Below are 72089 nucleotides of genomic sequence, written 5' to 3'. Positions count from 1 at the left end.
TATGCCAGACACATAGGTGGGGGTAAAAACCATTTGCATTAGGATCACTGTCTGACTCCAGGCACTAGGCGATGATACTTTATTCCAAACCATTCAGAGGACCATTATCGCTATCCCCCCTCTGTCCCCACCTTCCCCCACCACAGACACATATACACACACATACACACACGCATACACGCACACACACACACACGCACACACACACACACACACACACACGCGCACACACACACACACACACACACAGACACACACACCGACACACACTATTCTCATCTAACCATATCACAGACAGCATCTCCTGCAACAGCGGCACAGAGGTACAGGACGGGCGAAGGAAGGGGGGGAGGGACATTTCCGGAGGGGGGGTCCTGGCGTGTAATTGTCCTGGTGAGCACTCAATAGCACCTTAAACCAAGCAGGCAATCTACAAAGCTGTACGGTGAAGGAGGGAAGGGCCCTATGGCTATGGGGATCCTAATAGGAACTTCTTTCTCACAGAGATAAATGGGGAAAGTTCCTTTTATTTATCAGCAGCGGCTGTTTGGGACTGGGGCTATCAAAGCGCTGCAATGCTATTTATCCCTCCGAAAAGGATTCGTCCGACACAGGGCTGAGGGCGAAGGAAGGGAGGAGAGGGCTAAGGAGGAGAGGCAGCCGACGGAAATTGGCAGAAACAGAAGGTCAAACTGTTTATCTTTTTATTCCCATGTCTCTTCCTTCTCCTTCATTCTTCTTGAACCGTCCTCTCTTTCCTCAGTGTACCTGTTGTGCTACCCACTCTTGACTCAGGTAAACACTCTGTTGTAAAAAAAATGGAAAGCTATTGTAAAAAACTGGCATATACTTCTAGAACACCCTCCCGAAAATGGAAAAGCCAATGCAAAGGTGGGTATAATGCTGTAACAATAAGGTGAGCGGATGACAAGTTTGAAACATGAATGAAACACAAGTGGTGGTGACCTCTGAGCATATCTAATCTGTCTGAACTTCACCTAACAATACATCACCTCCCTCCAGCTTCCTGCTGTTCTTTGTGTCAGGGCCACTTGCTTCGCTTTGACAGTGAGTGCTCTTCCCAACTGCATATGTTAGCTTATCAGGAGAACATGCCAAACCAAGAAAAGGCCCTTTAACCACTCCTCACCCAAATCATTAAAACAACAGACAAGGAAATGTCACATCCCTTGGCGCCTGTCCCCCTCTGTGTCCTGAGCGTCACATGATGGCGGACGTCTGGGAACAAGCCCACCGCGATAACGCCTGCTGCCAGGGGTCTCTAAGCTCGGTTTAATGAAAGGCTGTCTATGTACATGTCTACCACCACGCCCAACAAACAGTCCCTATGACTTTCTGGTACCACAGTCCACACAACCCCCCTTCAATGCAGTGGCACAGAAAATAGAATGGAAATGAAAACAATCATGCCCATGGAAGAGTAAAGCAAATACCGACACACAAGTCCTCTGGATCCTTGGCTTTCAATTGCAGAAGTGCCGTTATAATGTGCCCAAACACCGTGCTCTGTAGTAAAAAGCCTCATTCCAGTACTTCCTGGCCTATGAGGATATCTCATTTGAGTCAGTCTCCACTAGCAGTAAGTGTCCTGGCAGAGAGAGGCTCATTGAATGGCTCTCTTTGAAGCCAAACATGGTTGAGGAGGTGAAGGAGGACTGGGCAAGCGACACACTTGTGATGAATGACTATACTGATCCACTGCCGTCTATTTCCGTCTTCTAATCCAAGTGGGAATGCCCACATCAAAACCCTGGCTCTCTCCGAAGAGGAATTCCCCTCATATTTGGACATGTAAATGAGCAGGGCTCTCCTCCTGGCCCCCACACCTGATTGAGGCATGCTACGCCATTGCCAAAACACCAAGGGAATTACATACCAAGGGACAGCATCCAATTGGGCCAAAACTCTCCCTCAGCAAATTTGCTTTGGCTTTTCTCTCTGGCATAGAAAGACACAACAGTGCCTCCCTTTCATTGACGGTCTTGCCGCAAAGATTTCTGGCTGGACCCATTTTGAGCCATATTCCGACTGAGAGGGGAGGGGGGGAGGATTTGTTTTTTTCGACAAAAGAACAGACTATGGAACCGTGTCAGTGTCTCTGTTCATTCAGGTTTTTCCGGATGTTTTCCCGTTATCGCCTGAGCCTCTGATAGGATGCAAGTAGAGGAGGTGCTCGTGATTCTTCTCGTGTTCCTGATCCCATTTGCGAGAAACAATTACAGAAGTTCCAAGTTCGCATTGCCAAGCATGTCTTTAATTCCTCTGAAACAAACAAGACACATGCACGATTACCCAAAGCTAATATTATGCCGATAATTAAATGCTAATTGAAAACAGAGTGGTTAACAGAATATAAGGGTTCAAATGTGACATGATTTAGTATAAAGAAGTATCTAGAAATCATCAGATTATTGTCATAATAGCCTATTTCAAAAATGAAACTTAACCGTGCCAAATTATTGTAAAATGCATTTTAATCAACTTCTCAGACAACACCTCAACCAAAGCAAAATCTCTCCTTTCATCCCCACCTATCACTCACCTAGCTATGCTACGCCCAAAACATCCATAGAATGATGCCATAAACTAGAGGCCAAACACAAGGCCTGCCCTACACAACAAATAAGGCAACCTAAGTCATTTCACCTTGTTTAACAAAGTTTGAGTTCATGTTACCAAGCTGGTCTACAGTTCATACAACTCAATGGAACCAGGTTGCCCTCCACCAGCTAACAGAGAGAAATAGTCATGTGATTCGCTGCTGGGCATTCCAAGATGAGAGTGAGTTAAGAGTAATGTCGGTTCTGTTCCCAGGGTGCCACAGCCAAATGAAGGGGTGGTGGGGGGGAACAGAGGAAGAATAATAGGTATTTTCTGAGAGCAATCCTCAGCAGGAAAGGGAAATATAATATAATATATGCACATGTAGATGAGGGAAGAGGAAAGCGGGTCAGCTCCTTACGACAGACTGTCACCCAGAGAGTGAGTGTGGCCGAGGGAGCAGGAGCGCAGCTTTAATTTCTGCTCAGCCATCCATTCACCAGTGGAGAGCTGCTAACATTGTGAGTGAAGAAAAAGGAGCTGGGAGTCTGTCTGGGAGTCTGTCTCTACCTCCCTTTCTCTCCGTTCGGGTCACACGGAGGGGTTTTCTTTTCTAGTAGATAATGAGATAACAGAGAGGCAAGTGCCAGTGGCTTCCTCTCGGAGAGTGGCTCTGAGACTCCCGCGCACTCCACGCCTTTAGCTGAGCTGGGCTCTCATAATTAATATGTCTTAATTGGCCTGCCACCCCCCAGCCGCTGTCCCAACATTATTTCTCCATTCTCCACAGGTTTTTGTAGTGTTTGAAAATGTCTTTGGCAGGTCGGCAAGGGGCCTGGGAAAACAGTGGGGCTTTTGTGCGGTGCATAACAGAGGCCTTTTGTGTTGACATCAAATGAGTAATCATTACTACTTTTGGAGAAGAAGAGAAGCTTTAAAGTGATAAATATGCAATTATTTCTCATCTGAGGAGTTGCCACCAATTAATGATCAGATGGTAATTCAAATAAAATTTTAAAAAAAAAGATATATTTCTGTTGCATCAAATAGTCGATATTTTAATAGAACCATTCTTGAAATAGAACCGATTTTATGCTTCTTTTTTTATATACACTTATTATATTTTATATCTGGATCTAATTTCATATACAGTATATTAACCAAACTCCACAGCGCATGGGGGTTGAATGACACTCTTTGAGGTATGACCCTCTTTGCCCATCACACTTGAAGGATCCCCAGCCCCAGAAAGCCCTGCCTGGCAGATTTGTGCCTCTATTTTAACTCCTTTCACAGTGCAGAGAATGCGGCTGAAAGGCAGGGCAGGCTTCCCCACTGCCCCGGGACCAGTCTAAATTGTAATCCTATTCCTCTGTTTATCAAAAAGAGGGAGAGAGCAGAGAGAGGGGAGGCATTGAGCTGACGGCTTGATTGTGATGCTCCTGTCTGATAGCTCAGCTAACCTTATCCATCAATTCCACCTCAACCTTGCAGCCATGTCCCCCCATCCCCCTTCCACCTGCCTCCAGTCCTCTCTACCCTGTGAGAGGCAGACACACACACACACACACACATACACACACACACATACACACACGTACACTAACACATGCACCAGCTGTCAAACCTACATGTGTGCAAACACACACACGCACACACACACACACACACACACACACACACACGCACACACACATAATCACTGCACACCTATGACCCCTTTATCGAGTGTCTGTGCTAATCCTCATCTCTCTGCTCAATGCAGAGCACAATCACAGAGACCCGCAGGACCTGCAGTTAGTGCTGTGGTTAAGTAGCCCACGGTGAAGGAGCCTGTGATAAAGGTGGCACAAAGGGCCAGCGGCAGCTCAGAGCTCAGGCCCAAGACCCAGGCACTGCACTGAGACAGGACAGGAGCAGGGTGAGGAGGACACAGAGGTAGATAGAGGGGATGAAGAGGGACAGGAGGACAAAGAGAGAAATATACAAGGTTCTAGGGCAAGGACAACATATAGGGACAGTAGGATACAGTGACAGGGAAACAGAGGGGCATGAAGTATCTCAATCCACATAACACTTAGCTTGCCCCACACAGTTTACCTCAAGGTTGTTGAGGCAATAGGGGCGGTAGAGTTTGGAATCCCAATTGAGAATGTGAAGTTGAACTAAGGCATACAAAAGATAGTCAGCATATCAGAGCAGAGCAGTAAGACCAGCCTGACAGGCATGCGTTGACAAGAAAGGACGTCTGACTAATGAAAATTAAGTTAAGTGACGTTAAACAATTAATATCTTCTAATTATGCTATAATGAAAAATTACACACAATTCTCATTCAATTACATGTTTGGAGGATTGCTACAATGATGGAGTGTGGACTGGTGATAAGTTAAACATTTAAATTCAAGCAATTTGCAGGTTTTATGTTAACATCCAGCCACTGTGATTTGGTCAATCAATCACATGAACTCCAGTTCAGCATAGGAAGCTTTAAAGTGAGAGTTCACCCAAATTACAAAATCACATACAGTGTATTTGGTTCCTTACCCACAAATGAGTCTATGGACAAGGACAACGGTTAAAAAGCTAACAATTTGCTGTTGGTTACAGTGCCAGATAAACAGAACCAAAGAGGAGATTGAAGTCTGAACTTGTCCATAGACTCCTTTTAGGATAAGGAACCAAATATGTGATATGTGATTTTTTTTGTGTGTGTAGTGTGTACTTCTCCTTTAATGATATTCTCATTTGGAAAACATTAATCTTCTCCACATTTGCCACTTGTATGGTAGGACGGACAAACACACACACACACACACACACACACACACAGACACACACAGGCAGCTCCAGTGTCAGAGATAAATGACACCTGACACTATTGCCTAGAGCGATGGGTCTCACAGAGCAGGAGTGAGATGAAGATACTTCTGACAAAGGCACCGTGAGCCAAACAAGCACTATCCCAAGGAAACCCGGGCCTGTTAGAGACTTTAACTGCCCTTGGGCCACACGGCAGTCAAAAAAGGCTCCAAACAAACAAGGCCCAGGTCCAAATTTTCGTAAGCCACATTGAATGCATTTAAATCCATTACTTCAAAACAGAATGTACAGAGAGTAGCTTTGACCAAGACTTTCCTCATACAATTTAAATGGGAGAGGGGAAAAATAACTGGTGTTTCAATGTGAAACAATATGACTAGTGAATTCTATATATACTATATATATATAAACAATATGACTAGTGAATGTCTCATTTCTACTAGAAGCAGCAGAAAGACATGTCTCAACGCTCTGAGCACATATGTATGTACTAGAGATACTAGACAATGTTGGCCATGTTGCAGCATTTAGAAAAGAAAGAAAGAAAGAAAGAAAGAAAGAAAGAAAGAAAGAAAGGAAAGGAAAGGAAAAAGGAGCAAGACCTTGGTAAAACTGCCTCCAAGGGTCTCCACTCTAAAAATATCTACAGAGGGAGGGGAGGATAGAAAATAAGAGTGAGAGAAAAAGGGAAACAGGCCTTTGAGGACATTAAAAAAGAAAGAGGCTGTGGTGTGAACGGGAGAAAAATGTTTACTCAGGGAATTAGTTCAGGATCATTGTGTGCACGCGGGGCATTAGTTCCCTGGCTCCATTTCAGGGCCCAAGTGGCTCAACCGGAGCTCCCTCCAGGGCAGGCCTAATTATCACAGGACTAGGGCCATTAAAATGCTTAACTAACCTCGTTTCTCCAAAACGCACAGATTAGCGGCAGCCTCCAGCAAAGTGTCGGGGATAACCCTGCTGCCTAATACCCTCTTTGAATTATTTTTTTTTAGAGTGGAGAGGAAAGGCAAGTGGTAGTGGTGGTGGTGGAAGGATGTGGATATTGAAAGTTGGAGCCATTTATATTGATATTGAAAGTTGGAGCCATTTATACTACAAGTAGCAGAAAGACATGTCTCAACGCTCTAAGCACATATGTACAGTATGTACTAGAGATACTAGACAATGTTGGCCATGTTGCAGCATTTAGAAAAGAAAGAAAGAAAGAAAGAAAGAAAGAAAGGAAGGGAAAAAGGAGCAAGACCGTGGTAAAACTGCTCCAAGGGTCTCCCTCTAAAAATAAACTTAGGCTATCACTTGAGTCAGGTGGCAGCAGGGAAGAGGTAGGGTATAAAGAGGGTGAGAGAGGTTTCTGGTACTATACAGGCAATCCAAGGAGTGTGCTAAATGATGTCACTTGGATAAACGACATCTGGGATACAGTAGGAATGACAGGTGAACTGTGAACGATATAACAGTGAAAGAATAAACTAGCTTTTTAGGGGGAATCCGAAAATAAATGCTGGGAAGCACCTTCAACCCGATTCCACAGTACACAGCTGAAAAACACCACGTAAAAAGTGGATTTCCATGGCATGGAGGGTTCAATGCATACATTTTATTAGGACAAAATTCAGTAGGCCTAATTTAAGAGAATCTGGTTAGTCGAGTTGTTATATAGAGTTATTGGCCTACACACTAGCCTAACACTATGCCTACTAGCATTCACGCAGAGCTGGATTATTTTTTTTATTGGATTCACTTCAGTATTCTTAATTAAAGGTGTGTGTGCAAAAAAGGGGAAGCTTTTGCATGTAGTAATAAAATCCTTTAATTACGTTTTTTTTTTTTAAATGGTCATCTAAAAACAGAAACAAATGAACATGTTTTACTTGTTCCTCCCATAAACTGAGATATTGCTTATTCATAGTTAGGATATGAACAACTCATGAGTGTGTAAAGTTGTCTTACTGAGATTGAATTAAGATGGCATGTAAAATGGGCAAATTAGTATTCCAGCCATACTGTACTGTACATACTGTACACAACTGGTGAGGTCACAAAACTGGGTGCCATGTGTTTATTACATGGTGTGTACTACTACATGGTGTGTACTACCGCTCAAAAGGTGATTCTACTTTTCTTTTTCTTTTCCTGTGAGTGACTCAGCAGTGCTTTTGTGTTTGTTGACAGACAATATGAAGCTTTGAAAACGGAGGGCTATTTGAAGACAATTAGCATAATTTTAAATCAATAGACATGCTAAATGAGACACAGGGTATTTTGTACACTACAGTACACTGTATAATGAATATGTAAATAATCTGGGTGATAAGGTGCAGAGACTATGCAGATGTCGATCATGTTTTGGCAATGTATTAAATTAATTTGTTGTGCTACCCACTTTGTTTTTCAGGCATTGAGAAGACATGAATATAGTGTCTGAAAGCAAAACCATTCTCTTTGTCCACGATAACAGACGGGGATTTATCCGTTTTATTTCGACGATTGTCTGATAATAACGTCGCACGATTACATTATTCTTGTTCTCTAACAAGCAGGCTTTTTAATCTTTCTGCATTTTCTTTCTTCATGTTTTTCCAGTCGTGTTTCCAGTCGTCACATTATAGCCATTACAATATAGCCATAGGAGGCTAAAGCCTATCCAGTGTGTCCTTTAGATGCTCTCTTTTTCTTGTTCTTGTAAACAGCTACGTTTTGTCACAGCTATCCATTTGTCAACATGGTAAAGGCTCTCTACAGGCTCTCTACAGGCTCTCTACAGGCTCTATAGGCTCTATAGGCTCTCTCTGTCATAAAGCCTTTCATATCTCCAACATGTTTGTTTATAATAAGGTTTTGGATTCAAGAAAAAGGAAACTAATGGTGAATTAAAGGAGCGTGAGCATTCATAATTATTTTACTTATTTCCGACCAAGTAATCCTTTTAGTGCACTTTTTTCTTGGAAAAGATGGAGAAAGGAAACGCCATAATAAATAAATAAAAGCACAAATAAATAGACACTGATTTGAAAGTGGTGTCAAGGGAGATGTAGTGCAGAGGCGCGATAATGGCTAAGCTAGCTAATAACATCTTTGTTTTCAGCGAGCACTGTGCCGAAGGTCTCTAGAGCCACAAGAGGATTTTTGGCAAAGCTGTTCTTCTAACTGGTCCACACTTTGCAAGAGGCACACATAGGCCTTCTCCTCCTATCGATGCATCAGGGCCATGTACAGTGTTACAGTGTAGGGTTGGAGGAGGCCACTCATATGCAACGACTGTTTCCCAATGGATACACTTGTTAATGTCCCTAATACCTGGGGCCAGACTGATCCAAAGACAATGAAGCCAACTAGCACTCTTTTCTGCTTTGATTTGTTCCACATCTTAAGGCCTTGAATAGAATCATGCATCCTAGATATTATTCCGCTAAACTAACAAATAACACAGGGACATTCAGTAAGACGCTGTGAAAAGTAATTGTGATATTTTATGTCCACAGTGGATTTATTGTTGTTCCTCAGAATTCCATTCTGCCTTCCTTTTGACACAAATAAATGACTGGAAGACCTTGAAAGTTTAATTTGAAATAGAGCTTGTCTTGCAGTCCCGACTTAGAATAAAACAATTCCTTTTCAGGGAGCAGGGCCGGACGTGTAGTGACGTGGCGGAGAGGAGTCAGAGCATAATATTTATTCCCCTGCCCTTGAAGACGGGCTGCGTTCATCCAATTCATCCACGTGTCTCCATCACGGAAGGCCACAAACATGGCAAAAGTCCCTTTTCATTACAAGTAACACCAATCATTTATCTTTGAACTTGGACAAGAACACAGCCTCTATTTCATAAGTTACATTGAGACAGGGAAACAACAATTTGGAAAATGCAAAAGTCTAGATGAGGTCTGGTTAGAGAAATAAAGAGGATAAGTGCATAGTGCATAGAGTATATGTGTAGTACAAATTATGTTTTCTATTGGCTTATCCTGGCCCTCACACTAACATTTAATAATACAATTTTCATTGTACTTATGATATCTCACACAAGTGCGGGAAGAAAGGCGGCATATACTTGTACAGCTAGTCTTAAGTGCTTATCTGGTTGGTTGCTGAAACCCTATTCTGGACTTGTCGAAAACTAACATGAGCTCAGTCTTGCCTTTAATTTCGTGTTCAATTCAAACAGATTACCTCTGTGGCACTATAGAGCTGGCTGTATTTCCCCAATCAAATTATGCTATTATAAAACTGGAGCTCGTCTCTTACACCTGATAAGCACTACCAGATCTTTCTGGGGAGAGATTCAACTCTAGCACATCTTGTGGAACATACTCTTCTAAAAACGTACCAAAACATCTAAGGTGGGGTTAGCTGGTTGATTGTGTAGTATGTTATCAATGTAGTTATTCATTTAGTCCTCCAGTTCATACAGAACATTATTGGTTCAATGGCTAAAGGTGTTGTAGGGCAGAGGTTTCTCTCAGCAGATACTGTATGTATAGATGATGAATAAAGAAATTTATAAAGAAATGTCTGAGCATCCTCCTTTTTGTCCACCAACAAGCTAGTCTTTGTTTCTCTAATATTGTTGTTTTATCATCCCGATCAAGTATATTAGTCACAACTTATTCATTGCCTATCATGATTCCTGACTTTAAAATGACATTTAATTTTCTGACATTTCAGTGAGTGTTGCCGAGGGTGACGTGTAGAGCTGTCCGTCTCAGACTGCTTAGTATTCTGCCTGTGAAACAGTTTAACCCTCCCAAAAGATACGAGATAACTTTTTCTTCCTCTCAACAGATGATATTAAGTGCCTGCCATTATCTCAGTAGGTCTGTATCATATTAGAATCTGCAATCGCAGGTCAGAAAGTATACCGCTCTCTTGTCTCGCCCAATGCCACAGAATTACTTTCCTCCACACAATGCCGGCTGAATGGGTTGAGGCTTTGTCATTTAAACTGCATAAAGAGGCCAGAAATTGATTTTTATTGTAGATCTTCATATCTAATAAAGCTCTGAGGATCTCCTTTCTTCGTTGTCTGAATGGCCACTGAATGCTTTCAATCTACTTCTCTGTTTCATGCATAAAGTGGTGGCTAGGACGATAGGAAGGGAATTAGAGAGGGAGGGGGGGGGGGCCGCCGTGCTAGTGAAAAGCATCCCTTCTTTCTCTCTCTCCTTGGAAACCCAGACCTGGGGAGGATGGAGGAGGTGAAGGAGCCGGGGGTAATTGAAAAATGAAATGTTTTTTTCCTTCCTCTTTAGAGAAGAATGTGTCTTTTTCAAAGGGAAAACATAACCAGGGTTCGATTCTGCTGAAGAAAGGCTCTTTTAAGTGGTCTAGATAGTAAAGCAAAGTTTAAAAAGATACCATTCATACCATTTTTTATTATGGATTAACAGAGCCGTACCTGATTACTGCTATTGTTTACAATGTTTTGTCTGCCTGAAACAGTGAGGCTACCATACCGGTATACAAAGAGATTTATTCTGTATCTCACTTCAATAAACCCCAGTGCAGTAACCTTACTTAACTCATCAGACTCCATGTACTGTATTTCACTTCATTCTGGTAGTAATCGCAAATGTGTAAACAAAATTTGTTTTCATGCATCTGAATATGATTAATTATCACAGAGTAATCCTGCTACTCTTGTAAAGACTTTTCAGAGGAGATTACGAATTTCAAACTGACAACCATGATAGTTGGGAGCATTCTGTAAGTCTTAGATTAAAGGTCACAGCAATCCAGTGGAAACTCACAAGGCATCATTTAAGTTGGGGCAGATGCAATCAAAGCTGTGCGGCATAAAAGAAGACGACTGCCTCAAACAGGCAAAATGATTATGGTAATGGATATCTGCACACAGCAACCAAACATATGGCAGTGCTTAATGCCATATAACACTAGGGGCTGGGTTTAATCAAACTTCACCAATTAAAAACACAAATGAGATGCAAACATCTGAAAGTCTGGGGACAAATTGTGAAGGATTGTTATTATTGATAGGGAGTAAATCTATCTTGACTAATTCTGAGAATTTGTTTCTTTTCCTTTTTGGAGATAAAGCTGTATAGACATGATTTCCACTGAAAAACATATCATAGGCAGCGATGCTGTGAACATGTCAAAAGGAAAGGAACTACAGAGCTTATTAGAATCATACATACAAGTTTCAACCACTTGCAGTGGTCAAACCTCTACCTTTACTATGTTTCAACAATCAGGATCTATGAATGGGTTAAATGGGAAAGAAAAGCTCAACAACAGCAGACTTCGCTGCATTCAAGAGGACAATTATGTGGGGGTTGTTAGTCATCCTTTTCAACGCTTTACAAATCATTCCTTCTTATTGCATTGTTTCGGTTAAAATAAAGCTAGGATTTCTAACATACAGTACGTCTTTCAGTTATGCCATATAGCTACTGTACGGTATATCTGCGGTGACCTTGAAGAAGTGAGGATACGGTAAGCATCCTAGAAGTGTTTGAATTGGGCGCAACTCTTGTTTTAATGACTTCATTTGAATATCAGACAGCATAAAAGAGTTAGAGTACCCCAGTCTGGGTGGAGGAGACTTGGGAAGAGAGGAGAGGTGCTGCCACACAGACAGAGCAGGCATATGGAGGCACTACAGCTGGGTAGAGCCAACACTGATGTAATCAGACACACACAGGTCACGCTCCTTTCCTCAGCAGCTGGCTCCTGGACACTTTGGAGCATTCAAATGGGACAATCTGATGAGCCAATGGCAGGGCCCACAAGTGATTAATAAAAAAATATGGTGGACATAAACTGTTGCACACACACTACAACAGGGGTTCCAATAACAACTATCGACTGAAAAGTAAAACTCTCTGGGGGTGTCATCCCATATACACCGTGAAGTGGGAACGGCAACGACTTTGACATACTCTTTGACGGGAGGTTTCTGGAACTTTTAAGTGACCGATTTGAGAAGAGAAGAGCCTCACTGAATAAGAGGGTTATTAGTGTGTTTTTAAGCATACCATTTGGATTTTACCTTCTGTGAATATACATTTAATTTTCCAAATGATTCACATTGCTTCTACTCGATAAAACCGGTCCCCTGCGCTACAGTAGGTCTGCACAGGGGACGGGTCATGGGTATTTCAGAAGAATTTTGAGGCCTTAAATGACATGTGGCTTGATTCAGGTGTCTGGTGTGGTTTGGTATCTGTACTATATTGTATTGCTCAGCCTACAATATACACAGTATCTAGTTCCATCATGGCATCCACCCTGAATAAACAGTGCTGTTCTATTATCACCTGGAAAAGCGTGTGTGCAAACCAGATACATTTAAAATAGCCCTACACTTTTACAAAAAAATATTGACTTCTACAGTATTCCATTTCCTTTTTGGTCACACAGGTTAAGTGAATGGAGTTATACTGTATGTGGCAGAGAAACTACATTACTTTTACATCAATTCTTGCTGTTGCCTACAATTCTGATGTTCTTTCTGTACTCTTGATAAGGCCTATGTGAAAACTTTATATCAGCATAAATGAGATTACACAAATATGTAGCCTATATTATATTTACAACAAGGAAAAACATCAATGCATTGTTTACCACTATAAATGTACAAATCAGTTGAAATATCTCTATACTAAAAATAAAAAAATAAAAAAATAAAAAAATAAATAGTCAATATAATGTACACCATAAACCTCTTCCATTACCAATGTAATGAAAAAGCTTACTCACACTCTAACAGTGTTGGAAGGGACAACAGCTCTGCTCATGCCCACCAACTTACTGTAAGTACGGTTAAACCCATGTGAACAGCACCATGTAAATCTGAAATTTTTCACTCTGGGCTTCATCGCCCTGGCAAAGGTGAACCTGCTGCTTGTCCATTATAGACATGACACGGGTATCCCCCTTCAGTTCCTCAGGAGGAGGTAGGGATGTAGGGTGTGTGGGGGTGGGCAGGGGGCTTTGAGGGGATTCTTTATGCAGCTCTGTGTATTGCTTTCATGTTGTCCAGCCGGTAACTAAGTTGGGTTGCCTGGGGTGATGGCTAATTCACACCCTCAGATCACGAGCATGAAATGAGAGAGCAGAGAGCGCTAAAGCCCTGGGGTTAATGATAGCTCCCATGCACATACCCAACACCCTTCCATATAAATCTGTCCAAATGGTTTCATTTTAGATGATCCCCCAGAATCTCCTGCACACACTTTACAGAGGGGAAGGAGCTAAACAGTGTGCCCCCAAGATGGGCCTGATTTTAGGGATGCTGAAAATGCCCTGTGCTTCACAATGGGTAACCATGATGCCAGTCAGTAACAGAGACCCCTCATTATCTATCTGGAATTTGCAGCAGGAGATTTGTTCAATGTTCTTGTTGATGTAAGTGAGGCTTATCTGTTTAAAACTATTCTTTTTTAATGTCCTCATTCAGGTCAAGTGAATGGGGCTGATGCATTCAGACAGCCCATGCACAAACCATCATTTTGTCATGATGGAGGTTTCTTTTTCAGGCAAGAGATCAGCCAAATAAAGAAATAAATATATAAATAAAGAATACAACTGTGAAGGACTTAAAAAATATTTTACTCCTCAGTTGAACAAGCTTGTGGATAAAGACCCCCCCCCCACACCCCCTCTCCCCAAAAAACCCTCTTTAAAGTTATTTCAAATTTCTCAGCATGGCTTTGAGAAATCTGTTTGTTTGAGGGCAGCATTAGATGTGACCAGCGTTTTATTGTGACATAAAACCGCATTTCTTCCTCGGCAGATTAAAAATAAAATCGGTTAATAAGAAAAGCTGTCAGCAGCAGAAAATGGCTGACATAATCCGTTTATCCTCCAAGCAATAAAGATATTGGTCCTTGGGAGTCTATCTTTCCTCTTATGTTATTTCGCCCCAAAACATTATCTTCTATGCATTCAGATGGATTAAGAAGTCATATGGGAGATAGAAAGAAAATGACAGATACAAAAAAAATATAATATCCTTTTCATTCCCCATCACACACGTTCACAGGAGGGTACACGTATGAGCCTGGACACAAAAATAAACGGAGAAGAGGAAAAGAAAAGGAAAGAAAAGAGAGGGGAAGAGAGAGAGGAAGTGTTGGCATGGGGTAGCAGTCGTTCTGAAGCATCATGATGAGGAGATTATCGGCGACTGGAGAGGTCAAAGGAGCAGGAGTGGAGGCGGCCCCCGGCCCTGCCTCAGACGGGCGCGGCTCTCCTCTCCGTTGGCCTGCCAGGCTCCCTCAGCCTGCCAGGCTGACATGTAGATAAGAGCCCTAGAAAAATATACATTAATTGTGCTGTGGGAGGCAGACCTGAGTGGGTAAGAGAACACCAGAGTCAAGGAGAAGAGGTGGGCTCTCGTACTAACACTAATGCAGAGGCTTTAGCATCAGCGACAGGATTAAAACCACCACTCAGATGTCTGGGTACTGGTAAGCCTGTCTTTTTTCATAAACATTACACAAAAGCATTACCAGACCTAGCTAGCGCTTGCCACGTGCGGTATATAGCGAACGTAGCATGAAACGGATTCAAAAGGTAGACACTCGAAATTATCTCTTTTGTATCTTTTTTAGCTTTTACAAACCCCTCTTCATTGTAATTGTATTTATGAAAGCTGGCCCACTTAAAGATAACTGTATTTTCATTATTCAAATTGTATGATCAGCAACAAAAACCATTAGAACAGCACTATTGACCAGACCGCACCCCACAGGAGTTCATTTCAGGACCCGTAATAGAGTGATTGTCCTAAAATCACACATATTATCATGATCATACAACCGTCATCCTGCCTTAGGCGTAAAAATCAGCTACTGAGACTGCGGAGTCCCAGAGTGGCAATTAAAGACAGAATCCCCAGAGAAGGGTCTTCTGGGAAAGTCACATGACTGATGGATGTGTGGGCACTAGGCACCAGCATAGTAAGAGTGTGGTTCTAGATGTAAGACTACAGGAAATGTTGATGTGGATCTGTGTTCCACTGTGTTTAGTAGGGGGATGGGGGTGTGGGAGGAAGGCGAGGAAGGGGGAGGGGGTGTGTCTCTGAGTGGCAGTCGATGTGTGCCGCAGTGTGTGCCTCTGAACCCGGAGTCTGTTCTGTTTAATCATGTCGGTTTGGCTTGGTAATGAAATTTGATTATGCCTCTAAAGGCAGGGAACGTTGGTGGGGGGGGGGGGGGTCATTGGGGTGGTGAAATATTAATATCTTCTGAGATGATGCATGAAACCCTGGTGCGTAATTTTCCTCACTCTCCTTGTCTGCCGCCAAATTGTTAGCACTTCATCATTAGCATGAAACTTTTTGCATTTCCATTCATCTTTCTGTAAGGGCCACCCTGTTTGATTAATGCAGATCTTGATTCATTAGTTTATCATCAGTGTGGTTTTAACTGATCACTGCAGATCCATCATACACTGATCAGGGGCCCTGCACTGAGGATACACACACACACACAAGCTATCCTCAGAAAGGCTATCTCAGGAATATATTTGGGTTGGTCCTTATGGGGAGGGGAAGATCATAATTCACAGTGCCACTGGCCCAGCCCACCTGACTCAATGAACAGTGATTGTGTGCCTACAGTATGTCTGCGCACACCCAGCTATTAAAATGTCATCACAGTCATTTGTAAAAAAAAAAAAAGAGCAACAGACAAAAAGTAAAACCGCTGAAATAGCTTACCATTTTATGTTGTTACTGTTGGAGAAGCATCCGTTTGTTTAAAGAGATGCTACGAGATGTTTTCAACCGGGTTGGTATTTTTTAAACCTCCTATTTTGGGCTTAAAATCGAGCAATTGTGTGATGCATGTAAAATACATCATATTGATCATTCACTTACCCAATATGGCTGCCAAATCTTCAGTTGCGGATGCCTAACTTTTCCTGGTTTAGGATCTTCTGTCATGAACAAGCTGCATTACAAACACCCATCTGAAAGGTCACAATCCTTGAAAAAAGCATTGCATCCTTCTTTTTTCACAATTCCAACGAAAATAAATACATTGTATGACTGCATTGCATGACTTAAATATCTATTACATTGATTAGTAGTGTTGTGCAATGAGGTTGCAATATTATATGTGCACTTGGCTTGCGTATGGTGTAAGTAATGGTGTAAGTAATACCTTAGAACCAGTGGCTGAAAGAATACAAATATATCCTGTGGCGTCTTTCTAAAATGTCTCTACTTGCAATAGAAGGAAAATATATCTAAGAATACACAAATGTTGTTTATGATAACAACATTCCATGCAAACATTTGACAAGAAATGTCTATTAAGAATATATGTGTTAGGATGCTGTGTGCTATTTCACATTAGTAAGTTGCATTTATGTCATATAAAGCAGTAATTCAATACTGCAGTTAATTAGAAAACAACAATGTAATTGCTTACACCATGCTCCATTTATTAATCTTCTATCAGAGATTATGCTTTGTATTAATTGGCTTGGGTTCAAGGCTTTGACAAGACCCTCTAGTCATCCCTGCATGTCCAAAACTTTTAGATGTCTTCAAATGACAGGTAGACACAATAGACACCTCTACAGATGCCTGGGAAGAATAAAATATTAATATTAATATTTAAGTTGTTCCTTTTACCTCTTCTTCTAGTATTGGACCCATATCTCTCAAACAAGTGCAACATTTTCAATAATGGGGGCATATGTTTCTGCATCTTGAGAACTTTTATGCTTGTTAGTACCTTTGAGGGAGTGCAACATGAACATTGGATTATCAAAATGTCAGTAGGTAAGGCCAATACCTTTCATAACAAGTCTCGAGCATTCAGTGTAGCGAGGTTCCTAATTATAGGAACTTCTATTTCTTTCAGTTTGGTGAGAACTTCAACAAAATCAATTTAAAAGAGAATGAACCTTCAAAAATGTAATAACTGAAGACAGACTTAAATTAATTGGTAGATTAGAGTGTCTGTGTGAATTAGCGGAGATTCTCATAATTGTCCATTAATATTTCCTTCGGGAGACGGATCTGCCGCTCCAGAGGGACATTGTGAGAGTGTATGGGTGCCTGAGTCACCCCAAAACCTCATCCACGACGGAAATGTAAAGCGCTGTACACCAACATGATAATTGTGCTTAACAGTAAGACCTTGAGTCTTTTGTCTCTCAAAAGCCAGCAAAATGAAAGCGTTTCGTTGGCTTTGAGGGGGGTTCGTCCCCTTTATATCCGTCTCCTCTGGCCTCTCTCCTCTCTCTCCTCAGTATGGAATGAATGAGCCTTTAATTGACTTCAGGGAGTAAATCGGCTAATGGTCGCATCACAGAAGCTGAACAAAAGAAATGTGTGCACTCGTCTTACTTACAGTTGGTTTCTGAAAACCCGTGTTGACAAGGTTACAAGGTAGTGAAGGTGGTTAGAAGGTGAAGAACAGGTGAATTACAGCAGACATTCGGCACAAGGCAGACATTCACATACTCTACAGTGTGTGAATGTCTGTATGTCTCTGTTCCTTTGGAAGGGAAGTGGCTGTCCAGGTGACAACGTTCCACTTGAAAACACAAGCAGCAGGCAAAGCTTAATAGGAAATTCAAATATTGCCAATCGTTGTGCAGACAGTCATAACATTGTCACCACAGTAGCAGTATTAACTGACGGCTACCGATAAGAGGGTCTGAGTCCAGCGCAAATCCCACCCGCGTTCATTCACCGTGGCCTAGAGAGCAGCTTGTATCAGCCTAGGCCCAAGCAGACATGGACTTACAGCATCAGAAACTTAATGAGCATTTGGCGCTACTTAACACCAAGTGCTACTGTACCAGATAGGCCTTTGCGTTTTAATATCTTTCCTGCTAGTCAGGACTCCTAGCCATAATACTGTCATTTCATTTTGTAATCCTGTCTATTAGTATGAGGTTTAAGGGGGGCAGTTCTGAGGTTAACACTGTAGCTACAGTGCAGTGAGGAACACTTACAGTGGGGCCCTTTATCATCTCCCCTTGAACTGCATTATAGCTAGCCACAGTACAGTACTCCATTCCTCATAGGTGGTGTTCACACTGAAATAGCAACGACGACATGGAACAAGAAGTTCCAGAAGAAACCATGTGGGCTTGCAATGTCTTATTTGGTCATACAACAATATATAACGATGGTTTGGATCATGGCTAGATTTGCTGAGTAGTTGAAAGAAAGCGAGTCTTTTAATGCGATTGTAGGGTTAGGTTGAGAGAAGGTTAGACAGACAGACAGACACAGACTGACTGACTGATTGATTGGTTGATGGATTGATTAACTGGTTAGTTCAAAAAAAGTCAGATAGTATGATGGACGAATGGATAAAAAATTGTCGAAGGTTGGAGGATAGATGGATAGATAGATAGATAGATAGATAGATAGAATAAGCCTGGGCAAATTGTGTGAAGTGATTAGAGAGATGGTTGGTTGAGTCATTGAGAGTGGTAGAGTTAGTGAGTTAAGTGGTTTCAGAGGGGTAGAACTGGTAGCCAAGAGAGTCTCCTGTTATTTTTATTCAAGAGCTCTGAAAGTCCCATAGCCATTGCAGTAACAATAGAGTAACAATGGAGCTTTCAGAATATTGGCTTAAATCAACATTCTACCATAGACCCTCATGTTAAATGTTGCACTTTCAAGTTTGAATAGTAGGTTAAACAAGCACACCAAATTACTGTAGACGTCTCTGCACGTTGTCAAGTTGGATTAGAGTTTTAGTTACTCATACATAATAACAACAATCTTCCAAAAGTGTATTCTCTGTTTTATTTATTCTCTTTAACTGATGGAACAAAATACTGTTATACAGCTACTTTCTTTTTCAGTGAATAAACTGAACTCCAAATCCATGACTCTCCTGTCAATAATATTAAGAGATAGCATGAGGTTACAGTATGTTCACTTTACTCTTACTGCAGTGATTAATCAAATCACCAACTACAGTATGTGAAAACGACCACAGCCTGTGATTCTTTATAATTCACCTGTCACCAAAAATATAATCATTTCCTCTCACTGAGGTCCACCTAAAAAACTGGAAATGGATTTACAATCTAAAACTCCTTTTTTCTTTTCTTTGCCTTTATTCATTTTTTATTTTTATTTTTTTTAAATGTAAACCTCTGTTTTTCCTTTACTTTAATAGGGTAAAGGGATACCACCCCCCCCCCCCGTTTGGTCCTGACACACACAAACAGTGCCTCTCTCCCCTTCTCCAGTGCGCCTCTAATGCGCCCTAATCCTGGCTGAAGACAGACGCAGGCTGTGTGTGTAAGAAATATCTCTTTGCTTTTTCTGCCTCAGTTCATTATTTTTCTTTCTTGTCACTTAGTGTGATAGGTTGGACAGAGGCGCGCAGATGAGCACTGAAGACACAGTCACAAGGCCTTAATCTAGTCTTTAATGCGTGACTTCAGAGATGTCATTTATCTTGTGACTGCAGCAGGCGTCCACAAAACTTTATCTCTAATAATATATTGATGGATTAAAGGGGTCAGGCAGGAGACCAGGCAAGAAAAATTGCTTATTGACATCAAAATACAGTGCCCCAAAACCTGATAAACATAGGGACAGGAGAGTGGAAGTCAGGGGGAGAGAGAGGGAAAAGAGAGAGATGAGGGAGGGGGGGATTGAGTTGGGGCATTGTGAATGTTTGCACCCAGTAATTTCCTTCCTTCACAAGAGCCTGTGGTGGTCTGAGCCCCCGGCTTGATAAAAACCCGGGCTCTCCTGCTTCGCGAGCTAGGCACTGTGCAGTTGCCGAAAGGAAAAAGCTGGTGACTGCTAGGTCGCTTCCACCGTTTATCTTGACATACACCCTCCCACATACACACAACACCGCACCTTATTAATCACACTTAAGTACCGTGTGAGACTGGAGCACTTGTGCGGGGGGCTACTGAAAGCAGAGAGGTCTGAATGTGTGGCATTATCAGAAAAGCACTGCGGTACGAAGTTGGGAGACCGCTGGTAGTCATTTTCATTTGCTTTTTTTCCCCCACAGCCAAGAGTAAAGCGTGTTTATCTAAGCAAAGCCAAATAAAAGAATAGTTTTTTAGTCAACATCATTTCAGGAGCGCCGTGGAGAGGCCTTTAACGCTACTGTATCTGTATACTGTTAGTCGTGAGGTATCCTATTATATACAATACATCATCCGTGGTGACAGGATTAGAAAATAAGTAATCATAATTTCAATACCCACAAAACTCAAATACCCACTCTCTGGTCTCATCAAATGCAATTATGGGCCTACACACTTAAGGGGGTGGGGGGGGGATGGGCCCGTTTTCAAAGAAACATTGATCAATCAACTTCCCTATCAAGCTATCCTCAGTTATTTTGTCAGTGTACAAAATAATAAAAAGGATAATATGGCAATAATATTCTACCAACGGTAAATGTTTTTGTCCTAGTACCAGTAAATGCATTTCTAGCCTGATTTGACACCAACAGCTACACCAAAAGCCATGAAATTTAAACAATCAATGCAACTAGTATGACAGAACCTACATTTTGGATGAATTATGTATATAGTCAGGTATATGAGAAAAGTGTGCAGTGCCACCTGGCATTTTGTATCAGGATTCTTACATTGACCATTGCTAAGTGGACTCAAATTCCAATTTCCAGAATGCTTTTCTTGGGGAACTCTTTAATTACTATGATTCCTTTGCACCTGATGGATTTTAATAAATCTGTACTTATGATATCTAGGAATTGCAAGGGTGTTTTTTTCCTTCATCTATCCTACTCCTCGCGTGAAAACCACGTTTTGAGTCTGTGGAAAAGCAGCCCCAATCCGAAATAGTGTCAATTCTAACCCTCCACACACTTCAGTCCAGGAAAATTAATACACTTTACTATTACAAGATAAAGCTAGGGACATATTACACCAGGCATATCTGCAAGCCTGTAATACTACAGAGTCAGCATTCAATAAAAGACATTTGCAACCAGGCGTTTCTTGATACAACACTTGCGAAAGATTTAAAAGCTGCTAAATTAGGTGCAGCTCGCGAGCGAAAGGTGCCTGGTAAGCAGGGCAATGCTTACTTAAAATGACAGAGTTGTTTATGAGGGGGGCGCCTCCCTCGCTCTGAGGTGGCGTGCAAGAGGGACAGTTTATGATACACACACAGGGTTATTTAGCTTCAAACAGTGTGCATAATGTTGTCTGACAATCAGTGCACATCAGTCATGCCCTTCTTTAAAGTGATCCTCCACTTCATAACATTGCCCACTGAATGCTGATTTTCCCAGTGATCATAATATTTATGTTGCGTTCCAATGGTAGTTTTACTTTGTTGATTTTACCCTATGCATTTTGGATGCGGTTCAAACAGTGAGCACTCTTAATGTGTACCCTCTACTGAGAGGGGAACATTGGCAACATTTTTGCTGTCGAAGTGTTTGACGATACACTGAGAGCTAGAACAGAAATGTATTCGCAATAACCTTTTCTCATATTATTGCAGCACTTTTTTATGACCAGCACAACTACCTATGGAGCCATTAAAAATGTAATCCAGCCGGCCCGTGTACATATAACATATCACCCATTATACTGGGCCTGTCTGAGCCAAACAGCAAAGGAAAAAAAGTGAAAAGAAAACAGAAAAAATGAGGTGATTTCTCATTCTTTAACAACAGCAGTAAAGAAAACAAATCCCACAGCTTCCTTGGCTTTGTCACTCTCTGTGTTTGATAGTTTTGTTTCTCCTGACTGGCCTGGGCTAGGACACTACGGCAATGATGGAATTTGTCCTGCAATACTATTCATACTACTGGAACATGCTGGAATTTAAAGATTAAAATCAGGCCTTAGACTCTCAATCAGTAACTTTAACATTATCGTTCAACAATATAGAAAATGAATAGTCAATTAATAGGTGTATTTCTTGTAAAGGTATACAGAGCAGTTTCCCATGTCATCAGACGTGCCATATCAAATAATCCTTATCTTGAATGACTTTCTAATGATAAGCATTGTATTTATTTGACAGACAACAATAAACACTGATAGACATATGAGTCTGGATTGCACAGTGTCCCCTGAAGGACATTCCACTGCTCATCAACAGCCCTCTCTGTGGACAGCACGTCTTACGGGTTATAAACCAAGTTTACTGGCACATTTGTTGTGAACCCAAACAGCCTGTAGTAAACAGTTGGTGGGGCTGGCCTCTGCCGCAACAATGGCAGTAACAGATCATAGTTTATCATGGGGCGTCACAAACCGTGACACCAAAATATTCACCACCATCCAACCGAAAATTGCTGCAGTGCTTTTTATATCATAATGGATTTTTTTGTCGAAACCGAAATTTGGGCTGGAATTCAATCAAAACTGTCATACTGTTTGGGGTTAGGGTTAGTTTACGCAGTGTCTTTGTTCGACTGCCTCTGATGCACTAACCCTTCTTATAGTGAAACCTGGGAGCGTCTGTCTGAATCTATACCTGGTCTTCCGCTATCAAAAAGTTTCCTTTTTATGTTACCCAAAACCATATAGCAATTTCATTTGACCACAGGCAAAATATCTACTGCAGTTCAATTGAATTAAGCTCTTACGTCAAGAAAATAATAATATCACAACAAAATAGTTCTAAATTTACTCTACTACTACTTTACTACTTGAGTATAGGGAACAATATAAAGAGCAATATCTTTGTTAAAAGAAAACAGTTCTTTATCTTTTTTTAAACTGAGTGTCCCTGCTCAGGTCCATTGATTACATGTGTGTGACCCAACGTTTTAAATATGATTGAACCTCAGTGTGTTTTAGATAAAACCCTGGAGAAGGTAGGTTGCTGCGAAAATGTTGGTTAATAATTAAAAAAGAATAGCAGCAGAGCAAGAGTGTGCAGCTTACTTTTTTGATGTGAAGTATCACCCGCTACGCTAGCCTGCCAAACAAAGGTTTGCGTCTCCTTGTTTTTTGAACACTTTATTTTGCTCCCATTCCTAAACAGAGGGCACCCTGACCAGCGGGGGTTGCCACGGTGTAATCTACCTTTCAGCGTTGTTACTGTATATTAATGCCATTTCCATATTCAGTGCTCAACCCCCTCGTTCTCAGCCCTCTGCCCCCCTTAGAGCACCAGGCACTGTGGAGGCCATGCAGCTCCTGGGCCTGGGAATACCCAAGAGCCTGCACACCACCACCGCTACATAATTCTGGCCTGCCTCATTATTTAGCATGTCACCACTATTTTACATGTTTAAAGCCTTTCCCATTGCCATTTAATTTATTACAAGAATATTAAATGGGCTAGACTGGAATGGGGTCACTTGTATGCGCATGGCACGAGAAATAAATGTATGTAATAGTCAGTCAAGTCAAGGTGAAAACCTGTGTCAGCAAGATGCATTTTGTCCATTTTTGAGAAGACAAAAAACTACGAAAACAACAGTATACAGAAGATTGCTTCCCTTTTTGTTGCGTATATTATTGTAAGTAAGTCATTGTGCATTACTGTTTTAATCTTTACTTCTATGAAGGAAAACTTCAAACTCTTCTGTAAAAGGGCATTGTCTTGAGTGTTGAATTGGCTTTGATGAGATTCAGCATTCATTTCTTTTTTGACAGTAACAATTAGGACAACAACAACAGAAGACATAATCCGCCAGTGAGAAGGTCTACTTCTGCTTCCTGGTGACAGTGATTAGGCCTAATCTGGCTTTTAGTGTGTTCATTTGAGGAATGCACTTCTGAATACCAGTGTGTTTTAAATATATATATATATATATATATATATTTCCCCCTTTACTCAAGACATCTGTAGCTATATGTAAGACGTTTAATCCACATGTTATCTGATATTGGTCTATGCCTATGGTAACTGGTCAACACAACTCAGATGTTTGGTTCATTCTACGTATTATTGTATTGGTCTTATAACTGAATCATTCTGACAGAAATGGTAAAGTCAACTGCGGTGACAGTGAGTGACTGCTTTTGGACATGTTTACTGATTTTAAAATATGTTCACAAAAATTCAACACATACTCAAAGGTGCATGTGCAGTTCAGTACAGTAACAAATGTAGATATTACCTCATGCTACTCACTGTAAATACACATGTATTCAAATAGATAAACAACTGGCCAAAACACCCTCAAATACACTGAAAGATGACACAGCAGCACTGAAAACATTCACTAACTCCACAATGTAAATCATCAAAATCTATTGTTTTTGTCTTTAATCAATTTGGGACTGACTGCCAGAGTCCCCCTATAATCTTGAAAAACACATGTCTTCTTCACAAAACGAGAGGAGTGAAGCACCACTGTGTGTTGTGTAGTGGTAATTTGCTGTCACTGTGCCCCATGACCAGCCTGCAATCCCCCCAAAACCAACCCAGAACCAAAGAGGATGTAGTGAGAGAGGGGGGAGAAGGAGAAAGGCCAGATGTCAGGGCGCTGCAGGAAGAGGATTGCTAAGCAGTGTGAACATTTTTTTAAAATGATGTTTTGTGCCTCAAACATCTTGCTTACAGCAGCAGGGTCTGATCCAAGCATTATGTGCGAATACATCAGTAGCCTTGGACCCCCCCTCTCCACATACACACACACACACACACACACACACACACACACACACACACACACACACACCACCTCTCCTCCCTACCCCCGCCCTCCTCCTCCTTCTTCTTCTACAGAAGTAAATTATCAAAACTGTGTTTGAAAGTGAATGAAGGGTGACTCGCTCTCTCTCTCTCTCCCGCTCTCTCTCTCTCCCTCTCTCTCTCTCTCCCTCCCTCTCTCCTCTACCCGCTTTGACATCTCAGTTTTTTTTTTCTTACTTGCCACCGTTTCTGGGCTAGGTGATAACTGCCGGTAATAGGATTAACATTGATTTCTTTTTGCAAGAACAGAGATGTGCCAGTTCCAGCTATTTATTGAACTGCCAGCTTTGAACTATGAAAACTGACTGGAGGAAAAGACCTAATGCAGCATTTTAAAGAAAAGAAAAGCCTCTGTGCAATTCTTTCTCTTTTTTTGTTATTCCTCCCTTCTCTGTCTCCCTTCTCTTTTTGTTGTTGCAGGATAAAAGAGAAAATCGGGGCGCCTCTGTTCTAAGCTCTGGTAATGACTTTATTTATTGACTTTGTTTTCGTCACCTTTCCCAGTTTAATATATTCATCATTTTGATCTGGACTGGTTACTGTGTTTGACTTACTCTTTCACCTTGAAATAAAGATCAGTGAAGACTTTGACCGTCCCTTTTTGATCCTTTTAGGTTTTTGGAGCTTTTTTTCAGAGGTAGCTGCAAGGCCAGCGGTGGGCAGGGGTGACCCAGACATGCGTCTTGCCCACTCAATCAAAATGAAGATTTTTTTTTTCTGAATTGTTGATATTAAGGGACGTGTTTGAATGTCTAATCTCATATATGTATTTACTGTAGGTCCATATAGATTATACAATGTCTATCTATTCAGCGCTGCCTATAGCCATCACCGGCCATGCTATACCCCCACACCCGTCGGCATTTGCTACCACTCTATATGCTCAGTACATATACATATATATATATATATATATATTATATACATGCTCAGTTGAGGCCTGACATAAACAGTGAGCAGTTTGCCAGCCTCAGACCATCCCTATGAGACTATGCAATCATCAAAAAGGTATTCAACTAGGCTGCTCATCCGTTACTTGTGTTATGAACCAGGTCCCAGTCAACTGATTCACTCCCAATGGGAAGAACAATTTGACTCCCTATACACATGTAACTGATATTGTAAGGAGATTACAGAACAACTGAATCACAGTAGCACAGACTATACAGACACATACTGTACAAAAATAAGGTGTACAAAATATGATTTGGTTTGTAGAGCTGTTCCTCGATGTTTGGAATTCGCTCAGATTTGTCACCAAGCATTTGTTAACTCATTACATGTATCAGCCTTTTAGTTCACAATAGCCTAATTATTGGTCATGAATGGTCCCATTGATTATTGACACAAATCCATTGGAGACACTAATTACGATTAAAGCCAAGACAAGTAGTAATTGCCTACTAATCGTTGGGCACTTTGCAATTGTGTATGTTCCCTTCTGTAGATGATTGATTATTTAGTTTCAGAATGAGCCTAGGTGTGTAGAAATAAACATGCTTAGTGTAGACAGTAGACCCAGAGCTAAAGCAAAGTGTCGAAGGGGTTCTTATCAATGCATGACAAAGAGCTAAGATACTACAGTGTCTAGCCAGGTTAAAGCATACAATCTCAAGTAAGCAAGAGTAAATATATTGGCAAATGCCTTCCATAACATTAAAATAAGCAACCAAAAACAGCAATATGCTATCTTTATACTGTATTTTGGTTATAATTAATTAATGATTTTATTAATGATTGAATTAATTAAAATAACCAGTTAATAGAATAACACAATTCTAACTGATGTTTTATATCTAAACCCCTCCACTACTGTAGTATTGATGGATTACATAATAGCATGAACATGTGACACTGGATGTACTGATAGAGAGCGGGAGCGGGTGACAGATAGAGTGGAGCGTAATGTTAAATGGCTTGTGTTCCTCGAGCACGTCGGTTACAATCAGCTCTGTTGAAACGAGAAACAACTAACACTGTCACTACAAACGCTCCCCCAACCACACCAGACGTCTGTCAGCCAGCTAATGTCCCCTGACAAAACAAGCAGTGAATTAGAATAGCCACACAAAAAAACTGGGAAAGTGAGCGAGAAAAAGAGGGAGGGGGAGGAGAGAGAGAGAGAGAGAGAGAGAGAGAGAGAGAGAGAGAGAGAGAGAGAGAGAGAGAAAGAGAGAGAGTGAGGGGAAAGAACTCATCTGTGTCACAAGCCTATCCCCTCGGGCAATCAAGAAAAAAGAAAAAAAAACGCAATCATTAGCAACTGGTGGTGCTTGCTCCAGCAAATCGCCATTTGAGCGAAGATTTATGCAGACTCCTGACTGGAAGTGATTTATTTATTTCAACAGAGGCTGTGAGATCATTAACCTCCGCTGTGTCTGGGGAACGGCATCTGCGGCCCCCCACGCCGTCTCTGACAAAAGACCCCACGCGCCACGTGCCTCTCTGGCCTCGGCTAGAGGAGGGAGGCATGGGTGAGGGGGGTGAGGGGGGCTGTCTGAGGGGGGGTAGGAGGAAGGGTGTGACCACTGGTCTGCCTCTAATGGGAGAAGAGGAGATGTGGAGGGGTCAGACAAAGACTAGGTTCACTTGTTGATGTGTCCTCTTTGCTTAGGGGGGGACATACAGTCTTGATTTACTCAAGATATGCTCTGCCATCTCTTGCCATGTGCGTGCACAATGCAATTTAATATCGGCATCGATATGTGGCCTTCAGATTTGCGTTGATTGTGCTTTGATCAATTATCAATCTTTTAGAATGGAACATCCACAGACCTGTGTGGCTCAGAGATGGTGCAGAGGACAGTGCAGAGTGCATAGCATAACCAAGTAACTATGATTATCAGAGTTATCAGAGTTATGTGTGTTTCACCCATGAATACAAACTGCATCATTCTTATAGGAGCACCACAGGAGCAATGCCTTGTTGCAAATACCCATTTTACCATTCAAAACATGTATGGCATCATACAAAATTCTTAGGGGACAATTATCAGCAGTGTTAGTAGTTGCTCAGCAGTATTAACAGTGTTAATATCTGTTTTTTTGCTTTCATAACAAGAGGCATATGCTTCAACCTGATTTCTGAGCACACCTGTCCTACGCCATACCTAGGCCACTCTAAGATATCGTGAGTATAATATCTAAGTACCAAATGGAAATATCATTAAACAGCTAATGTATCTCATATCAAATTACCAAAATGAGATGAGATGTCATCTCAGTTACAGTACTGGGAAAGATTAGTGATCAGATCTAATGATGCAATGCATATTTTTCCATAACAAATTCTGTGATTAATCCGATAGAAATTAGAGTATAAGGTCCCATAAGATTCAAGACATAGTGCAACTGTAGGTCTCCAGGTATGATCATAGTCCCAGTGCATCATGTATGTGAATACAATGTTAATGGCTTGGTACCAGTATATTCATGTCCATCTAATTAGAAAAGTTGAGGGGGTCCTGCAGAACTCCAAACTGATCCCATTTACATTCTCCAAGTGGCAAGAGAAATTAGAATGTCGAACCACATGACAGTATTAATCTGAAATTAATCAGGACTTGAACTTAGCTGGGGGGCACATGTGGCCTCATCTGCGCCTTTTTTAAGTATGTGTAATTGAACACTTATGGCAATCTCATGGCTGCCGCAAAGAGCATCTGCATTAACCCACAGCACCTGGAGTGGAGTAGGCCAGAATAATCAAATTACTCTCCCACTCCCCATCTCCAATGCTGTGATCTTTTAATTTCATTTGATTTCAGAATGACTCTAATATACATATATGTACATATACAGTGAGGGGGGTGTGCATTGAGGGAGAGAGGGAGGAGAAGTATGTTTGCTGGCAGTGATGATTCTGCACCAACCTTATCAAGCAAACACTTGAGAGCACTACAAATCAATATTTTATTGGGGGTAATAAAGTTGAGCATCCAAATGGAGGTGAAGAGTTCAAATTTATGAGACATTTTTATGGTGGCATAATTTCCTACCCCGGCTGGTTAAATGTTAGGTTTTTAAAGTTATATTTCAATTAAAATATGTGCTTTAACTAAACATTACATTTTCCTGACCATAAATATGCCAGGTGCTGATACAGTAAATGTAAAGGCCTGTCTGCAATTAACCCACCTATTTGTCCCTAGATTTGACCAACTGATTTACAAAGGTACCACATTAACAGTTGACATAATCAGTCTGATATCAAATCTACTGTTGGGAAGAAGTCCAAAGTAATCAAACACGCAAAGTGAACTGCATTTCTGTAATAGATGATCCTGACTGCAGGTCAGGTGTGGGTCTAAGTGTAGACCTATTCACAAGTTCACTCTCTCCAGGTCACGAAAACACAATCTTGTTTTTCAGTGACGTTCCTGTGTGGCATTTGAGAGGCTGTACATAGTAGTAGTCATCTTTATAAGTGGGCAAAATGTTGACAAAGGGAACAATAAAACGACATCAAATGTCGACAAATTCATCCCGCGACAACACATTTTTCGTAATTTAATAAATTAAATTGGGGAAATATGCATAATAAGATGGTAGACGGGAATAAAAAATTGGCAGGGTGGAAAACAAAGTGGCGTGGAGAGAAAAGGGAAGCGGGGGGGTACGGGGGGGGTCAGGGATAAACAAACAAACCTTGACAAGGGCAGCAGAGGAGGCTCAGCCTGGGGAGTGGCGAGGTCTGCGGTTGGGAGCAGACAACCCTGTTTGAGACGGGCTTGCCAAGAGCCGGCCCTGAACTGCGGCACCGTGGCGCTGCCTGGCTGCACTGAGCAGAGGCTGCCAGCACCCGCTGATTTATCAGGGGGCCAACGCCAGCCGCCACCTCGCACTCCCCAGTGCCCTCCCTTTATAAAGAGCCTCCCTGACGGCTCCGATAGTGCAATCAGGGCCACGGCAGAGCCAAGGCAATTTCTCCTTCACTCTTTGATAACCCCGCGCCTTATTGAAAGCCAATAGCAATGGCAGCAACAACAACTCAATTGGAAAGAGTTGGTGTATTTTGAAGGGGGAGGGGGGGGGGGCGACACAATGATGGGAGAGGAGAGGGATGTCTGTCTGTGACTTCGTGTGAAAGGGCCATTGTCCTCCAACAGGTGGCGTCATTCCTATGTGACCCAAGTCCTTTAACTGACCTGTCTTGGGGACTGTGGAAGTAATTTCTAAAAGTATAGATGATAGTAATTCCACCATCCAAATGTGGACAGATTGGTCAGATTTCAGACATTACTATATTTGTACATAGCTGAGTGAATAATATATGTATATTATTGTATGTATAATATGTATTATTTGTCATAATGTCATTAGACGTTGTGAGAATGATGTGAAATAATTGTACTACAGTAGCTATCCACCTCCTCCAACACTGAATATCAGCACGGCTGTGATTCGGTCGTAGGTACGAGGCCGCAGGCCGAGTACCGAAGTATAACAGCACGACCTCAAGTGTGATATTGCTTTTATACAACAGTTCTACAGCGCAATTTATTAGTTAACAGTAATAAGTGACAACAGATTATGATTTGTTTGTTTATTTAATCATTTATTTTGGCTCCGTCAAGAAAAAATAGTTCCGCAACTGGACTGTTGCCTAGTAACCTGAACACACAAATCTGCAGGCTAGCTACTTTGTATTAACGGTCATTTCAGAGTGATACTTATAGTTAAAAGTCCCAGTGCTGTTATAATGTATATCAGCACTCATGGAATGCCTCTTGTCCAATCAAATGACTTGGTCGGAACTAACTGTTGTATAAAATGTAATAAGTTGTTACGTTTTCAAGAATGCAGAATGTATGATAATGATACTGTCGGTCTAGCTACTTTCAAAATGCAATATTTCTTTTGGAACATTACTTCAGATGTTTCCTTGAGGTGTATATCCATTTATGTCGTTTGCTATTATGCTTTCATTCTCACACAACATGGTCAAGTCAGTGATATGATCTTTCATGGGAGAACATAGAGGAAGGAGCAAGATGGAACTCTTTCATCACCAGGCTCTCTACTCGTGAGGAATTGTATTTTTACAGTGCTAGTGAATCTCTTATCTTTGAAAATCTTGCACTCCCAATGTGCACCTGGACTCTGGTAAAAAAAAAAAAGTCTTCCTGCTGGTTTTACTAACGTTAGTTTTTTACATTGATTTCATCCTTAAAAATCTTTGGCCACTTGTGGCTAACAATATTGAGCCTGTGCTGCTAATGAAAGGATATCTTTCGATGTATTGCATTAAGTGTGGTTGTGGGTGCACAAGCCCTGTAATCATAACTCAAACAAAAGTAAAACAATTTTTTCATCAATTGTAATCCTAAATACACCATTAATTACATAAACTATACAAATAAACTAACAGAAAGTAACTGCCAGATCTGAGACGAAGGACTAAGAATGATAGTGAGGCAAAATCAAAGATAATCTTTGAAAGATTTATCTAACAATGACACAGCATATTTTTCCGTAAGTGATGTGAGGCAGTATACACAGCTCACTTTACACTTCAACAGCTTAAAACACCTGCATGATTACACCCAGTTGATCTTATGTGCCTCGTCAGGCCCCAAGCTAAGCATTGATCCTGTATTATTCTGTCTCTCTCTGAACTTGACTGTCCTGTGGTTGAGCAGTCGTGGTGGTTTGATCGACTTCATGGGGCCTCAAGGTCAGAGCACAATGCAATTCTGAGGTGGAAATCCCAGGTCTTATCAGTCTGACCTTCATGTCTGCTGATGCTACCGATTTAATACATACTCCAGCGCTTTGCCACAACATAAACAGTGTCATTCAATGCATTGCCAAATCAGACTAGATTCAGATTCTCTGTGATCACCCTCCTTGTCTGCAACCAACAACTGAACATGAGAGTTTCCCAATAATGTTGGATCTTTGAGTTTCACAAAGCACTTCAAGATGGACTTAGCTAACATGCAATGTAGTTTGGCGAGTGCTTCCCAAACCAGCTCATAAGTGACCACGTTTGTGAGGTTCATCTTTAAGTGAAGAGGAATATGTATAGATCAAATTGATGCCAGATGCGCTGCTTTCAGATAAGCTTTCTCCACTCAATTTCTGACCTAAGTATAACAGGTTACCGGTAGTCCATTATGTGCTATATCATAATCACGTTAATTTAAAAATACCTTTGTTACAGTTCACGATTCATAATGTAGGCCTAAACAAAAGGTGTTACCTGCAATATAAACCTTAACCAACAACAAACGCATAACAATTGTTATATCCACATTATGTATTGTACAGACCTCTTGTTGCATATTTCGACATATGTGTAAAATGCAATGCTTTAATATTGACTGGGAAAATGAACATTGTTCTAAATATAGGTGTTGAACTTCTAACCACATCCTAACTTTGAAAACCTTTTAGTGGTGTCCCTCCAAAAATAAACCAAATGACCCTATTCATAGTTTTTTAAGTAATAAATAGGGCAAGAGCTGATGGCTGCAATGCAGTCCCAACAGAGGCTAACAGTTGGCTTGTTGATTTGCAGACTGTGGGCCTCGCATTGTGAGGGCTTGATGGTCCCTTTATGGTACGCCTCCTGGAACCACCTGCATGGGCGATATGTTGCCTGGGACATTTTTCTCTTTCCCTCTCTGTGACTCCTTTGCTTTGTATCATTAGCAGAGCAAGGGAGTCGTGAATCACTCCCCTCTCCCCCATTGCTCCCCCCCCCCCCCCCCCCCTCCTCTCCAACCTCCCTCCCTCCCTCCCTAACACCCCCCCTTCCCCATCCTCCTGCTCCTCTGGGGTGCTAAACGGCTTGACAGAAGGGTGCCCAGACCGTTGGCAGTAGCGATCGACTGGAAGGGAGAAGCTGCCAGGACTCCTTGATGGATAGGCTCATTTTCCAGCCGGCAGCAAGTCTCGGCGAAGCATCCGTGTCATTTGTAATGTCAGCCAACAAAATGTAATCAAACATTCCAGCGGTTTAATCACAGAGGGCTGCTCGAGAGATGATTGTAGTGTCAATATAATGCTATTTCATTATCTGTTTGTATTTTATATTGACAGTGTCAGATAAACAGTGTGGAAAATTAAGATTAAAAATATGGTAATTTCATTTCAATCACCCCGGCTACAGTTGCTGGCCCATTATGCGATTGATTACTTCTGAATTAAATTTGGGGCTGAATGTAAAGTTTAATCTTCTTTCTTCTCCGCAATTCAGCTCCCCAAAGGCCTCTTAGTAAGTAAGTACCCATTTCATTTGATCTTTAATGAAAAGTAATGGCCCAAATGAATTGTATAAATCAGCCGTCGTGTATACCTAGTTGACATTCCATTTTTTTTCTCTCCCATTTTTCCTCCTTGTGCTTACACATACCACCACCCCAAACCCTTTAACTACACCCCCTATCCCATTTTCTTTTCCTTTCTTTTTTTAAAATCTGGGATTTTTACAAGTCTTATATGCTATGTAATCAGTTCTGTAATGACAACCACTTTTCTTCCGATTGGGTTTCTCCCTCTCCCTCCCCTCCCCGGTTTTTTTTTTATTCGGGGAAAGGCAGAGTTGTATTTATATTATAAAAACAGAAAAGAGGCAGGAATTGAAGTACTTTGCAAGGTGCTTAGCAGTGAAATTAAACGGAGTGTTTTATAGCCTAGAGTGCCATTTTGAGACGAAATAATATGCAGCCCCCTAAACCAGTAGCATGGTGATAGACATTTTAATTATATGGTGAATTTTGATATTTTCCTCTATGGAACTCACAAGCACTGTCGTGTTCCTCAGATTTGGCTTGGCATCCATTTCTTTCAAGAAATGTTCTATATATATTAAGTGACACAACTGTTAACGAGGGCTCTGCGAAAAAGAAGGGGAAGGGAAAAAAGGAGCTTGTCTTTGTGAGTCCCATTCAGTGTGATTTGTCCGCCTTTGTAGTCCTAATTATGTGCCAAAGTAGGATAACAGAAGTTCTCAACTCGGCCATTATGCCAGCACAAAAAAAGAGACGCATACAAGAAGCTGATCACTTTGGAATTAGCAAACATGATACTATACCAGGAAAAAAAAATCATTAATACCGCCAGGGATTAGAGGTTCTGATTAAAGGGTAGCTTTTACCGTATGCAAATTAGTGATAGGCATTTATCAGCGCCTGGGCAAGCTGTCTTAGCTGCAAAGCCACATATGTTTTTTAGCTGATTAAAAAACTGCTTGAAGTTGCAGGCTTTTTTTTAATGGGGGGAGAGAGAGAAAGGGAGAGGGAGAAAGAGAAAGAGACAGGGAGAGAGAGAGAGAGGAAGAGTGAGAGAGGGAGAAAGAGAATGTGTATGAGAGAGATGAGGAGAGGGAGAGAGCTTGTGAGGCAACTCATTTTCTTTTGGCCATATTCCCGCAATTGCTCTGAGCGTTTGCCTTAATTCCCTCTTTTATTAACCACATTCTTTTGTACATAATTAAAACATTTCTCAAGTGAGCATGTGCGTGCATGTTTTATTTGTGCATATTCTTGTGCCGTGTTTTTCATCCATAAACATATACTGTATACATATCTATTTCCTTTGCAACAGCTACCATAGCTGGATTGTATCCCCCCTTATATGTGTGTGTGTGTGTGTGTGGGGGGGGGGGGGGGGGTAAGTTTAAAATAATGAAAATGGGGGCAGAATTAGGGGAGAGTTTATCAGCAGTCCACCATTGTGTGAGGGCCTGTGTGTTATTATATTTCCTTTCATATGGAGGTGACCCCCTTTGTGTTAACAAAGAAGACGAGGATGAAACTGAGCTCTCTGTGCCTCTCGCCTGGTGCTGATAATGCCTTGGATACCCAGCACCGCCTCTTCTCCTTGAGGGAGCACTTTAATTTATGCTTTTTCATCTCCCTGGGCTCGGGAGTGTGTTAACCCGCTCTATGCACTACTGATTCAGGGAAGGGAAACCTCTTACGCACATCAAACTGCTGCGTCAAGCCTCTTTTTTTTTTACTCCTCCATTGGAAAGTTGGTTCTTAATGCAGTTACCACACCAATTGAACAGTGAGACTAATAAAGGTGTCTTTCTCAAATACCACATTCATTCCAAGGCAGACGAGTGTTCGCATAGCTTCGGCTAGCAGATTTCTATAGATTCTCAATCTAGCTCAACAGCATTGTCTAATTGAATAAGCCTACTAAAACTATCCAAAAATAAGAATAACCTTACCATATCCTGTTCAGTGTAGACTACAGTTGTATGTCTGTAAATAAACGTAAAACTTGCTTTTATTAGGATTCTGTTTTTAGGAATTGTTTTTCACTATAGCTACACAGCTTGCTGGACTTGCACCTTGATCCACAGGTAAGCTTGGGAGATGGGGGTGCATTCAAATAATGACATGTAATTAAATACTGTAAAGTCATACAGTAGGGGAAATAAGTATTGAACAGTTTTTTCCAATATATTTCCAATGGAGCTATTCATATGAAAGTTAGACCAGACACTGGTATTAACTCAATAAAACTACAGATCTGAAGAAATGGTAACACTCCAATCCATTAAAAAAAAGTAATGTGCAATAAAGGGAAATGACTCAGGAAAGAAGTATTCAAGAAGTATTCAATCTCTTCTCTTGAATCAATTGAGAGTCTCCTTTGCAGTATGTTTTGGATCATTGTCCATGTCTACCTCATCATCCTGTTGGATGGCAACAGATTCTTCTCAAGAATTTCCTTGTACATGGCTCCATTCATCTTCCCTTCGATAATTGTGAAAGGGTCTGGTGAACAAGTAGGGCAAGGTCTTTTTTTTTTTTTTTTTTTTTACAAATTATGAAAGTGCAAATTGTAAGCTCAATGTTGTACATTGAAATTAACTGTCATTTGAACTCTGGTACACCTCAAACCAAATGCCGGAGAAAGTCGCTCTGAATCAAAACAGAGGCGTTTGCTAGCTAGCAGCAACATCGCTATGAACAACTAATTGCATGTTTAGAACATCACACATGCTGATTGTGATGTTCTCTCTCTAACATCAAGCTAAACCTTGTCAATAAAGTCCATCAAAGAAAGAGGCGTAGGGTGGCTTTTCAAATCAGGTATATTGAACTGGTAAAAACTGCACGACAAACAGCACAAAACATGTTTCAACAGGATGTAAACAAGCAGTGGTTAGCTAGAAAGTCCGTTTTTTGGCCTAACAATCTAGCTGCAAAATAATAACTAAAAACATAATATTCCCAACAAATGATGACTAATATATAAAGCTACCAATCCAACACTTGATATTTCGTACTTACAACATTGCTTTGTGTAAATCTGAACATGGATGTTGAATGATGAATGGAGAACAAACATAACTTCTCGGTCTCTCTCTGGCAAAGAACGATCTCCCAAACCGGAAGTAGATTTGCGGTAAACAGGAAGTGATGTCACTACATCAAATAAAGGCAAGGCAAGGCAAGGCAAGGCAAGGCAAGGCAAGGCAAGGCAAGGCAAGGCAAGGCAAGGCAAGGCAAGGCAAGGCAAGGCAAGGCAAGGCAAGGCAAGTTTATTTGTATAGCACATTTCATACAACAGGGGCAATTCAAAGTGCTTTACATGCATTATTTATAAATACAGCAAGAGGAGCATAATAAAAATAAAAATTACAATATATAAAAGCAAATATAAGAAGTAAATAGATAAAACATTTAAAAAGACTATAGTTAATGGAAAAAAGACATTGATAGAAGTGTTTGTGTTTAATCATAACTGGTGCAAAACATGAAGGTTTTTAGCTTAGATTTAAATATTTTAAGGGTTTGGGCCTGTTGGATTTCTTCAGGGAGTTTGTTCCAGGAGCATGCAGCAGCGTGACTGAAAGCTGCTGCACCGTGTTTTGTTTTTACTCTTGGAATTATTAGCTGATTTGTCTCAGCTGACCTTAGGGACCTTGCGGGAATATAGGGTGGGAGGAGATCTGATATGTATTTTGGTCCAAGACCATTTTGTGATTTGTATGTAATTAGGAGGATTTTGAATTCAATTCTCTGAGAGACTGGTAGCCAGTGCAGGGATCTCAGGATTGGTGTAATGTGTTCAAATTTCTTTGTTTTTGTTAGGACCCTAGCAGCGGCGTTTTGGATGAGCTGCAATTTACGAACAGCTCCTTTAGATAGGCCTGTTAGTAGACCATTACAATAATCAAGTCTACTCGAAACAAATGCATGGATGAGTTTTTCAAGGTCTTGCTTGGACATGAAACCTCTCATTCTTGTTATGTTTTTCAGGTGATAGTAGGCTGATTTAGTTATTGAGTTTATGTGGCTGTTGAAGTTTAGATCGGAGTCTAGAATTACACCAAGATTTCTGACCTGTTTTTTAGTGTGAAGAGAGAGAGAGAATCAAGTTTTGCACTGACTTTCGATCTTTTGTCAGGTGCACCGAATACAATTATCTCTGTTTTGTCCTTGTTTAGTTGGAGGAAGTTTTGTGTCATCCAGGCGTTTATTTGCTCAATGCAATTACAGAGATTGTCAATGGGACTATAGTCGTTCGGTGAGAGGGCTATGTAGATTTGAGTGTCATCCACATAGTTGTGGTAGGCAATTTTGTTCTTTTTTATGATGTGTCCCAATGGAAGCATGTAGAGATTGAATAGAAGGGGCCCAAGGATTGACCCTTGGGGAACCCCACATGTCATTTTAATTTGGTCAGATACAAAGTTGCCAATGGAGACATAGTAGCTTCTGTCCTGTAGGTAGGATCTAAACCAGTTTAGGGCAGTGCCCGAAAGTCCTACCCAGGTTTTTAGTCTATCTATTAGAATGTCATGGTCTACAGCAGGGGTCGGCAATAGGCGGCCCGTGGGCCATTGCTGGCCCGTCACCAATAATATTTGGCCCAGCAGATTATTTTGAGAATCCCCTTTTTTTTTTATTTTATAATATCGGACCGACAGTCCCACACCACGCCTATAATGTCCGAATAGAGAATCGACCTCCACCTGAATAATGCGTATTGTACTTTTATTCATGTTGAGAGTGAATGACACAGGGACAGACAATCAGGCAGCGAAGCGCACTGACGCTGAACCATAATCAGTGACCCATAAGTAGGTGGACAAGGCGTGGTGCTGAAATAGCGTGTGTGGTTTGAAAAAAATAACATCAGCTCATTAAATCATTCAAACGTAATGTTTACGTATGTGACTGCAACACACATATGAACAGTAACAAAGCAAATTCTGTTTAATTTTCTGAAAAACATTGACAACAAAATCGGCGCAAAAGTGGTGGTAGGCCTATGCTCCTGAAACGACAGAGCAAACGCGCTATTAGGGATAATAAGTACAATGAGCCATAAGCCATTCATTCAAAATATACAAAATACAATTAGGTTATTAAATACAATAACGACAGGCTTGGTACTCACGTAATGTGAAAAGTGGCATCTCCCATCGGTCAGTATTTGCTTGATATCTGGTGATATTGACGTCACTTTAATCCGCGGTTGTTTTGAAAACTAATAATATTCTTGATTTGATTATTGATAATAGTGATAACTTGAGTGTTTTCAAAGGGACATTTAGGCAGGTTTGTAATAACGGACACTGTATTTCAAATTAATTAGAGAGAGTCTCAACTATCGCAACTCTATAGTTTATGCACCGCCGCAACCTTCTTTCTACGATGCAACGAACTCCTGTAAGGGGTTCAGAGCTGTCTGGAGTTCCTCCCTGGATTGACACAAAACTTTACTGAGGAGATTTCTGGACTAATTTGACAGTCCCACTATGCTTTCATACTCAGTGATTACTAATTAATAAGACCATTATGATAACGACATGGATCCATGTTGAGATGTCCGCGAGACATGCAGAGATTGTTTGTTATTTGAAGGGTATACCGCCATCCGCAGGCAGTTTTTATTTTTATTTTTTATGCATCAATCGATTCCTCTCGTGCGTCTTTATCACATTCATTGACGAAAAGGACGACTCGCATGTATAGAAAGGGAACATTGTGAGCACGGAAAATGTGAGTCTCGCAACGGCTTTGCATTGATGAAACCAGGTAGGATGAACGCATAGTTCGCTGTCCATTCCTCTTTAAATTCCCTGTTTCCACCGTCAACTTTCCTCTTTAGACCTTTGGAGAGTGACATTATGTTTCTCTTGCTAGCAGGTTAAATGTTTAGCTAACTTCACCCGACACGCAAACAACCAATCCAATAATAATGTGACCTTGTCTGGGAGGAGGGGGGAATAATTATCTGAATAAAACTATGTTAAATATTTATTAGAATAAGTTAGGCTGCGATACATCGTCAGTCCACACATTTATTATTCAAAACTATGGAAAAGGGTGAAACTACGTTTCAACGTTGTTGAGAATCACAACACAAACTCGCTAGTCAAGCCTAATACTGCAACGTAATGGATTGGACTACTACCTAGTTAACTAGAACACTACTTTACATTGTTAGCAGGCTCACAAAACAAGCTGTGTTAGTTGACTAGCGATGTGTACATTTTTCGAAAGAAAAGTCAAAGTATTAGAACGTGTCACATTTTTTAAACAATCAATTAGCCTTTGATTATGTTCTGGCCCGCCATCTAGTGGCTCAAAAAAATGTTGGCCCGAGGCCAAACCTAATTGCCGACCCCTGGTCTACAGTGTCAAAGGCAGCACTAAGATCGAGTAGTATCAAAACTGAGTCTGTGTTTACGCGAATGTCATTAAGGACCTTAATAAGGGCCGTTTCAGTGCTATGTAGGGGGCGAAAGCCTGATTGAAAGTCATCAAAGAGATCATTACGTCAAATAATTGCTAAGTTGTTCGTGGGCAACCATTTCAATAATTTTTCCTGTACAGGGAAGGTTTGATATGGGTCTGTAGTTGTTTAGTACAAATGGGTCTAGGCCGTTCTTTTTTAGATATATAAACAAAAATATTTATATACATTGTTAACAGTTGTAAATAGTTCGTTTTTAGCAACAAATAAATCCTATCAACTTTACTTCTCTTTATGAACTATACAAAATCGTTTTTTATCAAATATGAACTTTTTAACTTTTTCTAAAGAAAATAAAGAAAGTGTTGCCGGACAACACACTGATAGAACATCAACATGCTAAAAACACATAACTACACATAATTTGACACAATCCATGCTTTTGAATAAAACGGACGTTTGTTTACAAGCCATGTATCACTAACCAGTAGCCTACGAAGCAGGATAGCATATGATACAGTGAATCCAATTCACAAAATATAAGTATTTAGTGATCCTAAAACTGTTGTTTGTTATATTAAGTGGGCTCTTCAACACTTAAACTTACGTAATATGAAAACACGGAAACACAAAACGAAAACACATTTTCTATTTTAAAGTAGCTTAAAGTAGCTCATTTGTGTGACTTGAGAATTGCTGGCATGCAGACCTTTTCACCAGACTGTCACAATTTGGATTCCACCAGTCTCGTCTGACCAGACTACATTCTCCCACAGGCTTCTCCAAATGTTCTGTAGCAACCTTCAATCAACATGCCTTTTCTTGAGTAATGGAGTCTTTCAGGGTGATCACGAATAGAGACCGTGGCGGTGGAGTGCATTGTCTACTGTTTTCTTTGTGACAACTGTACCAGCTCAGCTCTGCTCAAGTGGTCCTTGGCTACTCTTCTGACTAATCTGACAGCCCAGTCAGACATCTTGCGAGGAGCTCCTGTGAGTGGCTGGTTGATGGTCAAGTGATGTTCCTTCCACTTGCGGATAGTGGCCTCAATGGTGCTCAATGGAACATTTAGGAGTTGGGAAATGGGTGGATCACCAGTGCCATTACTAAGCTGCTCAACAATCTTGTTGCAAAGTTCTTGGGAGAGCTCTTTGCCTCTACCCATCATGAGATGTTTCCTGCATGGTGACACATGATTTGTTTACTTGCATTCAGAGGTGGGAAACCCTTTTTTCAAAGAGTGGAAGTACTTACCCACCAACATGCACTAACCCAGCTGATTCTAATTAGCACAGGTAGGAGAAGTCATTATGAATGAATGAATGAATGAATGAATGAATGAATGAATGAATGGTCTTTATTGTCATTGATATAGTACAGGTACCAAACAACGAAATTTGGGAGGGGGGGCTCCCCTGGTGCTAGGAAAAAAACTAAAAACAAGAAGGGAAAAGAGCTGGTTTACATAAATAAAGGCTATGTACACTATCCACTATACTATACTATACAAATAAAACACTGTGCTGTACTCTATGCTACGCTATACCTATTCTAACATTTCCTATTCTCTGAACCTTATGTACCCTAGGGTTGTCATATTGCACATAGTGTTATTGCACATTCATTTAAAGTGTCGCAGTTTGCAGGTTTGAAATGTACACAGTTGTGTTTCAGTATTACACTTGATTTCAATCTAGTAGCTGCCATCAATTTGTCTAGATTGTCCAGGGCCTAGAACCTAGGTCTTTGCTGTGTTCAGGGCCTGAATGGCCCTGGGGTAGAAGCTGAGCTTCAGTCTGTTTGTCCTTGCGAACATGGTCCTGAACCGCCTGTTCGAGGGCAGCCGAGCAAAGTGTTCGTACCCAGGGTGGGATGGGTCTCTGGAGATCTTGGAGGCCTTCCTGAGGCAGCGTGTGTTGTACAGCTCTTCCAGAGAGGGGAGGGGGGCGCCGGTGATCTTCTGGGCCGATCTCACGACTCTCTGTAGCGCATTCCTCTCTGCGGCTGTGCAGCTGCAGAACCAGATGCAGATGCAGTAGGTGAGGATGCTCTCCACTGCGCAGCGGTAGAAGGTCACCAGCATCTCCTGTCCGATGTGGTCTTTCCTGAGGACTCTCGGGAAGTAGAGCCGCTGTTGTGCCTTCTTGATGATGGCTGCTGTGTTGATCTTCCAGGACAGGTCATCCTGTATGTGCACCCTCAGGAATCGGAGGGTTGAGACTCTCTCCACGCTCCCTCCATCGACGAGCAGGGGCTGGACCTCAGATTTTTTCCTCCTGAAGTCCACGATGATTTCTTGGGTCTTTGACTGGTTCAGCAGCAGGTTGTTAACCTTGCACAGCTTGCTCAGCTGCTCTACCTCATCCCTTTAGTGGCATACACTGGTTTAGTGGTTTTTCTTACTGTGTTCAATACTTTTTTACTGTGTCATTCCACTTTATTCCATATACAGTAGCTTTTTTATGGAACTGGGATATCTTTAGCTGTGTAGTTTTACCGAGTTAATACCAATGTCTGGTGTGAATAGCTGCAATGAAAATATGTTGAATTATATTGTTGATGTGTTAAATTCTTATTTCCTCCACTGTACATACTTGCAAGACAGTCAAGCCACTAGTTCTCTTTAAAAAAAAATGATGTTCACGAAATGCTAAAGTTAAACAAACTAAATGTGGACTCAAAATCTCTTATTCTTTCAGTGGTTTATGCTTTACGCAAATGGTCAGTCTACAAACAAAACGTTTGGCTCTTTTGCTTCACCATGCAAACCATATTCAAAACAAATATTGATACTGTCTCCTGGCTTATACAAGCAATCGAATTACTCACAAAACTGTTCCAAATGTCTGTATCTATGGGGAGGGAGCCTTTTGGGAGCACATGTTAACCACACCTCAGGAATTGACTTGGAGATGTTGGCAAAGCTGTGGTGGTCTTCCAGGTTTTTTTCTATGTGTGATTTCGAAATTGTAACAATGCTTTTATGATAAAAACATACATTTCTGAAAAGTTAGGAAAGGAAGAAGGCATGGGTTTCACAGCGGCAGAGTTGTCACAGAGGGTCACAACGTGCCTATGGACGTCCATTTGGGAGGACTAGTGCGTCGTTTGGAGCTGTGAGAACACGCATTCGAAGTCACTCCCGGAGCAAACAACCAACGCATGCTCCACTTGAAAAGGGTGGTTTCGCTCCGATTCGAAACGACGCATCGAGGCTGTCCATAGGAAAACAACAGCGCATGCGTGTTGATCTGGATAAGAGCGGGACGAACGGGCAATTTTACATTTTTCTGACCAATCAACTACCACGTCTGTTGCTTCGATTGCGTATGTTACTTCGTTTACATAAAGGGCTGTGAGAACGCAAATCAGAGAAATAATTTATGCAACAATGTTGCAATCTCATCCACTTGCTCCGGGTCATGATTCTGACTTTCATGTGAGAAAGTGGGAAAAGAACTTCTCCAACAACCAGTTAGCCTAGTCTTTGAACAGTAGACAGACATTTTGAAAATATAATGGGAAGGACAATCCATAGTTTTCACACAAGTAAAGCATTATGACAAAGTAACAATGGAAAGTTTCAGAAGGCACATATACAAAGCATATATACAACGGATAGATCCAGTCAATTGTCTCTATTGGTCAGTTTGTGTTCCAGCCGCGCCAATATCCATGATATACGCACGGCTAAATGGAATGTTGACACATCTTTTCATATTACGCCGCGTTTGTATATATTACCATTATCGACGTTACATTCTTACCGTTGCTTAGCAACCAATAAACAACTGTTCAGCGGAAGAATACACTTACAATAAAGCATAGTTCCATTAAACTACATTAATTAAAAGTTTGTCTTGTCTTTCTTTTGTGAAATATTGATCGCTAAATGTGGTAACCGTTGTATAAAAGCGTATGGAACGAGAAGCCGTGGTATATCGTGGATATTGGCACAGGCGATGTAACAGCACTCCACTTCGCGTCGTGCCTAACCACCCCGCTAGCTGTGCCGATATCCACAATATACCACGGCTTCTCGTTCCATAACGCAACAACCAGTGTATCAAAACACTGGAGCACTGAGTTCCCTTCTGTCCGGTTCTCAGCCATCACTGAGCTAGCTCTACCTTTGACAACAAACACCATCCCAACTCTGTACGTCTGGTGAATAGGGCCGCATGTCGGCAATTCTCAAGTCGAGCAAATGAGTAAGAAAGTTAGGTTTTTTTGCATATTAGTGTTGAAGAGCCCACTCAATATAACAAACAACAGTTTTAGGATCACTAAATACTTATAATTTGTGAATTGGATTCACTGTCTCGTCTGCTACTGGGTAAGTGATACATGGCTCAAAAGCAAGGACAGTGTGATCATCTAATTATGTGTAGTTATGCGTTTTTAGTATGTTCATGTTCGATCAGCATGTTGTGATGTGCTAAATGTTCGTAGCGATTTTCCTTTTAGCGCTTGCCTACTAGCAGCTGTGTATTTGATTCAGAGTACGTTTCTACACTATTTGGTTTGAGGTGTACCAACATTCAAATAAGCATATCTTCTATGCTTATATTATAAGATATATTTTTTAGATGTCAATGACACGTTATTTGAAAGCTTACAATCTGCACTTTCATAATCTGGAACGACCACTGGAGGACTGTTTAAGCAGACACTGTCACCAATGCTTTACCTGCACAACATTCCTCTTCACTTTGCCACTCTACTGCAACACTGTTGGGAATATTCAATCCTCTCCAAAACCAGATTCCCAATAACTGTGGGCGTTATGGTCATAGTCAATGCATTTCAACAACTGATTGAGAGTTGTTGACTGACAATGGTGGTAACTGGCATGGAACTAACTTCTAATATTAACTAAGTAATATTACTAATATTCTGTGACGCGCATTGAAATTGCCCGACACAAACACAATTTGATCTATGCCATATCTTACTGTTAGTTAAAATAAGAGTATGACTAAATGTGAGTCATTGTGGTCCATGTTAATGAATAGGTAAAACACATTCATCGCGTGAATTACAATTAACTGATAAAGTTTGAGAAATATAAAAAGAAAAATAGGGTTAGGCTTAACCCACAATCCAGAATTAACATTGGATATAAATAGAGTGCATCTTAAATAGGTGCCCATACTACCCACTCTGTAACATCAGGGAGTGGGAAAAAGAAGGCCATAAAAATCATATTAAATTCATATAAACATTTAACATCTTGAAATTGAAATTGTGCTTCCCCCCCCTTAAACAGCTTGCCTTCCAAGCAGGTGTGGAGCCAGATTAAGAAACGGGAGATGTTTTTGCCAATGAAATGGCTGCAAGGGAGCACTGGGAAAATTCAGTTAACATATGACGTGAACCAAGTAAGTGGTTATTTAAAATAGTCAAGCAGTGTCCAAAAGCATGATAAGATTTCAAATAAACTAAGAAATAAAGCCACTATTTGGCAAGCAAAGATAAACATTTGACTTTTTTTTTCATCGCCTTTCTACAGAGCCAGAAATCCAAAGTCAAAAAGAAGAAAAATGAAAATGCAATGTGTTAAAGCTTTTTTAAATTCCAATTTGTGCTTATGCCGGTGTTTCTTGGGATAAATGAGTGTTTACAAGGTGTGCAGATGTGTCTCCGTGGAGACAGGGTAGGCTGTGATAAAGGCTGAGTGGCAGCCTGGCCCCCAGCCCCTCCTCCCCTCTCAGGGCTCCCTGCTGAGCCACTGGGTTCTTTACTCCGACCCACCGCCAGCATGTCAACCTGCACGTCTGTACAACACCCTGTACTGGACCATGCAGTTGACCCATGACCATTGCAACATAGACATCATTTGTTGAATAGTCCAACTATTCCACAATATTAAAAAAAGAATCCACAATATAAACAAATTCAATTCACCCTAAAAATGTGTTGAAGGGTAGAATAAGATCCTGTAATCCATTCTGTAACTTAGCAGAGCTCCAACATAATACAGTAGCCTACATATCAGATATCTGTTATGTGAATCAAAGTTGGAGTGGTGAAATCAATGCATAAACATCTGATTACAGGGAAATAGTTGCAAAGCATAACAAGCATTCACATTTCACAATGATTCAAAATGCTACCACTACCCACCAGTATTAGCCAGACATACAATGCTGAGGGTAGAATTTAATGGAATAATTTGTAGTGTGTGCTTAGCCCTTTACAGTGAATCTGCTGTCTTCTGCTATACAGTATAATATGTGACATACAGTGGGGAAAATAAGTATTTTGTCCAGTAAATGTATTTCCAATGAGCCTATTCAAGTGAAATTTGCACCAGACTTTGGTATTAACTCAAACAATCCAGACAGAAAATCTAAACATTTAAGTCCATATGTAATGTGTAATGTGTAATAAAGTGGAATGAAACAGGAAAAAAGTATTGAACACACAAACTGAAATTAATTCAATACTTAGTGGAGAAGCCTTTGTTTGTAATGACAGCTTCAACAAGTTGATTTTCTTTCTCTGAAACCAATTGCGAGTTTCCTTTGCTGTATGCTTTGGATCGTTGTCCTGCTGGAAGGTCCACCCACGTCTCATCCTCAGCATCCTGGTGGATGGCAGCAGGTTCATCTCAAGAATCTCTCTGTACATGGCTCCATTCATTGTTCCTTCAATCATATGAAGTCTGCCAGTACCACGAGAGGAGAAACAGCCCCACACCATGATACTTCCACCTCCAAACTTCACTGTTGGTATAGTGTTATTCGGGTGATCTGCAGTGCCATTTCTCCTCCAAACATGGTGTGTTGTGTGACAGCCAAGAAGTTACATTTTGGTCTCAGAGTACATGCTCCAAGTAGTTCACCGGCTTGTCCAAATATTGTTTGGCAAACCTTAAACAAGCTTCAACATGTCTTTTTTTCAGTAGTGGAGTCTTGCGGGCTAAGCGTCCTTTCTGTCACAGTTGTACCTGCTGCCTCCAAGTCTTTCTGGAGCTCTTTCCTAGTGGCCATTGGCTCTTTGGCTACTCTTCTAAGTATCCCTCTGACTCCCTGATCAGAAGCCTAACCAGTCTATAAACGCTAAAATCTCTCATTTTCCTCATCCTTCTTCTTTTGACCACTTGCTCATATCTTTGCCGGCTTCCGCTGCACAAAAACTTGAAAATGAAACCGGCTGTAACGTTATCATGTTATCCTTGGTTACTTCGGTAAAGAGTGCGCTGTGCGTGACATCCTGACGTTATTGTTATTGTCCTTCTGCACATGCGAGTCTGTCCAGGGCCGCAGGCCAGACCCGTGATTACTTTTAACCCGGCCCGCCAATACATTCTGACAAACATTTTAATGTGGCCCGTGCGCTGGTGTTTAAATTTACGTCCGTGACAATACAACATTGAAACGCAGGCGGCGCTACCACGCTCCACTCTCACGCTTTTATCTGAGAATGAATAAAGGCCAAATGGACTACCTAGGCCACCATATAAACAACGTAAATGAATCTACCTTTCCAAAAGTAGCTAGCATAAACAATGGCCAAAAAAAGAAAAGTGGACAATGAATATCAACAATTTCAAGAAAGATGGGAAACAGAATAAAACAGAGGGGAACAGAGGCCAGAGTGTCTCGTTTGTCAAGAGTCATTGGCAATTTTCAAAGAGTGTAACCTTTGGAGGCATTTCGAAACAAAGCATGAGCATTATCGAAATATGGACATGGACCGTTTCGTTGATGCACTGCTCCACTTGTGTGAAAATGTCCTGTCCAGTCGTTGTCCTCAGTGACAGAGCCAGGCCCGTCACTATGGGCGGGCCTCAGGGGGCCAGGCCCGCCCACAGACGTGCTGGTGCCCCCCCAACTGGCGGCCAGATATAAAAAAGTTTTTTTTTTTTTTTTTTTTTAATTAATCTTCTATATTTTATGTTAAATTAAGACATAACAATTGAGAAACAATAATGTGTTTTTCATTTTGTTGGAAGGGATTCTAGTGACAACCAATCATTTGAAAAGAAGTTGAAATATTGCACGTTACTGCATGCTGCTGCTACCGCCATTTCAGCTGTGTGAGCCGACTCAGTCGAGCAAAGTCAGTGCTTTTTGTAGTAACGTTAGGCCTGCCTAGATAGATATACGAAAGTGGATTAAATCCTCGAAAGGTGCAGCTGCACCCAACCCCAATGGACAGAGAGATAGCACCAGCAGTAGCGACTGTGGGCCTGACACTACTAGCACCCCGACTGCTACTACTAGCAACGTGACCCTTGCTGCTAATGTTAGCCCCCCGACTATTACTATTACTAGCACTAACGTGAGTTTAGCTACTAGCCCACCGACGAATGTTAGGGCTAGCCGATGACTACTGTTCCTGTTGGATTAGTGGTGGAGCCGTATGACCTTGGAATGGACCAGCCTAAACAGGTTATTTTCAGCAAATATCCAGTCAGAATGTTTGGTGCATAAAAAACGATCATTGGCCTCAAGCTGGAACAGGGACTGGCTTGAGTATTCTCTGAAAAAGGACGCCGCGTTTTGCTACGCGTGCAGGAAATGTAGGGTAGTGCAGCGAATTCAGGGTAAGTTAATATTGTGTGTGTGCGTGTGTGTGTGTGTGCGTGTGTGTGTAGGCACCCGCCGTGGTGATGTTTTGCTAGTTGTATTCTCGTCAGCTTTTTCAATTGGAGAGATGGGCTGTTTGCATGGTTAGGCTATATTTAATGTGCTTTGTGTATAACGTGTTCAATGATGAGGATTGATGTATCTGGCTGATCCTATTTGCTGTAGATGGGTGGTTTAATGTGATGATCACACGATCGGTCGGTCATACTGTATACCTTTTGCAAGTTTACTGATTGCGTGCCAGTCTCGTAATTTTAGTTACGTAGGTTATTTTATTTAATTGTTGCTCTTGTAAGTGTGCCGGGTTGGTGCCAATTATTGACCTGTGTGCATTGTAATGCACAACTTGGCTTCTCCATGCTATAAAGGGGTGGTTTAAAAAATAAAACACAGAAAATAGATGACAGGTTTGTAATAAACCAGCTTCGCCTGTGTTATGTTATTTGCTGCATTCTGATAATTTTAGGTCTAATCTTCATCAGTAGGCTACGTGTCCAATTTAGCCTCTGCCACCTCCTATGCATGTCAGTGTTGCATGACGAATACCATAGCATATTGGATTATCAAAAATAGTTAATAATAATTGTGCCCCCCCATGCAGTTCATTGGCCCACCCTAAGACTGGGCCCTGGTGACGGGTCTGGACAGAGCATCCACCCCCCGGATGAATATGGAAAGGTGGGCAGGGTCCGTCCTGTTTGTACTCTCATCTGCAGCCAACGAATACGAAACAAATTCCTTGGCTTTAGTTTTTAGCTGGATCTGTAAGTCGGAGGCCAGCTCATCCACCCAGCTAGCCACGGTATTTCGGGACAGGCTGATATTTGCAAATGCCTGCTTCTTGTCGGGGCATACAACATCACATACCTTTTCAATGCAATTTTGAATAAACTCTCCCTCTGTGAACGGCTTACATGCTGTTGCTACAGTATGTCCTCCACTATTATAAAGCTTGCATTCACAGCTCCCACACACAGACTGTATAAGCGAGTAAACATGTGTTGTTGTTGAAGGTTGAAGTCAAATTCTTTGACTATCTGTTGAACTAAGAAGCACAATGCCTATTTTGCTTAGACATGGCATTATTAATAATAATTAATAATTACTATTGTTGTATTCAAGTTTCCAAAGTAAGTCATACAAACAAGATACGACTTGCATTGACTATTTTTACCTTATTTGTTGTTTTGTTAAAGACAAAAGTATTGTGATCCAAATGTGTTTTGTTTGATTGTGAAGTTATTTTATTTTAAAAATCAATGCTGGTAACAAAGACGGTATTTGTTCTTTTGTTAAAGACAAAAGTAGGCTACTGTGATGCGAATGTAATTGTGCATTCATTATCATTTTATACAAAAACATTGTTCAGCACTTGATATTATATAATATATATATATATATATATATATATATATATATATTATATAATATATATAAATAATACTATTTTGCTTTATTAATCAGTTTTGCCAGTAAGAATTACCCACTAACATGGAAAAAGCATAATATTTGATGGTTATGTAATCATATCTGTGCATCCATGCAATATTTTTTTATTTAATACAGTACTTATATTTCTTCGATATCATTGTACTAAATGTCTGGCCCCAGATTGTATTCACAAACCTCAGCCTGGCCCTCAGTAAGTTTGAATTTGACATCCCTGACCTAAAGGCAAACAGCCCAATAGGTCCTGTAAAGTATGTAGCCTACTGTATGTGCATACAGATACTTTCTACTCTAATGCCTTCATGCGAATAAAAATCTTTATTTAAGTCTGTGATAATGACATGCACACTGACAGGTAGAGGGCTCCATCCCAATCTGTTTAAACCCAGGGCCATCTACAACTGGTGTCTGCGGATTAAGAGGGGACAGGCCATGGCAAGAGAAGTGAACACAGAAGTGAAAAAAAGAAAGAATCTTCTTTGTTCCCCTTCTAAATCCTAATGGGTTTGATTTAGAGAACTGATGAATCCTAATGGGTCGGACAAGGATATGGCAAAAGGCCCTTACATGTTGAAAAGGACAAAAAAAATCATGTCATGCCACTTAAAGAGGTTAGGAAAGGATATCATAATAGGTGCATGAATTCATAAAGATGTCTGAAATTACCATCATGTCTCACATTGACTGCAATGATTTCTCTCAGCTTTGTAGCATATCCCAAATACACAAATTGTGGAGGGTTAACCTTGGTATAATAAGTGTGGTTTATAAAAACAGACTACAGAGTTACAGTACAATCCCAATATTGTTCATGACCACAATAATTCAAGACAAGCTCATAGACATCTAAGACGAGCTAATGTCACAAAGAAATGCATGCATTGTTGTATTTTGTAGCATACATCAGCACACTTGAGTTAATTAGATAATGAAGTGTCCTTCCAAGTATACCTCAAGGGTGTTGTTTTGTTAAGAGCCATCTGGATAGTGACTGTGACAAAGCACTCCAATGCATTGCATTGGAAATGATCATCAGTTAACATATCAAATAAGTTACAATGCATTGCATTGGAACTAATCACAGTTAACATATCAAATGTGTGTTTCGAGGACAACTTCCTTCAAGTAATATTCTCTCTTTTAATTACATTTTTGTAAATCCCTGAGAAGACCCCCAACTATACAGGATTAAGCTTTTGCATTCACTCAACTGTGTGTACCACTGCTCTTGCCCTCAATAATCAAACTGCTCAATAGTGCTGAAATTACTTTCCCTCAATGGGAATGGTTTTCTCATTAACCTTTTTTAGCCTTAAAGTACACAAAGTACACAAATCAAAAATTACATATAAACAGGGGTGCAAACTGGTGATGGCCCAAAAAGGCGTCAAACATTTTTTGCCTGAAAAACAAAGAAAATGATCAATGCGTGGCTAACCTTAGAGGAGTACATTTTTGTTGACGGGGGGTGAGGGGGATAGCTAAATGGATAATTATAGCACTAACGGTGCTGAATGGAATGGTAGAGGGATAGCACTAGCACTAGCACTAGCGGTGGTCTAACAATGATGCGTGTGTAAGTCGCGGCAGCCCTGACCTTAACACCCGCAAAATTACCTCAAAAACAGTTTAAATGGTAAATGGACTGACATATATAGCGCCTTATTCCAAAGTACTTTACAATGAGGAAAAAGCATTTGATCAGTTAGAGTGGCTCTCATTCACCCATTCACACACCAATGGTGGCAAGCTACCATGCAAGGCGCTGGCCCGCTCAATAGGAGCAATTTGGGATTCAGTGTCTTGCCCAAGGACACCTCGACATGTGGCCAGCCGGGGTTCAAACCATCGACCTTGCGATCATTAGACGTCGGCGCTACCTCCTGCGCCACCGGCGCCCCAGTTTACTGTGACTGTGTTCTCCACGCTGTCTGGAATTGTACCTAGTTGCCTAAAGCTGAAAGTTATTCGAACACCAGCAGAGTTTAGCAGACAGGAAGATTAGTTAGTTAGACAGGTTATTTTTTTGCAGATCTACACAATTCACATAGTTTACTTATTTTGAGGTAAAAATTGCCAATTTAGCAGAAAGGTGACAAGTTTGCACCCCTGTATAAAACAAATATATTTCAGTATCAAATATTTTCAAGAGATATGGAAGAGATTTTTATGGATTTTGGGTGTAAATCAGAATATCATCTGCATATAGAGATATGTGATGTGGTGTGTCATGTACAGTGATTGGCTCAATGATCTCTGACTGTCATATTAGCTGAGCGAGAGGCTCCAGAGAGAGAGAAAATAAAAGTGGTGTCAAAGGACAGCCCTGGCGCGATGATCTAGTAACAGGGAACCTCAAAGAGCAAGTGTTACCTGTTAAGACTACTGCAGAAGGGTTAGCATATAAAAGCTTGATCATAGAAATAGAAATTTCACTGAAGCCCATATGTTGGAGCACAGACCACAGAAAGCGCCACTCTAACCGATCAAATGCTTTTTCGGCATCTAGTGAGAGAATGGCAGAACCCAATCTGAACCCGAAGCTGAGTCTATAATGTGAAGCAAGCGACGAACATTATCAGATGCTGGTCTAGATTTAATAAACCCAGTTTGGTCATGGTGAACCAGATATGGCATATAGTTCTCTAACCTGGTCGCCAACGCCTTGGCATAAAGTTTAATTTCAGAGGTAAGGAGGCATAAGGCCCTATACGATGAACAGTTAGTTGGAGGCTTGTCCTTCTTTAACAGAAGAGAGATAATAGCTATATTGGAACTGGTCGTAAAGGAACCACTACTAACAGAAAAGTGAATCATATTGAGTAGGCTACTAAGTTCATCTAATAAAGTCTGTCGCTTGCGAATATTTTCAGGTGAGATGTAATCAAGATCATCAACTGCGAGAGAGAAACTAATTGACAGTATCCATTCAACACTGACACGACATACCGAAGAAATAAGAAGTATCCGCTCTGAAATGGTAAACCTACAGGAACGTGTCTCTAATGCCAACAAGTCCACTGCTATGTGTCTGAAGAATCTACAAAAATGTGAAGCCAAACCCGTCAAAATGGAGGACAGGGCACGCAGGGACAACCTACTCATCTTTAACCTCAAAGAGGGAACTGAGGGGTCAAATACTGTTTTCTACCTGACGGGGAATATTCTGAAATGGTTTCCCGGTTTTGGGGCTGCTCCACCGGAGATAATGAGAACACATCGCATTGGACGCCCGATGGATCCTGGCTCTGGCCGCGCTCAACGTCCATGTCCCCTGATTGCGAAGTTCCTTCGCTTCACTGACAGGGATCGCTTATTGAAAGAGGCATGGAAATAGATAACATTCAGCTGAAGTTCACCGCGGACTACAGCGAGGCCACGACCAAACTTCAGAAGCCCTGCTAGAAACTGATGTATGAGACAAAGGGGTTTGTGGCTTTCCTCCTCTCATTGGTGCAAACTGGTGATGGTACATTGCCCAGGTCTGGTTTAGAGGAACCCATGGTTTTTAACACCAGACACAACAGCCTCCGCATTCGGATACTTTAGAAGGCATGGAGTTACTTCAGAATATATAGTTCAACCCTGGAATTATATTCACCTAACTCCTAACAAGGAAATCACCTTGGTCTGGGCCTTGGTAATCATCTTCTCAAAAGGTAACAAAGAATACACAGGGCCCTTTTCCTTTTTTATCATTTAAAAAAAAAAAAAAAGACCTTGCTTTAAAATGTGCAGAAAGGTGTCATGTTTAACTTTGTAGCATTTATTGTTCAGGTTTGCTTTCAATCACTTTGAGATTAATTGTAACACACATTTAAACAAGGGGTGGCCACATTTTTGCAACCCACTGTATTGTTCCCACCCATAATCTGGACCTACTTGGGGACTTTTTCATCAGACACCTGTCACAAATTGTTTTGGGTTCAGTCTCTGCTGTCATCCATCCATCCGTTTACCCTCTTTCAGAGAAAGAGTACTTAATTACCTCAACAACACCTACTATTTTATATTTTTTTAAACTGCAATGTCCACACTCCGAGACAATAGATAGTGGAAGTGTTGATTTAAAATATATATACAGTATATATATATATATATATATATATATATATATATATATATATATATATATTTACAGACGAAGACATTGAAACTGTAGTGTATGTTGCTGGTATGATGTCAATATGACAACAGATCATTTTCTCATGCACGGCACATGGAAAACTAATAGGCAAGAGTCCTAATCTCTAGATGGCATGCCGTGGCAGCCAGCTTGAGACACGCTTGAGACACGCATCTCACACGCGCTGTATGGCTGCTCTAACCCGTTAACATGGGCTGTATGGCTGCTCTAACCCGTTAACATGGGCACCGGAATGAAAAGCACACGCACTGCTGAGGTACAGGTCGGTGTGGCGGTGTGGCCTGGGCCTTACCCATTCCAAGGCGCTCCCTGAGAGCAGGGAGATGATGTGGGTAACCTTGGCCCGATTGGTGTGGAACAACGAGGGCTGAGGCACCCTCCTGTGCAGCCGTCATACCATTTCGGGCTACCCACTTGTGTCTCTTAATTAACATTCATCTTAGCTTAGCCGTGACCCTGTGTCTGGCTGGGAAACACAAAGCACTATGGATGTTGGAGTTCATCATTCATCATTCTTTTTTTCTGTCTTAATGTTGCTCACTTTATCTTCTCGATTTCCTGGCTATTTAGACAAACAAAGACCACTAATAATTTGTGGTGAGAATCAGTGAAATCTTAGTATCACAGGCTTCAAAATCTCTTGACAGCAATGCACGCCTGAGCTGTACATCTGGCTCAAGCACTAAGTTCAAGACACCATGTTGTCAGGAGAGAAGGAGTGTTCGGTCTGAAATGTTTTTTGTTGTTGTTGCAAAGCCAAGATGTTTAGAAGGGAAACATGGCTGAATTAAAGTTTGGGATGGATACAGTACTATAGTCAGGCCAAAGTTACAGACAAAAGATTGCAATGAATGGTTTCATTTAGGTTTTTCTCTGTTATTTTGAAATGAGAAAGAAATACTAGCGTTGCACACTCTTAGTGTATCAAAAATGTTAATTGAGAACCAAATAAAATAACTTGCCAAAACATGTGCGTATGAGCATATTGTCATCTAAACAACTGAGAGATAGATTTTTATTACATAAAGAACATAAAATGTGGTAAGTGCATGACCTTCAATGATGAGCTTAGGTCTTTCATAAGAGCTCAATAATACATAGATACTATTCAATGACTTGCAATGTGTGTCAAAGAAATCATTATGCCAAAAGCAATATAATTCTCCACAATGAAAGGCTACATAGGGTTAACTCCACTGTGACTCTGAATGATTTGAAATAATAAAGCTAAATAACCTATAGTCCAAAGATTGGTTGCCTTGAACAGTCTGGAAAGCTTAAATTGCAATGCCATAGAAATCAACTAAAAAGGTCTATTGTTGCTTATGAAAGAAAACCTCTATCTCTCAAGGACATCTAATTAGCAGACAACAGCTGAGTCCATTTCAAATGGTAAAATGTTTTCATTAAATGCTTCATATTCAATGAAACGTCAAAGGATATTAGTCAATTTGCTTGAGAAGCGTTTATACTTTATGATTTACTGCATTCTATATCGCTGTCATTTACATTTTTCTATGAGTTGCTGTTTCATATCTTCAACAGAGGTTATGTAGACATAATATTCAACTATACTAATACATACCTTTTTAATCTAAAATGCTTTTTTTTTGCTTTTGCTTTCTCATATAGAACTTGCAATAGAAGTTAATTCTGTTCTACAGTTCTCTAGTAACATACCATACTGTACTAAACACAATTGATGCACACTATGATTCTTAGGTCATGTCCTCACATGAAAATCCGAATCATGACCCGGAGCAAGTGGATGAGATTGCAACATTGTTGCATAAATTATTTCTCTGATTTGCGTTCTCACAGCTTTTTATGTAAACGAAGTAACATACGCCATCGAAGCAACAGACGTGGTAGTTGATTGGTCAGAAACATTTTGAGGGAATTCAACACGAATGATGGACCTACAACAACGTATGCCGCTTCTTTTTGGTGCCAGATAATGGCAAATCAAGATCAATACGGCAGAGAGTGGAAAACACACGCACTTGATCTAGAGACAGCTGCGCGCTTTCATTTACCAGGGGTCTCCACATGCAGCGAGATTGTAACACACACACACACACACACACACACGCTGACTGAATGCCCACCGACACGTTGACTAAAGTAGGCCTAGTCCAGAGCAGCGTTCTCAACGGATTTCTTGAAACAACAAAACATTCCATTCGACATTGCTCGGTCGCCGGGAGAAAATTGGTTCGCGGTCCCAACACTCAGACGCAAACGTCGGCGTCGAGACCGTAAGCAACGCCGAGGACGAAGGGGAGGCCTGCTAGCTAGGCTAAAGAGGAGCCCGAATAAGCCTGCTTTGCCGAGTATATTCCTATCCAACGTCAGGTCTCTGACTAACAAGATGGACGAATTGAGACTGCAGGTCGCTACTAACAACACCGTGGGAGATAGCTGTGTGATTATTCTCACGGAGACCTGGCTCAATGACACCATCTTGGACTCCGCGGTCGGGTTGGAAGGAAGGACTTTACACCGGGCGGACAGGACGCTGCTTAGTGAGAAGACGCGCGGAGGCGGCCTCATTATATCTACGAAGGACAGCTGGTGCTTAAACACAAAAACTGTAAGTAGCCACTGCTCCCCAGACCTGGAATACTTGACTGTTAAATGCCGACCCACATACCTCCCGAGGGAATTCAACGCAGTGTACATTACATGTGTTTACATACCGCCAAGCGCGGTTGGTAGCTTAGCATTGGCGCGGCTATATGACGTCATCAGTAGTGGACTGAGCGCGGATCCTCAAGCCGTACACATCATCGCGGGAGATTTCAATCATGCTGACCTGAAGGTAGTACTACCGAAGTTCTATCAGCATGTTAAATGTGCAACAAGAGGAGAAAAAACACTGGATAAGGTATACACCAACATCAAGCTTGCTTACAAGGCTAGACCGCTAGCTCATCTAGGCATGTCTGACCATGTGTCAATCCTCCTGATCCCAGCCTACACTCCCATGAGGAAAAGTGCTCCCATCACCACTAAGACTGTCAGAACCTGGCCAGCAGGGTCCGCTCCACTGCAGATCTGCCTGAATGACACCTCATGGCAGGAATATGAGCATGAGGACCTGGAACAGTTCATGTCGTCGGTTCTGAACCACATAGTGAACTGCACCAAGGAGAGGGACAACGCCTTCGCAGGAAAGGGCACACTGCTGTACATCACCACCAGGGCTAACCTAAAGTGCGGCATCCGGGAGGCCAAGGCAGACCACAGAGAGAAGATTGTGGAATGCTTCCTGAGCAACGACTCCAGGCGGGTGTGGCAGGGGGTTCAGCACATGACAAACTTCAGAGCCAACAGGCTCACAGCCGCGGAGGACGACCCCCTGCTGGCGGAAAAGCTGAACTCCTTCTACACCCGGTTCGACGAGGGGCGAACGGAGGTAACCACAACACAAACACCACTCTCTCCAGCTCTCAGCAGCCTCACCCTCACAGAGCATGAAGTGAGACGCGTGCTGAAGGCGGTGGACCCCAGGAAAGCCTCAGGGCCGGATGGCGTCCTGGGACGGGTGCTGAAGGACTGCGCCAACCAGCTGGCCGGGGTTTTCACCAACATCTTCAACCAGTCCCTGTCCCAGGCCACCATCCCACCCTGCCTGAAAACCTCAACTATCATCCCAGTCCCGAAGAAAAGCACGGTGAGCTGCCTAAACGACTACCGCCCGGTGGCACTCACACCAATCATCATGAAGTGCTTCGAGAAACTAGTCCGGGCCCACATAGTCACACGCCTCCCGCCCAACCTGGATCCATACCAGTTCGCCTACAGAGCCCACAGGTCCACAGAGGACGCCATCGCGACGACTCTCCACTCCACTCTATCCCACCTGGAGAGGGGAAACAGCTACGCGAGACTGCTCTTTGTGGACTTCAGCTCTGCCTTCAACACCATCCTTCCAGACAGGCTAGTGACCAAACTACTAGACCTGGGACTATCACACTCTATATGTGCATGGATCAAGGACTTCCTGTCTGACCGCCCCCAGAGGGTGCGGGTGGGCTCCCACACCTCCACAGCCCTCAGACTCAGCACTGGGTCCCCCCAGGGCTGCGTGCTAAGCCCCATCCTCTACAACCTCTACACCTACGACTTCACCCCCGTCCACCCCAGCAACTCCATCGTAAAGTTTGCAGACGACACCAGCGTGGTGGGCTGCATCTCGGGGGGGGACGAGGCGGCGTACAGGGATGAGGTAGAGCAGCTGAGCAAGCTGTGCAAGGTTAACAACCTGCTGCTGAACCAGTCAAAGACCCAGGAAATCATCGTGGACTTCAGGAGGAAAAAATCTGAGGTCCAGCCCCTGCTCGTCGACGGAGGGAGCGTGGAGAGAGTCTCAACCCTCCGATTCCTGGGGGTGCACATACAGGATGACCTGTCCTGGAAGAACAACACAGCATCATCAAGAAGGCACAACAGCGGCTCTTCTTCCTGAGAGTCCTCAGGAAAGACCACATCGGACAGGAGATGCTGGTGGCCTTCTACCGCTGCGCAGTGGAGAGCATCCTCACCTACTGCATCTGCATCTGGTTCTCCAGCTGCACAGCCGCAGAGAGGAATGCGCTACAGAGAGTCGTGAGATCGGCCCAGAAGATCACCGGCGCCCCCCTCCCCTCTCTGGAAGAGCTGTACAACACACGCTGCCTCAGGAAGGCCTCCAAGATCTCCAGAGACCCATCCCACCCTGGGTACGAACACTTTGCTCGGCTGCCCTCGAACAGGCGGTTCAGGACCATGTTCGCAAGGACAAACAGACTGAAGCTCAGCTTCTACCCCATTCAGGCCCTGAACACAGCAAAGACCTAGGTTCTAGGCCCTGGACAATCTAGACAAATTGATGGCAGCTACTAGATTGAAATCAAGTGTAATACTGAAACACAAATGTGTACATTTCAAACCTGCAAACTGCGACACTTTAAATGAATGTGCAATAACACTATGTGCAATATGACAACCCTAAGGTACATAAGGTTCAGAGAATAGGAAATGTTAGAATAGGTATAGCATAGCATAGAGTACAGCACAGTGTTTTATTTGTATAGTATAGTATAGTGGATAGTGTACATAGCCTTTATTTATGTAAACCAGCTCCTTTCCCTTCTTGTTTTTTAGTTTTTTTTCCTAGCACCAGGGGAGCCCCCCCTCCCAAATTTCGTTGTTTGGTACCTGTACTATATCAATGACAATAAAGACCATTCATTCAAAAGCGAAGCGAAGCAAAGTGATGGATGCGTAGTTTCTAACCGGAGCGAAACCACCCTTTTCAAGCGGAGCATGCGTTGGTTGTTTGCTACGGGAGCGACTTCGAATGCGCGTTCTCACAGCTCCAAACGACGCAGAGCAAAGATTCCCTGGTTGCGTGATCTACTAGAACTGGAGCAGGACGGGCGTGTGCGACTGCCATGTACCATATATATCTGCCATATCATACCGTTTTATATTGAAAAATATGATGATAAATACATGTGGGAGGGAGGTATGATATGGCAGATGTGTGGTGTGTAGCGGTCTCGCGCACCTGTCTCGTTCCAGTGAGTCAACTCGTGTTACGAGTGCTTACCATCACCAAGTGCGCTCGTCAACTAAAGCACTTGATTACCGTTGATATAAACATACTATACTAGTCCATAACCACAGTATGGGAGAACTTGGTGATAAGCATAATACGAGTTGACTCAATTAGACATAATGCGCTCTGCACTGCGGGCTATGCGCGATGCAAGACAGCTGAGAGGAGACGGTGTGTGCACTGCGTTTATATCACAAAATTTACATTTGACACATTTGAAGTATTTGAATAGATATGTCAGATGGATATTTGTACTACTTTTCAAACAAACGAACACAGACAGAGAGACAGATAATTAAAGTTACGTTTTTATTTACTTAAATACTTGGGGGACGTTAAACATTTTAAAAATGTTATAACATTTCGGTCACATTGTGCTACATTTATTTATCCAAAATAAATTGCCACGCTACTGCTTATGTTCACGCAATTCTTCCAAGTAAAAAGCACTGTTAGGTAAGCCCCTTTGACACATAGTTCCCTGTAATTTCCATGGAATCCCAAACTGTGTTTTTGCCGTTCACACATGAACCAAATGCCGGTAGATTCCCGTGTTGCTCCCTTTCATTTATCAATTTATCTTTGAACAACAGATTATTTATTAATCATCACAAATAGAAACACGCAGAGCATGTATTTGACAAATAAACATGTAGGCTAAGTAAGAAGAACTAGTTTCTAAAGTGAGTTACAATCACTTGATGTAATGGTTGATGGGGGAGGGTAATCTTATTCTTGATGATCGCTTCTTGATCGTTTCCGATCAACAAACAAAGGATGCCAATTTATCCAGCAAGCCCTTCAAACCATCTCCCACCAGAAAGGTTGTAAAAGTAGGTTAAAAGTAGGTTAAAGATCGTGGCGTCTCTGGTGTTAAGGCAAACAATAGTCTCTGGCCCATCTGCTGTATCTTCCATTTATGTTTGCTATAGACAGGAAGTACCACCACATACTTCCTGCGGTACTTCATGTTACTGTTAAAACACATCCAGTTCTCTTCTGCTGAATCGCAAATGTTCCTTTTCCCATTTCCCTTTGACTTGTGCATTCACATACACATACACACTCACATACACTTCCGCTATAAACAAGATTGTCTGAGGTGGTTGAGCTGAGGTGGTTAAAATCATTGAGGGGATAGGGACTAATTAGGTTATTAATACAAGGAAGTACCATGATGTTCATGAAAATAACTCTCAAATGTTGGGCAAGAGTTTAATTTCTTAATTTTTTCTTGGGTGTGTGAAAATGAAGCATAAATATAACAGATGCCAATACTTTTGACAAATACATGTCTGGCTTATATTTTGATTAGTAACATGTTAGCGGACAATATATTTACAGCTTACATCTACAGTGAATGGCTGCGGCACCTCTGAAATGTCACAATGGACACAGTTCTGGTCAGACAGGCAGCTGTTTTTTCCTCCCATCACACAGAGTCGACAAAGCTTGCCGTCTGACGATTTGTGTAGTTGACTTAACGGGTTGTTGGGTTTATTGATTCCTTACCCGTACTGTTCTCCCTGAAAGTGACCCTCTGAGTTTCGTTAGCGACATATGACAACGGGGGCACTCAAATTAGTCTCTTGGGGCAAATAGTATGATTCTGTGATCATAAGTCAAAGTCTGTCAGCTTTTTGAATAGTAGGGCTGGGTTTGGTGCAACTTTTTTTTACTTTAAAATGAATCATATATAGCCATTGATTCATAAAGAATAGAAATGTCTCATGAGTTAGTTCAACTGTCTTACCCCGTCAGAACCCAAAATAACGTAAAAGTTATTTTAGTAGCCCATGAGTTTATTTGCTTCAGTATTGGAGACATGCTTTTATTGGAGACTGGCGGTTGCCAAACTTCTGTTCAAACCCACACAGACAGAGTTGAATATATAGCATACTGACAACAAATATCCACTGACATTATTAGCCTACCATAAATCACTCAAACCCAGATGAATCTTTGATAGATGGTAATTTATTATTGTTTCCATACAAGAATCAAATGCGTTGCTTTAATCATCCGCTAATATCAGCAGAGAATACATACCGGTAATCAATTAATTTTGACCCAGCGTTTATTAGGGACAGGCACTTATTTCCTTCGGTGTCATTAGTGGCCTGGCTATTGTTGAAGACAAGTGTTTATTGGAGACTTTATTGGAGACACTTATTGGAGGTTTTACAGTATAAAGCTTGTTTTACTCCATTGTTTGTTCCATATAGGAACTCCATTGTTAGCTTCAAAAGATGGTTAAAACTATCATTTTGATCTCATGGATGGTCAGTCATTGCATCCATGGCTCCATCTATGCATTTGAGAGTGGTTATATTTCTCCAACCCCATCAGCTGTTTACCACAAAGAACGGTGGGGAGACCGCTTTGGTGTTGTTTGAATCTCAGATTCTCCCTTTAAGCATTCCGTTGAGCTGGAATAGCAAGTTCACACAGCTAGAGATGTTATCTTAAGACATCGGCAGACACCACTTGCAGGGTATTCCTTCCAGTCGCACAGCTGTCAAATAGCTCATGTCTGTGATTTGCATTGAAAATGACTGATTGGCAGTATGGCTGGTATGACTAGGCGAACGATGATACTGTTTCAAAAGCGAATGAGTTTATAACAGGACTCACACACGGACACACAAACACACACACACACTCCTGGCAGTAACTACACATGCTATGCTTTCCACCGTTTTGCCACTCCCTTGGGAAGACTTCCGAATCAATAACAGTAGCGTTAAAGATGCGCCTGGCCATCTGACCTGTCCACCCCTCGTCTTCATCACTGGGCTTTTGGCTTTTTCATCGGAGGCCCATCACCCCCGGATACGTGATGTGCCCGTGCACTCCTTGACAAGAACACAAATTGTCTTGGACACTCAATCCCCGTTGAAGTGAATCCCATGGCCACAGGTTGTGCCGAGATCAAATCTGAAGCAATTGAGGGTCAGAGTTCAGACAAAAGACTTGATATACCCCATTAGTTTCAAAAGGAGGGGATGGAGTGGGTTTGAATAAATGCCATGGGAATCCTTTGCGTCTTGATTTGGTAGTCAGTGAAGGGGGGTGGAAGAGGGAGGATGGAGGGAGGCGGGTTTCTGTAGCAGAAAATGGCATTAGAGTTAATGACCACGTTCGTCCCAGAGGGGTAGTCCATATTAAACCTATTCCAGCAGTGACAACACTCACTACATAACCTGACTGATTAATAACAAAATGGTGCTCAAATATGAATAACAATAAGTGTCAGTCAGGAAAGATGAAACAACTTGTCCATCTGGACACCCATACTCCCAAAGAAAGGTTATCTATGAGCACTGTGAGACTCGTTTATAATAATGAAAAATATTGTACTATAGCGTTTACCGTCTATGGTTGAGGAGATGGAAAACAGGTCTTTGTAGGAAATTAAGAGATTTCTTGTAGGTTAGGGTTGATAATTCAGTGTCTCCCTTTATGAGACTTAGACCCATTAAAAGTCTATTTGTATTCAGGGATTGTGCTGAATGCGGGTTGGACCCTCCCCCTGTATGGAGTGGCAGACACCCCTGCTGATATTTACCACAGGGAGACTCCTGGGGGTGACGGGGGGGCAAGGCCACGTCCCACATGTCCAGCTGGGGAGCAGATTAAAGTGCTCTGAAAACCCACATATTGCCGCAATGAGAAAAAAATAATAATGTGGACATGGCCTTCCCTTTATGACGGTAACAACACATTCTCCAGAGACCAATCTTTTTATCAATTCCAAAGAATGACAAATGACACATACCCAAAGCTAGAATTATACGAGCAAAACACATGTGAGGAGTATTTATGGGGCTAGTGTCCTGAAGGCAACAGTGACAAAAACGGTCAGACAGACTACATTTCTGGCCTTTATTTATCACCCCCCACATCAGTTATTTCATCATATCTTTTAACATGAACATGTTACATGTTAAATGAACTAGTACGTACACAACCTCGTCCTCTCAAAAGGTTACAGAGTGTCAATTATGGTCACAATAGTGCCATACTATTGTCACAATAGGGCTACTAATTGTACTTCAAATTGAGACATGAAACAGTTTTATTAGAGTATGTAAATGTGTGATACTTGTATCGGTAAACCTAGGTAGATGTTTTGATATTGTGTACTTTACTATCAATTCATCTCAATAAATATCACTATGAATATTTATAATATTGAATTAGAAATACATTTTGATGAACACATTGAGGTAAAAAATTCTCAGTATAAAAGAAAATAATTAAGTCACTGCAACTTCCATCCCACATAGTTGCCACAAAAGAATGTAGCAGTCAACAAATCCTTTTGAGAAAGGTCACACAGACCCTTATCTAAAGCATTGTCTCAAGCACAACCATAAGTCTCAAACAGGTCCATAAGTCACAAGCAGGTCCAATATCTTCTGGATCAATCAACTCTGTATTTCTGCATAGCTGACTCTAGAGGGAGCTGTACAGTTAGAAGCTTTGTAATAAAAGCAACAATATTTAAAAAAAAACACAGAATTAGTTAATATACAGTACATATTTGAATACTGTGGTTAGGGTCCTTGTAGTGAGAGGTTAGGGAAGATTGGGTGGTTAGGTGATATCATCTGTAGGAAAATTATAAATATAAATGTGATCTTTAAAATCATGTTATGTTTGACCATAGTTTATGAATTACATTTGCACAATGCTACACAAAGTATTTCTCTTTACCATATACAATGATCATACTTTCATATTGTAAGGACCGTCTGGAGTTGAATGACTTATGTCCATGATAAACGCAGGTGACACTTACTGTACACTCAACCTTGACGCCTGAGTTTGTCACCGGTTCATATTTCAGCATCAACAAGATGAAATTGATTCAACATAAATGAGCATAAACCTATGGGTTATGGTTGACCAATGGATTATAGTCAGTATCAAATGCCGCAAGCCATCATGATGGATGCAATGAAGGCAATGGTTTGTTTAGTAGATACAGTATATCCTCATGTCGACAAATCTTGACTAACCCTAACCCTAACTATTAGAATAAAGTGTGCTTTCCCCCTCTCTAAGATGATTTTGCCCAATGACCATCATGCTCAATATAACGTAAACATTGACTAGATGCCCCCTGGGCTCGTTGTCACAGGTCAATGATGCGTTAGTATGGAAACAAATGGTCAAAGTCATTGTTTGAACTTAAATAAAATGATTTTAATAATTACCACTCTCACTGGTGAGGACGAACGAAAGATTCAACATCACAACAAACACAAACACAAAGGAACACAAAAGGGAAAGTGATAATAATAAGAAAAGAACTGGAGAAAGTAACAAACAACAAGGATATGCAGACGGGTAAGAAGCCCAGAGTGTTGTGGCCTCTGGTCCTTTATACCTTATACTTATACAAGAACCACAAACCTGCTATGCAGATCTGAAGGTTAGCCCAAGAGCAAGGAATAGGGATACTGAGGGGTTTGCAATAACACATTCCATGGCATTTCAAAAGAACTCATGCAAAATGTTAAATAAGTTGTAGACTTAATAAGAGCTAGAATGTTTTAGACGATAAGTGCAAATACAATTCCAATTTTAATAAATGTGGTATTTCCCCATTTTGTTGGTTTTTGGTTAGAAAACAGGAGGAAGGAGGCTAGCAATAAGATGGTTGGGGCCTGGAAAATCACTGCTATATTGTAAATGCGCAAAATAGCTGTTAGAGAATAAATATTCATCGTTATTGTAATGCATCATGTTTGAAACAACATCATTTCCTATAGAACGCTCGCTGACTTCTTTCAAGATATCTGAGTGCTGTTCGGATGATCTTTTGTTTTTCCAGTCTTTTTGTTCTAGTATTACAAAAGGGATCTAAAATCGTCGCCCCAAATCTAAAGAGAGGGAACTCACATGCTCTAGATTAAGTTGGTCTCCATAATCAGACTGGGGATTTTAATTGTAAGACATTCCTTGCGTACTGTTTTTTTCACACTCTTTCTCTCTCTACTGACAAAAAAATCTGACAGTAGCTTTGCATGGCAAACCTGTTTAATGAATGACTAATCCTGGAAGAGCGCATTATGGCAAACTGTCACACATAGCATTGTGGCAATATTAACTTGAATTTACATTATCATCCTCTGGTAATGCTGGAATATTTGGATTTCCGTTAATGCCGGAGCTTTCTTTTTGAAAAGGAAACAGTGTGAACTAAATCTGGTTTTTCCCCCCTCTTTTGATTCAGCGCCGGTGTTAAGGCTACACTGAGGCACCTTCTTTATTGGGATGACAGCTCCAAGCCTTTCTCACTCCTCGCAATCAAGCCCCACAAACAAAGGACTTCGCTTGCATTACTTAAGACTATTCTCAACCAGCATGTGCCACATTCAGCCCTGTGTAAAGCTAGAGTGATATTACAGCATTGTACGGATGCTGTGAATCAAGAAGAACAATGGAGGGGAGACGCAATCACACGGGCCGGTGCAATCATCCATATCAAACACAAGCCAAGAAGAACAATGAATCAGAGACTTGATGTGTGCGAGAATACCTGCTCTGTTTTCCTGTTATTTATTGTATTTCTTTCAACATTCTGTTTATATTATTTGTAACATTTGTCCACACATCTCACTAGAATTAATTACTAAGAATTATTCATTTTAAGGTCGTCATTACAAGTGATATTTACATGACTGACTATTTTCCAGACCATGCAGTAGCCTATTTCTATCCATGAGGTCTCAAGACTCCCACAGACATGACTACAACAGCCTGCTGGAGATCACATAGTAAGGCTAAAACCAAAAGGCATGGGGCATCTCAAAGTTGTGACCTCATCAACACACTTCCATTTGTATACCATCACCACCTTGGTGGTCACTGACTTCACTCCTCAGCGGCATCAGCACTAGACACCGCAACATGTAGTCACAGCTTTGCTAACATTAACACTTAACAATAGCAGACATAAGGTCACAGCCTTTGCTGCTTTTTACAGTATAATGCAATGCAATCATTTAAGGGTAGATATGAGTGAACTTGAGGTTTAAATCAAGTGAACAATAATGGTTATGAGAAGTAAATCAAAACACTATGCAGTCAAACCCAGAATTGTCTATCCTGTAAACCAGTATTGGGGAGTAGTTCCATTACATGTAGATCAACTACCAGTTTAACTTGCAGTAGTGTGGTGGTAGTTAAACTCAATTCTAATCCTAGTAGTGGTTGCCATGTACTGTACGATACTGTAGCTGTGAAGTCAGCTACTGCTACTACTCACTAAATGTTTCCAAATGAAAACAAAAAACATTGGATTTTAATCTAATATTCCAGCCTTTGAACTCCTTCACTGCCTCCACTCTTCCCACATTCCTCCACCTCCTTTTTTCCCCCTCCCAGTGTGTTCAAAGTGTTTCAATCGTACCCTTTCTATTACAAGGACTGGTAATCTTTCAGTAACTGACTGTTGTGTGTTCGATGAAGTAGTTTCTATGTTACCCAAACCTTTTTCAAAGTAGCTTTAGATTGACACAATGACAACTGTATTTTCTCGGATAGTGTAGTTAAACTTCTTCCCTTGTAAAGTAATTGGTAATCTAGTTAAATACATTTTCAATTTGCCAAATGTGTTTTGTTGTCTCTGTACTTGTACTCTGCTAATGACAATTCAATTTAATCTGAATCGGATTTTCAGAGTAGCTTCCCCAATACTGCTTTTAACTACTACTAGTGGAGTATACCTCAATTTAGGCCTACAGTATCTGGACATTACGGAATATAAGTTTGTAAATAATACTTCAATGTTAAACATCAATGTTTAAATAGAGTGTGTTGTGACGGCAGCTTTTGGGCCCCGGCTTAAAGACACACATGACGAGGGGAGAGGCGGGGAGAGAAGGACATCAGCGAGCCAGAGCCAACCAGTACACCAGTAGGGAGACGAGGAGCAAAGCGATTTTTGAATATTACTGACCCAGCACTTAGAAAAGCCATGCACAACAAGGCGAAAAAATGAATGCTTTTTTAGTCTGGAAATCCTTTCACCCTCTCACATTCAGCAGATCAGATTAAGAGAGAGGTTTAAGAAGATTTTGACAAAAAAAACTTCTGAGCCATGGGAGGGGGGGTGAGTCGAGAGAAGGTGGGAGGGAGTAGTTTGTGATTCACTGGCTTCAGGCAATTCATCACAGAAATTGAGTTTCTAATGCAGCATCTTGTGAATCCCTTTTGCCCTGTCAACGTTTTAATACATTACATTCAGAATGTAAATCATGTTTGAAATTTGGCACAAACTACACAACCCCCCCCCACTCCACACTCACACTCACTCTATTTCACATTCAGACACACACACACAGGCACACACTTCGAATGCCCTCCATTTTTTAGGGAGTAGATTTGTAGCAGAAAACGCTTCAGGCCCTGTGATTCTTTGCAATGGAAGGGAAAATCTAAATCTCATTATGCCACTAAAACTTATGATTTCTTGAGCGTGCTGAGCCTTGACATGAATTCTTCAGGATAAATGGGTTTGTTTTCTATTCTTTTCCTCGCCCAGCTGCTCCTTTTCACCACAATGAGACAAGCTGCCTAATTATGGCAAGGAGTGAGTGGGATACTGCACTGGAATTACCACACAGACAGCATGACCCTATACAGCAGCTCGCTCAAATACCAAATCATTTGGGCCAGTCCAGACTGACCCAGTAACCTACCACTGAAATTAAACTGAGAGATCAGAACGGCACTGGATGAAGAAAATAATAATAAGAATGAAGCGAGCGCTAGGCAAGTCAATGGTGTGTTTCTGAAAATGAGACGACTGGCCTTTACCAACTGGAACGGAGGGGGCAATCTTCTGACTAGAATGCTTATGCCAAATGGGGAAGTAAACTAGTGCTGTATGTGTGTGTGTGTGTGTGTGTGTGTGTGTGTGTGTGTGTGTTTGTGTGTGTCATCCAGTGGTATTATGACCAGATGTGGCCTGGATAGGGGTTGGGGCGAATTCCTTCAATTCCATCAAATACATTTTCCAAATTGTATTCCAATAGGTGAACTGATAAAAGCGACAAAAAAATCGGATTATGTTCAAATAGTCCAGCCACTCAAACTGTTTGTGTTCTTCACATTCACCTGTACATTTAAAAAATAAAAGGCTTTGGAATTTGAATTTCAACATTTCCTGAATTGATGGAATTGAAAAAAGGAATTCGCCCCAACTGCTGGGTACAGCGTGCTCTCTGCCAGCCCTCTCAGGGAGTCATTAGCCGGCTGACTATTGAGGTGAGTAGAGCACCACTGTAGAACTGAACATTATTTAATGCTTCAGAAGACTGTCTCACAACGCCTTAAATCTGCAACGAAAAAGTAATCTCAAGGTAGTCACTCTCCCTCCCTCTCTGTCCTTTTCAGTTCCACAGAACTTTTTTTGCTCTATTGGCCATCTCTGTTTATAATGTTAAAAGGTTTCCCCTGACCTCTGTGTATAAATTAGAATCGAAGCAAAGCATTTGTGGGGCATTATTTCCTACTGAACAGGTGGAAGCTTGGAGAAGGAAATGAGGTCACCAAATTATTCTTTGAACAACAATCAATGAAGGATTTGATCTTAGTCCATTTAAACACCACTTTCTAATGAGTACTTTGCTTGAACTGTCACAGGTAAGGTCTGTTCTAAAATGCAACCCACTGCAAGCGTCAGTGTTTACTGTAGGAACCTGCAGATTGGCTGACATTTCGAAGACATCCATCGTAACCCCTCTCCATGGGATTACAGTATTAAGCAGCCATAGGAACCAATTTCAGCAGATCATGTTTTGCAAGGGACAGTTTCTCTATGGTAAGTCAAGGCCCTAGCCATGAAGAATAAACAAATATCGAGTCCATGGCTCAGGATACCTCTTGATACTATGATTTAGAACAAGTTTAATCAGTTTAACAGCCTGATATGGTCTGCTTACGGGTGTACAAAGTCACAGATGACAAACATGTAGTGGTATGCTATGCAAGTAATGGTCTGTGAGGCATGTGAGGCAATGGTCTCAAAGGCAACACATTAAACAACCTTTACCCTGCTTAGCAAACATTTGGCTTTGTATCTGTTGTTTTTGTTAACAGTCCATTTACGATATTCACTTCTTCTCCTCTACTCCTTGATTTAGGGTATCAATCGCTACACAAGATATCACCTACAGTTGATTCACCTAATGAATTACACTTGTCAATAAACAAAATCCTGGGGCTTAGCCTGTCTTACCCCACCACCTGTTGACCATTATAACATTTCAAGCATATATTTGGGACACTGAAGATTTAGAAAGACAAATACTAATTTACAGTTTGTATAAACTAATACCTTTTACCACAATTCAAGAAAATAGGTTTAAGAAACCAGGTTATTGTTCCTGCTGTCGTGCATTGCTGATGTTGTGGCCTCGCTAGTTGCATCATTCATATATAGCCTACACTACCAGTATATTTGGTCACTCCTTCATCATTCAACATAGTTATTTTCAACACATTCTGAAAGCATAAATCAGTACAGTACCTCAGTATATTTACTCTTACGTGTAGTGCCATTATGTCACTCACGTTTCTCACGTAAAGTAAAAATGCACAATATGCACATTTGGTTCAAATACTGTACTATCATTTTCATTGGCAACGGGAGAGGAGGGGATCATAATATTAAAATCTGTATTTAACCTTTCAAGGCTGAAGGATTATGCAGCAAAGTCTCCATTCCGAACCATTTCCTCGCCCCCTACTCCCCTGCCATAATAATGATCATTATCACCATTGTGTGAAAAGAGGATTATCATATCGTTTTATAAACCCAGGAACACCCCTACCATTATGAAGTCATTTCATTCTCATCAGGCCCTGCATCAGCGGACTGGCTGGTGTGCGTGACAGTCAGCTGGGCTGTCATAGGTGACCACGGTGACTCTCCGTCATTGTCTGAGCCTGTAGAGTTCTATTCCAGAAAGAGACCGTAGGCCGCTCAAGGCACATACTCAATCATACTTGAACTTAGAGATTAAATTGAATAGCGAGTGGAAAAATCTGTCTCGATAAGTATTCCTCTACATAGTGTAGGTCAGTGAGGGATCGGAGACTTAAGTTAGGGAATGAATACAACAGGGTGGTCAGGGGACAGTCCCAAAACTGCCACTGTGAGGAAAATAGTAAATAGGAAAATCTTACCTGGATTCAATAGAGATGTTGGCCCAGTTCCCCCTGATGGTATTTTAGAGATGTTACTATAATCACTGCAAGTTCTGGTAATATGACAATCAGTAATACGCAAGTTCATAATCACAATACACAAAGTTTTTTTTAGCATAAATGTAACACTGACCCTTTTTTTTTTTTTTTTAAGATTCTCAAAGGGACACTAGCACCATATGGTGGATAAATCCAGCACTACTGGTCCAAACTGGGCAGAACTTGCCACACTACGGTACCCTCAAATATAAGCCGCTTCTTTCCCAATTCTGCTAAGTTACACTTTGCTTCACTCTGTCATTTTTTATATTTTATGCGGGGGTCATTTCTGTCTGCTCCCTACACCCCTTGTGTTTCTACATCTGTGTAGCTAGGTACAGTCTTAAACATATGCACTCTTTTAATTAAATCATAACTCGATTCAGTCCTTCTCAGTCTTATTGACAGCAAGGTCATTAAACCATTAAAGTAAGTCACAGGGAAAAATTGTTGTGGCGGAGGGAGGCAGGAGAGGTTAATTAAGTGGCCATTCTCCTTACCTCAAGCAATAGCAGCATTCTTCTATCTGAGATGTGCCAGTGTGAGAGTGTGGCTTTTTCTCACAATACAGAGTGCGCAAGCGCAGGACAGATTTGACTCTACCAAGGCAACACCAATGGCTTCTTCTGTCTGAAATATCTTTTTCTCACACAATTGCTGATACAGAATGTTGACCCCACCCTGTGAACCCAGCAATGCAATTTAACTAAGGAGACAAAAGCAGTAAGATTGTATATTCTCTATGTCAGGCTCGGCTGAGGACAAATCCTTTCATACTATCTGGGACATAATTTAATGTTGTGAGACATCTGAACAGATTACAGAATTTTTCGGTTCTTCATTCATTTTAGTCATTGTCAAGAATGAAAAATGGTATGAATAGCAGGGTCAAATCTTTGGAGAAATGGCAAGTAAATTCCGATTTCTTCCCCCTAGGTAATAAGCAATCACAGGACTACTGATCATTATGTTATTTGGAGGAAAGCACAAACATATTTGACTTATGCCCTCAATGACCTGAGTTTGGAGAATGGTGATTGTGATTTTGAGACACTGCATTTTTTCCAAATACATTCATCATGAACACCTCATCATGATCAACTCACTTGTATTGCTGTATACCAAAATGCATCACTGCTGCTTCAGTGCCATTTATTAAATAAGTTAACATATTGCATATGTTTGTCACTGTCAAATGTGTCATTGTGAACATATAACATATTTTTCCCTGTTCAAACAACTTGATTTGATCTTTCTACACAGAGTCCCTCATCAACGCAATGGGGTTTTGCCAGTTCTGTGGAAGATTAGACATAAGATTGTAGTGTGTATTGTGGCTACTTCAACACACCCT

The sequence above is a fragment of the Nansenia antarctica genome, assembly GCF_963989245.1.
Source record: "Nansenia antarctica genome assembly, chromosome: 7".
Lineage (NCBI taxonomy): Eukaryota > Metazoa > Chordata > Actinopteri > Argentiniformes > Microstomatidae > Nansenia > Nansenia antarctica.
Note: the sequence above shows the minus strand (reverse complement) of the source record.